Source organism: Oncorhynchus kisutch, linkage group LG29 (assembly GCF_002021735.2).
Source record: "Oncorhynchus kisutch isolate 150728-3 linkage group LG29, Okis_V2, whole genome shotgun sequence".
In the NCBI taxonomy this organism is placed as follows: Eukaryota; Metazoa; Chordata; class Actinopteri; order Salmoniformes; family Salmonidae; genus Oncorhynchus; species Oncorhynchus kisutch.
The window spans coordinates 4,520,290-4,591,812 of NC_034202.2; the positions used below are offsets into that span (position 1 = coordinate 4,520,290).

At 44.1% G+C, this 71,523-nt stretch overlaps 3 protein-coding genes across 29 annotated transcripts; 2 read left to right on the forward strand and 1 right to left on the reverse strand.

Annotated features, from left to right (window-relative positions):
• Positions 1 to 378: 378 nt before the first annotated feature.
• LOC109873665 (zinc finger MIZ domain-containing protein 2) lies at positions 379 to 33,164 on the forward strand. Of its 20 annotated transcripts, none has more exons than XR_002252610.2 (23): positions 380 to 897; positions 11,458 to 11,510; positions 11,686 to 11,774; positions 13,538 to 13,652; positions 14,028 to 14,218; positions 16,159 to 16,330; positions 16,863 to 17,111; positions 17,218 to 17,403; positions 18,028 to 18,117; positions 18,537 to 18,723; positions 19,092 to 19,233; positions 19,428 to 19,524; positions 20,597 to 20,749; positions 20,955 to 21,060; positions 21,214 to 21,371; positions 21,494 to 21,561; positions 21,667 to 21,735; positions 21,984 to 22,222; positions 22,299 to 22,414; positions 30,429 to 30,668; positions 30,816 to 30,866; positions 31,112 to 31,169; positions 31,482 to 31,591. XR_002252610.2 is itself a non-coding variant. In XM_020465315.2 (23 exons), the coding sequence occupies exons 3-21, from the start codon at positions 11,725 to 11,727 to the stop codon at positions 30,852 to 30,854; spliced, it is 2,667 nt and encodes an 888-aa protein (XP_020320904.1). In that variant the 5' UTR covers positions 380 to 897; positions 11,458 to 11,510; positions 11,686 to 11,724; the 3' UTR covers positions 30,855 to 30,866; positions 31,112 to 31,147; positions 31,482 to 31,598. The 20 variants fall into 20 exon arrangements, 16 of the variants coding, with proteins under 16 accessions (XP_031665217.1, XP_020320904.1, XP_031665221.1 ...); XM_020465315.2 differs by having other exon boundaries at positions 31,112 to 31,147; positions 31,482 to 31,598; XR_004206165.1 differs by having other exon boundaries at positions 510 to 897; positions 18,540 to 18,723; positions 19,428 to 19,506; positions 20,618 to 20,749; positions 31,482 to 31,971.
• Positions 33,165 to 34,151: 987 nt separating this feature from the next.
• On the forward strand, positions 34,152 to 40,762 carry LOC109873939 (peptidyl-prolyl cis-trans isomerase A). The gene is made up of 5 exons (XM_020465635.2): positions 34,152 to 34,449; positions 37,120 to 37,150; positions 37,886 to 37,974; positions 38,503 to 38,675; positions 40,308 to 40,762. Exons 1-5 carry the CDS (start codon positions 34,381 to 34,383, stop codon positions 40,438 to 40,440), a joined length of 495 nt encoding a protein of 164 aa, XP_020321224.1. The 5' UTR covers positions 34,152 to 34,380; the 3' UTR covers positions 40,441 to 40,762.
• A 10,340-nt stretch (positions 40,763 to 51,102) lies between these two features.
• LOC109874371 (RING finger protein 122) lies at positions 51,103 to 65,730 on the reverse strand. 8 transcript variants are annotated; one of them, XM_031809369.1, is made up of 7 exons: positions 65,590 to 65,730; positions 65,308 to 65,457; positions 63,719 to 63,904; positions 54,018 to 54,063; positions 53,602 to 53,643; positions 52,379 to 52,458; positions 51,103 to 52,206 (listed from the first exon to the last, which is right to left on the reverse strand). In XM_031809369.1, exons 3-7 carry the CDS (start codon positions 63,826 to 63,828, stop codon positions 52,092 to 52,094), a joined length of 393 nt encoding a protein of 130 aa, XP_031665229.1. In that variant the 5' UTR covers positions 63,829 to 63,904; positions 65,308 to 65,457; positions 65,590 to 65,730; the 3' UTR covers positions 51,103 to 52,091. The 8 variants fall into 8 exon arrangements, with proteins under 8 accessions (XP_031665229.1, XP_020321834.1, XP_031665224.1 ...); XM_020466245.2 differs by having other exon boundaries at positions 52,379 to 52,461; positions 65,595 to 65,726; XM_031809364.1 differs by having other exon boundaries at positions 52,379 to 52,461; positions 63,719 to 63,925; positions 65,595 to 65,726.
• Between the last annotated feature and the right edge of the window lie 5,793 nt (positions 65,731 to 71,523).

Consider the following 71,523-nt stretch of genomic DNA (forward strand, 5'->3'; position numbering starts at 1 on the left):
AGAATTCAACAAAAAAAATACCTTAGCTGATGAAGATTATCTCATAGAACAAATCGTATAAAATCTCATAAACATGTGTTTACCACAGACCTTATTTTCAGAGTTTATTCAAAGCCCTTCAAAAACGCCATTCATTTCCCCCATATTCTTTGTCAACGAACCATGGCGGAGGTAGTGCCTTCAAAAAGACCATTACTATTTCTCTCTATAAAAAGCATTACCATTAGATTATTCTCAAATATGTATAATATACGATAGGCCTAAACAAAACGTAATCGCCAGTGGGAATCTGATTAACGATCGTTACAGAACCGAAGTCACCGTGGAGGCAGGGGTGACGTCTCTGTCGATGACTCCTATAATGATCAGCTACTCTGGTCTAGGTGGCGAGAAGTCAGCCGGGAGCGAGCCTTGTGGAGGGTGTGTGAAAAATGCCTTTCTCCCGTCAGAGAAACCAGACCCGTGATCTCTTGAATTTATTATAGCTGGTTTGCCATTGTGCAATAGTCAGGGAGGTATGCAATCCAGTTTCTAGGCGAACACGGCCACTCAGAGCAAGGACTAACAACACAGCGATTCGTCTCAGTTTTGTGCATGGTTACATTCCGAGTAGTGACGATCGGTTCTAGGCGGATCAAGTAGTGAGTGATACGAATCTTTTTTTGAGTTGCATTGGAATACGCTGCCAGCTACAGTTTTGAAAGGGAAACGATTCGCCACAATTGCAGACATGGGCGCTACAACTTGAAGATAGACTAGGCAAACTGTTGCGGATACAAGGAAAAATAACGAACATAGCCTAATTTTCTTGTTACCCACCGACATTTTATTGGAGCTATCTAGCAGCTGAAGAATACGGAATCAAATACACAATTCTAACCACGGGTAGAGTCAAAGGTAAGCCCCCAGCATAAAACCAGATGGCTAGGCTAGCATTGTTGAATAGGCTAATTTAGCCACTAGCTTAAGCTATTTGCTAATATATCCCATCCTAAATATGCAGTCAAAAGGTTGTATAATGTTAGAGCAGTGTGAATTTCGGTTGGTTTTTACAAGCGCTCAGTACACGTTACACATCTAACTATAAATTGTTTAGTAATGCCTTGTTACCTAACGTTACCTACCGTTCATTATTCAAGTTGAGCAACACAAGTTAGGAAAAAGTCGGTGGTTTATTCGCTAAGTTTGTATTAAAAGTATGAATTTCAGCACCCCACGGAAGGACCGCTGTTGTACAGGACAAAGATAGGTACAGGTAACCGTAATAAAAATGACATTTTTCAAAAGTATCGACTGAATGGTGACCCAATGTTGCTGCAAATAAATCTTGCGACCAATTATCAAAACTCAACTCCGCCTCGATATGAGAACAGAGTTGAACGTTCCTCGGCTAACAAGGCATACGCTAATTTAGCTACAAAGTAGCTAGCCTAATTCCGCCGTTGAGTCCGTTTCTCGCATGGGGAAATAAATGACAGGAAGATAGAGGCTGGTTGTAGGCCTAAACAAACCGTGTTGCAACACCTCTGGGCAGCCTCCAGATAAAGGAATTGCAAGGTGAAACAAAATGTCTTCCATTGTTACTTCAAGCCGAGCAGCACGTTTAACATGGTGGCTACAATGTAGCATTGACTGCTTTGGAATTCTCTGACATCTGTAACGTTAAGCGACGTACGCTTTCAGTAGAAACATGTCTGTGCATTAACTACGTTGTATCTGTGCAAAGTGTAACCACAGTAGGCGAGGTCGATGTTTTTCAGCTGTGTGTGGATTAGGTTGAATGTTTTCGTATTAGGCTACAACAAATAAACTGTCAGTGTGTATCTTGTGATCCATCTCTTGTCATGATGAGATCTGAGATGCTAAGTAGCCTAGCGCCAAAAAGCTTCACCCATCATGAGAATAGTAGTAATTTAGCTCCTTTAAAAAATTGTTTTTAACGCAGTCAAATAATATTATTAATGAGGAATTTGTATATGTAAATGGTGGTGTTTGCACACTTATACCCAGACCTACAAGTATAACGATACACCAATAACAACACTCAGGAAATGGTTTAACATCAGTTGTATCCTGTGGACCAGGGGATCTTCCTACTCGTAGGACCAAACTAGACTAAGATTTGAAAACAGACTCAATTGGAGTGAGTCAGACAAGACAACCATCTGAATGACCGGTCAGCACCATCCCAGGGACCAGTGCTGGTTCAGAGACTGAGGGGTTGAGGGGTGCTGCTCCAAGTGATTTGGGGTCCAGCTGCAGCTAGGTGAGGCAGCTGGCTATCAGAGGTTAACGGTGAGACTAGGTGACAACAGATGGCATGGGTGCCTATCAGCTGACCTGCTAGATGGAGTTCAACCCGGAGGTGGATGAGATTAGGCATATTCCATATACACACATTCTGTACAGGGCTGTGTGGAATATCAGATCTTTACAATGCCTGCATAAGTGTTGAACTCAGGAACCACGTCAATATGATACAATGATTTTGTAATCTGTAGGCCTGTGCTGAATTGCACTGTATACTGTATACCTTTCTGCTCAATGCTAGACTTGGACTGAAATAAGTGCATGCTCATGGGTGCTGACACTGTTTATATTTAGGTGCAGGAACTCCAGAATATCTATGAGATAATATTATATAACCAAAAATGGGCAAGTGCCTTTCAGACCTTAAAACCTTTTGTGACTAGGGGGCAGTATTTTCATTTTTGGAAAAATAATGTTCCTGTAGTAAACAGGATATTTTGTCAGGACAAGATGCTAGAATATGCATATAATTGACAGCTTAGGATAGAAAACACTCTAAAGTTTCCAAAACTGTAAAAATATTGTCTGTGAGTATAACAGAACTGATGTTGCAGGCGAAAGCCTGAGAAAAATCCAATCCGGAAGTGCCTCATATTTTGAAAGCGCTGCGTTCCAATGCGTCCCTATTGAGCTGTGAATGGCCTATCAACCAGATTACTCTTTCGCGTATTCCCGAAGGTGTCTACAGCATTGTGACATAGTTTTACGCATTTATGTTGAAGAATACCCGTAAGCGGCTACATTGCGCAAGTGGTCACCCGATGGCTCCCAGAGTGACTCTCGCGTAAAATACAGAGGTAGCCATTATTCCAATCGGTCCTACTGAAAAACGAATTGTCCCGGTGGATATATTATCGAATAGATATTTGAAAAACACCTTGAGGATTGATTATAAACAACGTTTGCCATGTTTCTGTCGATATTATGGAGCTAATTTGGAATATTTTTCGGCGTTTTCTTGACTGCAATTTCCGGGCGATTTCTCAGCCAAACGGAGCTATTTGGGCCTACAAAAATAATATTTTTGGAAAAAAGGAACATTTGCTATCTAACTGGGAGTCTTGTGAGTGAAAACATCCGAAGCTCATCAAAGGTAAACAATTTAATTTGATTGCTTTTCTGATTTCCGTGACCAAGTTACCTGCTGCTAGCTGGACAAAATGCTATGCTAGGCTATCGATAAACTTACACAAATGCTTGTCTAGCTTTGGCTGTAAATGACAGGGGGATTAATAAAAGGCTAAGCTGTGTCTCAATATATTTAATTTGTGATTTTCATGAATAGGAATATTTTCGAAGAATATTTATGTCGTTGCGTTATGCTAATTAGTGTCAGTCGATGATTACGCTCCCGCATGTGGGATGGGGAGTCACTACTCATTCATTTTATACAATAATTAGATGCAAATCTCATAACGGAGACTCTTGTATAAACAGAGTTATGGTAATGTGGCTGTGTTGTCTCTCATGCGGTCACAAACATTAGACAAATTGGACCGGTCGTAGCTGGATTCTCCACCGACCGTTTACACATTCTCCAAAACATGGATATTGTTCAGTTTTCAAATTTTGTGAGGTAGAAGAAGTTCCTTTGTTCTACTGTGAACCCTCTCTCTATACTGCTTGGCCCGGGGGGAAGAGAGTCTCCTCCATGAATTTACGACCTAAGATAACAGAGCCTGGGTGTAGGGGGAAGAGAGAGGTGGCGAGAGAGAGTTGGTGCTTGCTACATCCAAAGAGGGCCACGTCATGTCAGTAGCATAGGCCTAACTGTCACAAAGTTACCATGATGAGATGATGGGTCTACATGTATTGTGAACTGCGCTCCATACTGAGATGGGCTGTCTGTCCCCACCCTGAGCTTTGATGATTCATCACTTAGAGAGAAGGAAGAAGAAAAGCTACATTTAAACATTGCTTACAATAACAGTGCCATTCCATTTGACCTCATGCTGTTCATATAATTTATTCGAATTTACCGATTTCTCAGTTATTTATCCTGGGAAGGGAGTGGTTTTGGGTGGTAAATCTCGCTAACCAGGTTCCTGACATTGTGTTCTGAGGTCATTTCTGATTGCCCTTCCACCGGCTGCATACCCTTAGATACGTAATGACATTAAGATACCCAATTTAAATTCTCCCGACGAGTGAATGAATTGTGTATTGAGGACTTGCTAGTAGCTCTACTCACACTGAGTGACATAGACAGGATATTATAAATATTCAAACCTGTGTGTGTGTGCGGCTCGGTCAGTGAGTCAGAAATGTGGGTGGGACTCCCTCTCTGACACGTAGCTGTTCTGTCTCCATGCAAAACCCCCTCAGAAAGAGTGACACAGCTGATGGAGGCACACACGTTGTCTATGTAAGAGGGAAAACGAGGCAGTGGTTGGACAGTCAGGTGGTGTTTTGGTCTGGGAGAGATGGTAGTGTGAGGAGAGGGGGAAGGAGAGTGAACAGAGTGTTCTGTTCATCACAGTGCTGGAACAATCTGAGCTACTATTCCCTCACAAGCGCACACTGACACAAGGTTGGGGGGGGGGGGGGGGGGGGCAATTCCATGGTAACGGAATTGCTCTGAGACTCCGATTCTTTTTACTTAAAATGTGTGCCAAACATTGATTTAAAAGTTTATCAAACATACAACTCTATGCAGAAGTACACTTACATTTTTTAAACTTGAAAACGTTAAACATTTGCTAACTAACACATATCTACAGTACTACATGTGTGTGTGTGTGCGCGCATGTCTGTGCCAATGTTTGTGTTGCTTCACAGTCCCTGCTATTCCATAAGGTGTGTTTTTTTTCTGGTTTTTAAAAATCTAATTTTACTGCTTGCGTCAGTTGCTTATTCTGGAATAGAGTTCCATGTAGTCATGGCTCTAGTACTGTGTGCCTCCCATAGTCTGTTCGGGACTTGGGGACTGTGAAGAGACCTCTTGTGGCATGTCTTGTGGGGTATGCATGGGTGTCCGAGCCTTGTTCCAGTAGTTTAGCCAGACCGCTCGGTGCATTCAACATGTCAATACCTCTCATAAAAGTAGTGATGAAGTCAATCTCTCCTCCACTTTCAGCCAGGAGAAATGTACATGCATATTATTAATATTAGCTCTCTGTGTACGTCAGCTGTGCTGCCGTTCTGAGCCAATTGCAATTTTCCTAAGTCCTTTTTTGTGGCACCTGACCACACGACTGAACAGTAGTCAAGGTGCGACAACTAGGGCCTGTAGGACCTGCCTTGTTGATAGTGTTGTTAAGAAGGCAGAGCATTGCTTTATTACAGACAGACTTCTCCCCATCTTAGCTACTACAGCATCAATATGTTTTGACCGTAACACTTTACAATCTAGTGTTACTCCAAGCAGTTTAGTCATCTCAACTTGATCAATTTCCACATTATTTATTACAATATTTAGTTGAGGTTTAGGGTTTAGTGAGTGTTTTGTTTCAAATACATTGCTTTTGGTTTTAGAAATATTTATGGCTGACTTGTTCCTTGCCACCCACTAACTGCAGCTCTTTGTTGAGTGTTGCAGTCTTTTCAGTCACTATAGTAGCTGACGTGTATAGTGTTGAGTCATCCGCATACATAGACACTCTGACTTTACTCAGTCAGTGGGATGTCGTTAGTAAAAAGCAAGGGGTCTAACAGCTACCCTGGGGAATTCCTGATTCTAACTGGATTATATTTGATAGACTTCCATTAAAGAACACCCTCTGTGTTATTTTACCAGGTAAGTTGACTGAGAACACATTCTCATTTGCAGCAACAACCTGGGGAATAGTTACAGGGGAGAGGAGGGGGATTAATGAGCCAATTGTAAACTGGGGATTATTAGGTGACCATGACAGTTTGAGGGCCAGATTGGGAATTTAGCCAGGACACTGGGGTTTCCACTCTTACGATAAGTGCCATGGGATCTTTAATGACCTCAGAGAGTCAAGACACCCATTTAACGTCCCATCCGAAAGACAGCACCCTACACAGGGCAGTGTCTTCAATCGCTGCCCTGGGGCATTGGGATAATTATAATTTTTTTTGACCAGAGGAAAGAGTGCCTCCTACTGGCCCACCAACACCACTTCCAGCAGCATCTGGTCTCCCATCCAGGAACTGACCAGGACCAACCCTGCTTAGCTTCAGAAGCAAGCCAGCAGTGGTATGCAGGGTGGTATGCTGCTGGTTAGACATGTAACTCTTTATCCACAGGGGGGGGGTAAAGCCATAACACACGTTTTTCCAGCAGCAGACTATGATCAATAATGTCAAAGCCACACTGAAGTCTAACAGTATGTTTTACTGGTATTATGTGACTTGCAGTCATATTCGGGTCCCGATTGGTCAAGAAACTTATTTGACACGTCACATTGTGTTATTTAATGTGTTTCTTTGTTGACATGCAAAGACCCAAACGGCGTTCCAAAGAAATCCTGGTTGAGAATGAAACGACTGAACAAATGAACAACGAAACAGCAGCGCAAGTTAGTGAAAGCAATAGGTTTTGATTATGTTTTACTGGTAGTGTGTGTTCATAATTTGTTCATAAGTCGGTTATGAACAAATTCTTATTTACAATGAAGTCCCCGACAACGCTGGGCCAATTGTGCGCCGCCCTATAGGACTCCCAATCACGTCTGGATGTGATACAGCCTGGATTAGAACCAGGGACTGTAATGACACCTCTTGCACTGAGATGCAGTGCCTTAGACCGCTGCGCCCGTGTGTGTGCGTTAACTATTCAATTGTACTTGAATGCTTAAAAGGCCACAAAAATGTCCAATATCGGTTATCGGTAGCGTTTGAAAATATAGGGTATCATTATAAATGTTGATGAACATTTAAGTGTTATGCATGGAACATTAGAAAAACATCTCCTTGACGTAACCGCTGTGTCAGAAAAAAAAAACTTTATCTGCATAATCTGAGTATGGCGCTCAGAGCCCAAACCAGCCAAAATAAATATCTGCCATGTTGCGCAGTCAACATTAGTCAAAAATAGCATCATAAATATTCACTTACCTTTGATCTTCATCAGAATGCACTCACAGGAATCGCAGTTCCACAAATGTTTGTTTTGTTTCGATTATGTCCATAATTTATGTCCATATAGCTTATTTTGTTAGGGCGTTTCGTAAACAAATCCAAACGCGCGTTCAGATCCGACGAAAAGTTACAAAAGTTATATTACAGGTCGAAGAAACTTGTCAAACTAAGTATAGAATGAGTCTTTAGGATGTTTTTATCATAAATGTTCAATAATGTTCCAACCGGAGAATTCCATTGTCTGGAGAAAAGCAATGTAACGAGAGATACCTCTCATAACGCGCGTGACTGAGAACGAGGTTGCTGCCAGACCCCTTAGTCAAACAGCTCTCATCCGGCCCCCCTTCAATGTCGGAGCCTGAAACGTTCTAAAGACGGTTGACATCTAGTGAAAGCCTAAGGAAGTGGAAAATAACCCATATACCACTGTGAATTCGATAGGGGCTGAGTTAAAAAAACGACATACCTCAGATTTCCCACTTCCTGTTAGCTTCTGGGCCTGAGTAGCAGGCAGTTTACTCTGGGCATCCAAGCTACTCATCCAAGCTACTCAATCCAAGCTATTCATCCAAGCTACTCAATACTGCCCCCCCAGCCATAAGAAGTTAAACACTGTTTCCCATGCTTGTTCAATTAACCATAAACAATTAATGAACATGCACCTGTGGAACGGTCATTAAGACACAAACAGCTTACAGACGGTAGGCAATTAAGGTCAATTTTGAAAACTTAGGACACTAAAGAGGGCTTTCTACTGACTCTGAAAAACACCCAAAGAAAGATGCCCAGGGTCCCTGCTCATCTGCGTGAACGTGCCTTAGTCATGCTTTCAAGGAGGCATGAGGGCTGCAGATGTGGCCAGGCCAATAAATTGCAATGTCTTTACATTGAGATGCCTAAAACAGCACTACGGGGAGACGGGACGGACAGCTGATCATTCTCGCAGTGGCAGACCACATGTAACAACACCTGCACAGGATCAGTACATCCGAACATCACACCTGCAGGACAGGTACAGGATGGCAATAACAACTGCCCGAGTTACACCAGGAACGCACAATCCCTCCATCAGTGCTCAGATTGTCCACAATAGGCTGAGTGGCTGGACCCTAACCCTCACCAGACATCTCTGGCAACAACGTCACCTATGAGCACAAACCCCCTGTCACTGAACCAGACAGGACTGGCAAAAAGTGCTTTTCACTGACGAGTTGTGGTTTTGTCTCACCAGGGGTGATGGTCGGATTCGTGTTTATCGTTGAAGGAATTAGCGTTACACCGAGGCCTGTACTCTGGAGCGGGATCGATTTGGTGTTGGAGGGTCCGTCATGGTCTGGGTCGGTGTGTCACAGCATCATCGGACTGAGCTTGTTGTCATTGCAGGCAATTTCAACGCTGTGCGTTACAGGGAAGACATCCTCCTCCCTCATGTGGTACCCTTCCTGCAGGCTCATTCTGACATGACTTTCCAGCATGACAATGCCACCAGCCACACTGCTCGTTCTGTGCATGATTTCCTGCAAGACAGGAATGTCAGTGTTCTGCCATGGCCAGCGAAGAGCCCGGATATCAATCCCATTGAGCACGTCTGGGACCTGTTGGATCGTCTGGGACCTGTCTGGTTTAACACTTTTTGGGGGGGGGGTACCACATGATTCCATATGTGTCATTTCATAGTATTGATGTCTTCACTATTGTTCTACAATGTAGAAAATAGTAAAAATAAAGAAACTCTTGAATGTGTCAACTTTTGTGTGTATAGATATAGATATAAACAACCTCCCTGACCACTCTGTTGCGTCTGCATGGTCGCAAAGCACACTGTTGCCTCGTTTTGTATCACATTCGATGTGTGATAACTAGGGGGACAAAAATGCAAAATCAGAATGTGGGGGATCGGGCTTTTAGTAGTTAGCCTTTTTCGTAGTGGACACATTGTTTGCAGAGCAACAACCTCGGCTACACTTGTGAGAAACAAGTTTTGGTTTATTTCATTCCATTTACAAGTTGTCAATTTATTTGTTTTGTTTTGAGCGCTCCTGTCGATGTTGATTAAGGAGGCTACCTGGCCTGCACGCAAATGTAGGCTTTTATAAATGTGCCCATTTGATGGTGATCTGATAGTATTGTATTTCTGATTTTCTTAACTCACCACCGAAAATGAGAATAATAAATGTTTTCTTCACCTCAAATAGCAAGTAAATTAACTCTGTTTTTACATCCATTGAATGACAATAGTTCCTCAATGTAGCCTATTAGAAACATGTTTTAGAGCTCTCTCCCTTTCAATAACCACTCCATTTGAAAGGGGGAAAAATGACATGCTCTGATCTGGTGGAAATGTCATAAAATAGCGCCACTCATCCCTCGCTCAAATACAGCTGTGTCTGTATGGAGCACAGTGGTGCAGAAAACTGAGGGTCCACAATATTTTATACAATGTTGCAAGTTTGTTAGCATAAACTGGCTGGACCAAATTGATAGTTTCATTTTCTTTGCAGACAGGCCATGCGTAGCCAATGTGATTTGTTTTATCAGGATATTTTCTACCTGCAGGCTGCAATGTCTTTGTTTGATTTGTAGGCTATTTGACATAGTTGGCAATAGAAGCTACTTTTAGATTTGTATAACCTGAATGCATTCAACCGAAATGTCTTCCGCATTTAATAACCCAGCCCCGCTGAATCAGAGGTGCGGGGTGCTGCCTTATTCCACACCCACGTTACTGTCCCAAAGCTCTACCTGCCGCCACTTTAGCCTGTCAATTAGCGGAGTGTCGTAAAAAACACAACTATGGACTTTTCCCTCATAGGAGTTTACTCTTGAGATTAAACGTAATTTACTGCGAAACAGAGAGCGGGATGGAGAGGGTGATTGTGTTGAAAGCCTGTGATCTCTCGGCAGTTAACGAGCTGTATGTGTGTCAGGGTTTCTATGAGGAAAATGTTGCGCCAGACACACGCAACGTGTGCATTCAACGAATTCTGTTGCGCAATTTTAGAGATTAGAATATCTGTCCACGTTTACTTTTCCTCAGCCAACAAGAGTAAGGAACAGCAAAATCACTAGCCGATGTCAATGTCGGTCTACCATCCCCCATAGTAGAAACGTGTATATATTATATTAGTTAGCTTGCCGTTCTGTGCGAGGAAGAAATAACCTATTCAAACAAACTCTGGACAGTTGTGGGACAATAGAGCCCATATTCATACGCTAAGTAAAACTAAACAAAAACGGAAGAAGCAATGAGGCTCATGCAACAGATCAGAACATATAGCTTAAAATGTTGATACACTATTATTTATTCACATTATAAGCGCAGCGGTGTGCACAAGTGTTGGCACAAGGCAGTAAATTGGCTACGCATAAATGTTAGTTCCATAATGCAATTAGCGGGAAAACTTTGTCAAAAGCGCACGGCACCATGCGAGTTGTTTCATGAGACTGAGATTAAAATATCTGTTTAGAAATTTGGATAAAGGGGAGCTCTACAGGTGCGACAACTAGCATGGGTTTCTAATAGGACTAGGATTGTGCCTTTGGCTACTGGACAATGGAAGTTGATTTGAAAACCAATAGAACATGAGAGAAATAGGCTATACTGGTTTCAATGGCATTCTCCAGCCTATAAAATAATTTCCTTCACGTTTGGTTGTATTTTGTCTAGGCTACTTTGAAGCAAGGTAAGCCATGCCTCAAAACCATCAGTGTTAACACACGATTGCATTTAGAGTTGTTGCGCAATGAAGGGGCTAATAAAAGCCCGTTTCGTTCTCCAGCAGTGAACAAACCGTAGCAGCAGCTCTCGCGCTACATCGACTGGTATTTCAATCAATTAATAGGCAAAAATCTATTTTTTGCAATGGGATTTATTTTCTTCTCCCTGGCGATGGTCGGTGGCAAAAGCCGGCTATTACGTGCCGGCTATTACGTGTCGGCTATTACGTGACGGCTATTACGTGTGTAGCTTCATTTGCTGTTCTCTTGAATTCCTGTAGAAATCAAAGAGCTAAATTTAGACCCTGCTGCCTGCCCCTCCCTTCTATGAGAACCATTATGCCAGGCAGTAATAGGCTAACTCTTTCGCTCTTTCACACACAGACCAACAGACAGACCGAGATACACACAGAGCAGAAGCTAAAGGGGAGAGGAAGGTAAGCGTGTGTGTGTGGCTATGATGGTGGTGAAGTCACTGCTTCAGTTCAATGAGTCGATTCGATTAGCTTTATTTACATGATATTGATAATACATGGCATAATGAATAATTGCACGATTAAAATAATAAGAACACAATACAACATACCGTTTCAATACTTCTCTCTCTCTCAGGCTGCCTGTCAGGGTCTCGTTGACCCCCCCGTTCCTCCGATGAACCCCCTCAACTCCATGAAACCCGGTCTGCCTCCCACTCCGCACAGGTACACACACACACACTCTGAATGACTCCGAGAGGAAGTGCTGAGTGCATTGTCCTCAGACAAATCGTTAGTTGTCTTCTGGTTGGCTTTCACCTCTCCCGCTATTAGCTGGGCTCTGGACTCAATGGCTGCTGCTGGTGCTGGAACGCTGGTTTCCTGTACCAGCGAGATTATGTCCTGTGATTTCAGTTGAGGGAGTGGAGGGTAACCTCAGCCCCCCCCCCCACACACACACGTACACACTCAGGAGCCTCCTCTTGTTAGCAGGGATACCCTCACCAGTTTCTACGTACTATTAGCTCGGCTCTGGAACTCAATGGCTGCTGCTGGTGCTGGAGCGAGATTACGTCCTGTGATTTCAGTTGAGGGAGTGGAGGGTAACCTCAGCCCCCCCCCACACACACACACGTACACACTCAGGAGCCTCCTCTTGTTAGCAGGGATACCCTTACCAGTTTCTACGTACTATTAGCTGGGCTCTGGAACTCAATGGCTGCTGCTGGTGCTGGAGCGAGATTACGTCCTGTGATTTCAGTTGAGGGAGTGGAGGGTAACCTCAGCCCCCCCCCACACACACACGTACACACTCAGGGGCCTCCTCTTGTCAGCAGGGATACCCTTACCAGTTTCTACGTGACTGCTTTGTTGTTGTTAAGGAAATGTTGTGTAGTGCCTCTTGTGTAGTGCCTCGTGTAGTGCCTCTTGAGGATGTGATGTGCTGTCATTCAACACTTACAAAGACTCCCACTAGTTTTCCTCTTCAACAAACAAATAGTCTAATGCAGGGGTTCCTAAAGTTTTTCACTCAGGCCTCGCTTCCAGCACTGTTCATGACACAAACTGTTCACACCCATCTTGTTGCATGTGTTTAAGCTTACTTCCTGCAACACACATTTTGTCAGGAGGTGCAGATAAAATGTTGCAGATTTAAAGCAAATTTTCTTGCAATTCTATATATTTTGCATTGTCTAATGTGTATTCATGTGTTGAGTGACTAACATTACAGCAAAATATATGGGCTAAAAAAACATTAACTGACATGGGCTAGTTGATTTTGACATTTTCTGACAAGTTATAAATAACTCTAAGGTCTGCTATGACTAACACGATGAGGATTATACTCGTGTTTTCTACTAAAACCACTTTCAAGAGAAAGTTGAAATCTGGACTAAGTTTGTTCTGTCTGCACTAATCTGAAAATAACTGTATAGGTGAGAGTACTATGGTATGTATACGTCCACCTACCAGGTATTTGTTCTGTCTGCACTAATCTGAAAATAACTGTATAGGTGAGAGTACTATGGTATGTATACGTCCACCTACCAGGTATTTGTTCTGTCTGCACTAATCTGAAAATAACTGTATAGGTGAGAGTACTATGGTATGTATACGTCCACCTACCAGGTATTTGTTCTGTCTGCACTAATCTGAAAATAACTGTATAGGTGAGAGTACTATGGTATGTATACGTCCACCTACCAGGTATTTGCTTCCCCTGTCCAGTGTCTGTATGTATCAAGCGTCTCAGAGTATTGAGTGCTGATCTAGGATCAGCCCCACCCCCCATGTTATTCATTTTGATTTAAAATGCAAAACTGATCCTAAATCAGCACCCGGATTCTGACATGCTTGAAGCACAAGGCCCGGGTCTTTCACGATCAGTGCAGATGGAGAGGAAGCCACATTCACTATTGCAATGCACATTACTGCTGTACATGAATCCATCCCATAATGCCTTTGCTTCCTGGCTCTATCTTCCTTAGTGACGGTAACTTCCTGTATGACTCTGCCTCCTGGCAACAAGGCACCAATCAACAGCCAGGAGCACTCTCCGTGGTAACTACTGTCTGGGGCGTGACCAATCCCTCGCACAGCCAGGTAACAACCAGTCAATCATGGCTCTCATCCTTCCTTTCTCTCACCCATCCTTCATAACTGTCTCTAATCCATCATTCTATCATCCCCTCCTTTCAACCAGTCCATCTATTTATTTAACCTTAATTTATCAAGGAGAGCAAATATCTTTTGCCACGTGTAGGTTGCCTACATAGCAGCTGTGCACCAAAACTCACAAGGCCTGAATGAAGTGTATAACTATCAGAATCCACATCAATGGTTATTGCAATATATGACATGACATTCATTAATTGTTTAATATGTAAAGCAGACAGTCTGGGATGTCACATGGCCTTTTTCTTCTTCTCTAACACTTTGCTGTTTCCACTACCTCACTTTCTGTGTTTCCCCGTCTAGGTGTTTGGAGCGCCCATGGGTCCGGGCGGGAACTCTGGAGGTCACATGATGCAGAGCAGCAGTGGAGGTGGGGGGATGAGTCCCGGTATGAGCCACCAGTACCAGAGCTACGGTGATAAGGGCTACGGACAACCAGGCCTTTACGGCCGCCCCAACACCGCCTATAACCAAGCACCGCCATACGGACAGAGGTAAACATCTTTTGACTTGTTTTTGTGGTTCACCAGGGTCTTGTTTATTGGGCACCAAACAGAGTGAAATGTAGACGTACTACCTGGGAAGTGTTCGCTAGGCACGAAATGGTAGAAAATTGACTGAAAGAGGGTCAGACTACTTGAACATACAGTTGAAGTCAGAAGTTTACATACACCTTAGCCAAATACATTTAAACTCCGTTTTTCACATTTCCTGACATTTAATCAGAGTAAAAATTCCCTGTCTTAGGTCAGTTAGGATCACCACTTTATTTTAAGAATGTGAAATGTCAGAATAATAGTAGAGTGATTTATTTCAGCTTTTATTTCTTTCATCACATTCCAAGTGGGTCAGAAGTTTACATACACTCAATTAGTGTTTGGTAGCATTGCCATTAAATAGTTTAACTTGGGTCAAACATTTCGGGTAGCCTTCCACAAGCTTCCCACAATAAGTTCCTCCTGACAGAGCTGGTGTAACTGAGTCAGGTTTGTAGGCCTCCTTGTTCGCACATGCTTTTTCAGTTCTGCCAAAAAATGTTCTATAGGATTGAGGTCAGAGCTTTGTGATAGCCACTCCATTACCTTGACTTTGTTGTCCTTAAGCCACAACTTTGGAAGTATGCTTGGGTCATTGTCCATTTGGAAGTCCCATTTGCAAGCAAGCTATAACTTCTAACTGATGTCTTGAGATGTTGCTTCAATATATCCACACAATTGTCCTCCTCATGATGCCATTTATTTTATGAAGTGCACCAGTCCCTCCTGCAGCAAAGCACCCCCACAACATGATGCTGCCACCCACGTGCTTCACGGTTGGGATGGTATTCTTCGGCTTGCAAGTCTCCCCCTTTTGGCGGTTTTGGAGTAGTGGCTTATTCCTTGCTGAGCGGCCTTTCAGGTTATGTTGATCTAGGACTCGTTTTACTGTGGATATAGATACGTTTGTACCCGTTTCCTCCAGCATCTTCACAAGGTCCTTTGCTGTTGTTCTGGGATTGATTTGCACTTTTCGCACCAAAGTGTGTTCATCTCTAGGTGACAGAATGCGTCTCCTTCCTGAGCGGTATGACGGCTGCGTGGTCCCATGGTGTTTATACTTGCGTACTATTGTTGGTACAGATGAACGTGGTACCTTCAGGCATTTGGAGATTGCTCCCAAGGATGAACCAGACTTGTGGAGGTCTAAAATATTTTTCTGAAGTCTTGGCTGATTTCTTTTGATTTTCCCATGATGTCAAGCAAAGAGATTGGCCTTGAAATACATCCACAGGTACACCTCTGATTGACTCAAATGATGTCAATTAGCCTATCAGAAGCTTCTAAAGCAATGACATCATTTTCTGGAATTTTCCAAGCTGTTTAAAGGCACAGTCAACCTAGTGTATGTAAACTTCTGACACACTGGAATTGTGATACAGTGAATTATAAGTGAAATAATCTGTGTAAACAATTGTTGGAAAAATTACTTGTGTCATGCACATAGTAATGTCCTAACCGACTTGCCGAAACTATAGTTTGTTAACAAGAAATCTGTGGAGTGGTTGGAAAAACTAGTTTTAATGACTCCAACCTAAGTGTATGTAAACTTCCGACTTCAACTGTATATAAGAAACGCACATTTTTGTTTGCAAACAATTTTACTAAAGTTGTTCATTTTCATTGGCTGAATGAAAACAACCCAGGGCTCCATTCAGTCGGTCATGCACATGGGGATAATGTCAATTGCATTTAATTAATTCCTTACGTTCTCTCAATTTGCATCCTTTTCCAAAACCATTCGTTGAGAAGCTGAGGTCTTTCCCTTCTGACCCTCTCATCCAATGGGTTTGGAAAAGGAGGTGACGAGAGAGGACTCAAGGAAATGCCATTGTTTATAGTGCTTAACCTTGGGAGTGAGTTCCAAATAATTCTATCTCTCTGTCTGTGTATCTTAGTTACTCTAATAATGGTGGTGGCGGAGGAGGTATGGGCCAACGCCCTCCCTCTGACTTCACCCAGGCTGCTGCCGCCGCGGTTGCCGCTGCCGCAGCCACGGCGACCGCCACTGCTACGGCTACTGTTGCTGCCATCCAGGAGAAGCAGAACCAGGAACTGAACTATGGCCAGGTATGCGGCTAAGCCGCCTTGTGTGTGCGCATGCGTGTTATAGTTGGGACAATAAACCCCAAATTATCGACACGACCACAACATTTTGCTGATATCATTCACTAGCCCTGCCACACACACACACTTCAGACTCCAGAGACATGGCTTTGATTAGAGAGAGAACATAAGTCTTTTCTAGCAGACTGTTGACACGTCTCTGTCTCTAGGAAGAAACCACACTGTAAATCCTACAAGGAATCCTCTCCCTGCCACAGTTTTGTGTATCAGGGTTGGTGTCAATTCTAATTGAAGTCACATGATTTTCATGTAAAAATGCTAACACATTTCAAATAAATAGCTTCTCCTTTTCAGTTTGAGAATTAATTGAAAATATATGTGCTTTTTTCTATATTTGAATTGGAATTTCTGTTTACTTCCTGAATTAACTGACTTCAATTCGAACACCAATTCTGCCACTGGGTGTGTGTGCTCTGCATTTTTATAGCATCTAGCTTCTCTCTCCTCTCTTTCTCCTCCTCTTCTCTCTCTTTAGATGGGTGGAGGCCCCTCCTACAGTACCCAGTTCCTGTCCCACCAGGGCCCCCAGCAGGGTGGCCCCCGCGGCCCCCCGGGCATGAGCCCCAGTGGGATGGTCCAATCCCGGCCCGGGCAGCACCCCTCCATGGGGGGCATGGTATACCCTTCGCACCCCTCCCAGGGTCAGGGCCAGAGGATGCCCCAGCAACACCCAGGCTACCCAGGAGGCCAACAACAAGGGCTCAAACGCCCCTACCAATCAGAGGTACAAAGCTGGAAAACACATGGGTGTTTGCTAACACACTTCACATAAATTGTTTACTAGTTTCCACACACTCATCCCTTCCATCTCTCCTCCATCCCTCCCCCAGGGTTTCCCAGGGCAGCAGCAGTATGGTTCAGGGGGGATGTCTCCGTACCACAGTGGCCAGCCCCTCCAGTATCCCCCTGGCCCCCAGCAGCACCAGCCCCAGTCCCCCTCCTACCACCCCAGCCAGCGTATGCCCCCAATGGGGCAGTACCAGCAAGGTCCACCCAATCCTGCACAGTACTACAAGGTAAGCAGGGAGACCACACACACAAACACTAGTTAAAGGAGCAATCAGCAGTAGCTACATACTTTAAAAAATATGTTTTTTGGAAATGCCATGTAGCGGTACCCATTTGTTTCTTGAAGAACATAACTTCTAAATGCCCCACGGTCTTAGTTCAACTGTTGTACCCCATCAAAATATAAACTTGTTTTACTCCAATGTCTATAAACAAAGTAAATGTAAACAAACACTATATATCCTCAAAACTTGGTTAAAACTATCATTTTGATGTCATGGATGGTCAGTCCTTGCATCTATAGCGCTGTCTGTGAATTTGAGTGGTAACATTTCTCCAGCCCACAAAACGGGTCAAATGCTTTGTTATTGTTCCTACTGCTGATTGCAGCGTTAAGCTATGAATGTGTATTTCAAAGGATTATAGCCTTTTTAACACACTGCCAGTATGAACCCGGCTCCAAAGAGACTTCTCCCTGACATGTTTGTAGTGTAGAGACAGGATCTAGCATCAAATCTGACCAGGGCCTATATTCACAAAGCATCTCAGAATGGGAGTGCTGATCTAGGATCAGTTTTGCCTGTTAATGTGTGTGTGTGTGTGTGTGTGTGTGTGTGTGTGTGTGTTTTCAGCAGGAGCCTCAGTATAACGGGCAGCAGGGTAACATGCCAGCAGGAGCATCAGGAGGCTACAATGCCTTCACACAGGCTGCTGTCAATGCGGTAAGCCAACCTGGTGTGTGCCTTGGCAGTGTGGAGGAGATGGTGCTTTTTGTTTCCATGACATTGTCCAGGCTTCTGTATGACCTTTGTAATTTTGGGGTCCTTTGCAAATGTATTGTAATTTGTGGACCCAAATTAAGTACATTTATTAATTAAGCAATGGCCACACAGGGTTTTGTGTCCACAAATTACGGATTGATACAAATGTTGACATATAATGGACGGAGATGATTGTTCGTCAAACTATGTCTGCCCTCATGCCGAATGTAACATGTCCGAAAATGGTTAACTGGAGAAGTTTTGACGGACGAAAACCGACAATTGATTAATTCATGTACAATTTCATGTGTCCGTACGTCTTTGTGGCCCTAGCCTTATATATGTTTTTCTATGTTTCAAATTCTCCCTCCCTCTTTCAGCAGGGTAGCCTGGTGATGCCGGGGTACCCCAGTTCTCCTCTGGGTGGTAACCCCACCCCTCCCATGACTCCGGGCAGCATGCCCCCCTACCTCTCCCCCGGTGGGCCAGGACCAGACACCAAGCCCCCCTACCTCCCCCAAGGCCCCGACGTCAAGCCCAACATCAACTCCCTTCAGCCCCCCACTGGTGAGACCCACTTCAACACTCCTTTACTCTATTCAATCTGTATCGCTGAAGTGTTACAGGTTGTGCTGGAGAAATGTAAAGGTCATTTCCCCCCCGCTTGAGATGACATATGCAGCGTTTACCGTGAATGCAGTATCCACTAATGCGGGAACATTGCATTTCAATGGCGCTGTAACGCTGAACTTCCGCGATACGGATTGAATAGAGCCCTAACTCATTGGCTTGATGGAAATGTATATAGGGATCAGACCTGAGTCGTGTTCATTAGACAGCAAATGGAAGATTTTTTATATTTTTTGCATTCCCTAATGTAGAGGACCCTGGGCCGAATGCGTACTTTAAATACTCTCATCTCCCCTCCCCTCCAGGTAACCCTAGCGACGACCTGCGGCTGACCTTCCCGGTGCGCGACGGCGTGGTGCTTGAGCCGTTCCGATTGGAGCATAACCTGGCGGTCAGCAACCATGCCTTCCAGCTGCGAGACTCCGTCTACAAGACCCTCATGATGAGGTCCGAACCCACCGATTCAGCCAATTAAAGCAGCAGTTACTGTGACATGATCCAGTGTTTTAATACCATAGTTTGGATGTTTTCCATATTTATTAATCGACGATTCTGGTGTGTCTGTCTGTTTGTGTGTCTGTGTTTGTGTGTTTTCATGTGTCTGCCTGTGTGGATCTGTTGACTGCATGTGTGCCCTCTAGGCCGGACCTGGAGCTGCAGTTTAAGTGTTATCACCATGAGGACAGACAGATGAACACTAACTGGCCCGCCTCCGTACAGGTACAATCACACTTACAGGTACCCACTCACATACATACACACACACACACACACACACACACAGATGTAAATGCAACATCAAACAAAACACAATATTACAGACCTTTCCCAAGATGTGGGTTTAGATGTATTTTTGGGGGGGACATACAACCTGATCTTTGTGCATTTACACACACCCCTATCACAATGGGTTAGGCTGGGTTTACACTCCCCCAAGTGCTCTCACTGTTCTCTTGCGTAAAGTCACAAATTCTACCAAGCACTGACATCTCTGTGTGGAGCCCTCAATGAAGTCATGAAGCCTTTAAAACTAGTGGAGTGGAGATCCAGCCTTATATCTGGGTTAGCAAGGTGATGACTATGAACTTGATTGGCTAGACAGGGTTGCATTCAGGAGGGTGCAACATACTGAACGATTTAGGTAGAAAACCAATGTATTTATGTAGCCCTTACATCAGCTGATATATCAAAGTGCTGTACAGAGGATCAATCCCATCAATAGAACTGAGGGCGGCAGGGTAGCCTAGTGGTTAGAGCATTGGACTAGTAACCGGAAGGTTGCAAGTTCAAATCCCCGAGCTGACAAGGTACAAATCTGTTGTTCTGCCCCTGAACAGGCAGTTAACCCACTGTTTCTAGGCCGTCATTGAAAATAAGAATTTGTTCTTAACTGACTTGCCTGGTTAAATAAAGATACAATAAAATAAACTCTACATCTCCATTCTGCATGTCTTTTCTACACAACGTATTTCTATCTGAACATTCCACAATATTGCACCCTATGCTAAAGGTGGCCCAGGGCCTGTATTCACAATGGTCTCGAGTAGAAGTGCTGATCTAGGATTAATGATTCAAAAGGCATAATATTGCACCCTATGCTAAAGGTGGCCCAGGGCCTGTATTCACAAAGCGTCTCGAGTAGAAGTGCTGATCTAGGATTAATTGTGCCTTTTGAATCATAACAAATAAGATTATATGGAAGGAGGGGGGGGGGCGCGCTGATCCTAGGTCAGAACTCCTACTCTGAGCCCAGTGTGACGACTGTGACTAGCGTGTTAGCCGATCCTCCATTCACCTGTCTGTCATGTAGGTGTCTGGTCCTTGCTTACAGGTGAGTGTGAATGCCACACCGCTCACCATCGAGAGGGGCGACAACAAGACGTCCCACAAGCCCCTCTACCTCAAGCAGGTGTGTCAGCCGGGACGCAACACCATCCAAATCACTGTCACCGCCTGCTGCTGCGTAAGTAGAACCATACAGGCAAAAATGCTTGATGAAGTCCTAGTCTGGTTGCGTGCTGGTTGTATAATGTTTTGTTAAGTCTTCATCTGGTTCTGGTTTTTGATAGCAACCAAAATATGACCTCTTTCCCATATCTTTATCTTGTCATGAAAAGGACATATTTACTAGTTTGTAATCCAATTTCTCTCTCTCTCACCCTATCTAGTCCCACCTGTTTGTGTTGCAGCTGGTCCACAGGCCGTCAGTACGCTCGGTTCTTCAGGGATTAATGAAGAAGAGACTACTGCCTGCAGAGCACTGTGTCACTAAGAGTGAGTGGAACGGAACACACACACACACACACACGTCTGACTGGCTGGTTGGTTCTCAGAAAAATATAGACTTCTTCTCACTGCAATTCTCACCTGTTCTCTTCCCTGCTCTCTTGTCTATTCCTCTCCCTCTCTTTCTCTCCCTCTCCTCAGTTAAGAGGAACTTCAGTAGTGGGACCATCCCCGGGACCCCAGGGCTGAACGGAGAGGACGGTGTGGAACAGACGGCAATCAAAGTCTCCCTGAAATGTCCTATCACCTTCAGGCGCATCCAGCTGCCTGCACGCGGGCACGACTGTAGACACATACAGGTGAGAGACTAGGCACACGTACTCGCATACACACGTGCATATCATCACTCTTAACATATTGTGAGAGACAAACGTGCGCACACACACGCTAAACCTCTTTCTGTCTCTCTCTCTTTCGGCAGTGTTTTGACCTGGAGTCGTACCTGCAGTTGAACTGTGAGAGAGGGACCTGGAGATGCCCTGTGTGCAAGTATGTTAACGCAACAATTTACACATCTTTTAGCCTTGTCTTTCCCGTAGACAAAGACCTGTTGTTTTTTTAGTCATCCGGACCATGTGTGTCTCTCCACCACAGTAAGACGGCGCTACTGGAGGGCCTAGAAGTGGACCAGTACATGCTGGGCATTCTAATATACATACAGAAGTAAGTGTCTGTCTGCAAATCCGCTACTACATGGGTATTTAAATCTGAGCCTGGAGGTCCGGAGTACTGCTCGCTGGTTTTCTGTTCTACCTGATAATTAATTGAACCCACCTGGTGTCGAGGGGAAGAATGAAAATCAACTGATTTTGCCTGCCCTACTATGTTCATATTTAGTTTCTTTAGCTTAACCATAATTAGGTCTACAGTTTGCCTTATCTTGCTCTTCCTTGTCGAACCTCTTCCCTCAGTTCGGACTATGAGGAGATCACCATTGACCCAGTGTGTGGCTGGAGGCCGGTGCCCGTCAAACCAGATATCCACATAAAGGAGGAAGCAGACGGACCGGTGTTGAAGCGCTGCCGGACGGTCAGCCCCAGTCACATGATGATGCCCAGCGTCATGGAGATGATCGCTTCCCTGGGACCAGCCTCACCCTACCAGGGTCAACCACCAGGGGGCAGGAACACACCTGACTACAGCAGCCAAGGTAGGGAGGAGACAGACAGATGCACGTGCGCACACACGCACACAAAAGTGTCCTTATATTTGTGTTGTTCATCCAGCAGGCACAGGATACTCCAGCCAGTCAGGCTTCTCTGACTTCCCCAACACCCCTGGAACTCCCACCCTGAGAGACTTCACCTCCCCCGGGCCCCCTAACATCTACCAACAGGACCAGGTAACACACCCACAGATAGGCACACACTAATGCACAGGAAAACACTCACAGCGATAAACAGGCAGTAGTGCTGAGCTGAGCGATTAGTGCTTTTTGAGGTCTGTTCGATTATTTAAAAAATGTGCACTTTTTAAAAATGTTTTATGTGGTTTGAATGCTGTTACAACACAGAATAAAACAATTAATACAAGTCCCATGATGGTAGAGACTGCCCATTACTGCTTATTAACCATCATCACCACATTACTTTAATATAATATTTCAGTTACATTTGAGCCTGACAATCACTTCAGCCTTCGTTTATGACTGCTGAATACCAACTATCAATCACTTAGATCGTGTATTTTCAGGTAGAGATGCATCCCGAATCAACTGATCTCTCTTCGTTTATGACTGCTGAATACCAACTATCAATCACTTAGATCGTGTATTTTCAGGTAGAGATGCATCCCGAATCAACTGATCTCTCTTCGTTTATGACTGCTGAATACCAACTATCAATCACTTAGATCGTGTATTTTCAGGTAGAGATGCATCCCGAATCAACTGATCTCTCTTCGTTTATGACTGCTGAATACCAACTATCAATCACTTAGATCGTGTATTTTCAGGTAGAGATGCATCCCGAATCAACTGATCTCTCTTCGTTTATGACTGCTGAATACCAACTATCAATCACTTAGATCGTGTATTTTCAGGTAGAGATGCATCCCGAATCAACTGATCTCTATCTGCTGTATATCCAGCAATTTTCTCTCTTTTAGGTAGCAGGCGTAAAAAAAACAGACGGGACAAGTAGGCGGGCAATGGATTATGGTCATTATACACGGAACAAAAATATAAACGCAACATGCAACAATTTCAAAGATTTTACTGTAGATAAGAATTTGTTCTTAACTGACGTGCCTAGTTACATAAAATAAAATAAATTACACACGTGCACCTTGTGCTGGGGGCAATAAATCAGTCAATTTAAATAAATGCATTAGGCCCTAATTGACTTCTTTTTTTTTTCTTTTTTAAGTAGGGGCGTGGATAAGAAAACCAGTCAGTATCTGGTGTGACCACCATTTGCCTCATGCAGCATGACATCTCCTTCGCATAGAATAGATCAGGCTTTTGATTGTTGCGTGTGGAATGTTGTCCCACTCGTCTTCAATGGCTGTGCGAAGTTGCTGGATATTGGCGGGAACTGGAACACGTTGTCGTACACATTTATCCAGAGCGTACTAAACATGCTTAATGGATGACTTTGCAGGCCATGGAAGAACTGGGACATTTTCAGCTTCAGGAATTGTGTACAAATCCTTGCAACATGGGCCTATGCATTACCATGCTGAAACATGAGGTGATGGCGGTGGATGAATGGCACTACAATGGTCCTCAGGATCTCATCACGGTATCTCTCGGCATTCAAATTGCCATCGATTAACTGCAGGTCAAGACACTGGTGAGGACTAAGAGCATGCAGATGCGCTTCCCTGAGATGGTTTCTGACAGATGGTGCAGAGATTCTTCGGTTGTGCAAACCCACAGTTTCATCAGCTTTCCCAGTGGCTGGTCTCAGACGATCCCGCAGGTGAAAAAGCTGGATGTGGAGGTCCTGGCCTGGCGTGGTGACACGTGGTCTGAGGTTGTGAGTCCGGTTGGACGTACTGTCAAATTCTCTGAAATTATGTTGCTTATGGTAGAGAAATGAGAAACTCTGGTGGACCTTGCCAATTTGAGCACTCCCTTAATTTGAGACATCTGTGGCATTGTGTTGTGACAAAGCATAATATTTTAGTGGCCTTTTACTGTCCCCAACACAAGGTGCACCTGTGTATTTTGTTATTTAACTTTTTATTTAACTAGCTAAGTCAGTTAAGAACAAATTCTTATTTACAATGACGGCCTACCAAAATGCAAAAGGCCTCCTGCGGGGATGGGGGCTGGGATTTAAAATATATAAATGTATTAAATTTAAAAAATACGACAAAACACACATCACGACAAGAGACAATGCTACATAAAGAGGGACCTAAGACAACAACATAGCATGGCAGCAAACATGACAACACAGCATGGTAGCAACAACATGGTAGCAGCACAAAACCGGGTACAAAATTTACTGGGCACAAAATTTACTGGGCACAGACATCCGCACAAAGGGCAAGAAGGCAGAAGAGTTGAAACTGGAGCAGCAGCATGGCCAGGTGGAATGGGGACAGCAAGGAGTCATCATGTCAGGTAGTCCTGAGGCATGGTCCTAGGGCTCAGGTCCTCCGAGAGAAAGAGAATTAGAGAGCGCATACTTACAGTGCCTTGCAAAAGTATTCGGCCCCCTTGAACTTTGCGACCTTTTGCCACATTTCAGGCTTCAAACATAAAGATATAACTGTATTTTTTTGTGGGACACAATCATGAAGTGGAACGACATTTATTAGATATTTCAAACTTTTTTAAACAAATCAAAAACTTAAAAATTGGGTGTGTAAAATTATTCAGCCCCTTTGCTTTCAGTGCAGCAAACTCTCTCCAGAAGTTCAGTGAGGATCTCTGAATGATCCAATGTTGACCTAAATGACTAATGATGATAAATACAATCCACCTGTGTGTAATCAAGTCTCTGTATAAATGCACCTGCACTGTGATAGTCTGAGGTCCGTTAAAAGCGCAGAGAGCATCATGAAGAACAAGGAACACACCAGGCAGGTCCGAGATACTGTTGTGAAGAAATTTAAAGCCGGATTTGGATACAAAAAGATTTCCCAAGCTTTAAACATCCCAAGGAGCACTGTGCAAGCGATAATATTGAAATGGAAGGAGTATCAGACCACTGCAAATCTACCAAGACCTGGCCGTCCCTCTAAACTTTCAGCTCATACAAGGAGAAGACTGATCAGAGATGCAGCCAAGAGGCCCATGATCACTCTGGATGAACTGCAGAGATCTACAGCTGAGGTGGGAGACTCTGTCCATAGGACAACAATCAGTCGTATATTGCACAAATCTGGCCTTTATGGAAGAGTGGCAAGAAGAAAGCCATTTCTTAAAGATATCCATAAAAAGTGTCGTTTAAAGTTTGCCACAAGCCACCTGGGAGACACACCAAACATGTGGAAGAAGGTGCTCTGGTCAGATGAAACCAAAATTGAACTTTTTGGCAACAATGCAAAACGTTATGTTTGGCGTAAAAGCAACACAGCTCATCACCCTGAACACACCATCCCCACTGTCAAACATGGTGGTGGTGGCAGCATCATGGTTTGGGCCTGCTTTTCTTCAGCAGGGACAGGGAAGATGGTTAAAATTGATGGGAAGATGAATGGAGCCAAATACAGGCCCATTCTGGAAGAAGACCTGAGACTGGGACGGAGATTTGTCTTCCAACAAGACAATGATCCAAAACATAAAGCAAAATCTACAATGGAATGGTTCAAAAATAAACATATCCAGGTGTTAGAATGGCCAAGTCAAAGTCCAGACCTGAATCCAATCGAGAATCTGTGGAAAGAACTGAAAACTGCTGTTCACAAATGCTCTCCATCCAACCTCACTGAGCTTGAGCTGTTTTGCAAGGAGGAATGGGAAAAATGTTCAGTCTCTCGATGTGCAAAACTGATAGACATACCCCAAGCGACTTACAGCTGTAATCGCAGCAAAAGGTGGCGCTACAAAGTATTAACTTAAGGGGGCTGAATAATTTTGCACACCCAATTTTTCAGTTTTTGATTTGTTAAAGTTTGAAATATCCAATAAATGTCGTTCCACTTCATGATTGTGTCCCACTTGTTGTTGATTCTTCACAAAAAAATACAGTTTTATATCTTTATGTTTGAAGCCTGAAATGTGGCAAAAGGTCGCAAAGTCTTTCGCAAGGCACTGTAAATTCACACAGGACACCGGATAAGACAGGAGAAGTACTCCAGATATAACAAACTGACCCTAGCCCCCCGACACAAACTACTGCAGCATAAATACTGGAGGCTGAGACAGGAGGGGTCAGGAGACACTGTGGCCCCATCCGATGATACCCCCGGACAGGGCCAAACAGGAAGGATATAACCCCACCCACTTTGCCGAAGCACAGCCCCCACACCACTAGAGGGATATCTTCAACCACCAACGTACCATCCTGAGACAAGGCCGAGTATAGCCCACAAAGATCTCCGCCACGGCACAACCCAAGGGGGGCGCCAACCCAGACGGGAAGATCACATCAGTGACTCAACCCACTCAAGTGACGCACCCCTCCTAGAGACGGCATTAAAGAGCACCAGTAAGCCAGTGACTCAGCCCCTGTAATAGGGTTAGAGGCAGAGAATCCCAGTGGAAAGAGGGGAACCGGGCAGGCAGAGACAGCAAGGGCGGTTCGTTGCTCCAGAGCCTTTCCGTTCACCTTCACACTTCTGGGCCAGACTACACTCAATCTTATGACCCACTGAAGAGATGAGTCTTCAGTAAAGACTTAAATGTTGAGACCGAGTCTACGTCTCTCACATGAGTAGGCAGACCATTCCATAAAAATTGAGCTCTATAGGAGAAAGCCCTGCCTCCAGCTGTTTGCTTAGAAATTCTAGGGACAATTAGGAGGCCTGCGTCTTGTGACCGTAGTGTAGGTATGTACGGCAGGACCAAATCAGAGAGATGGGTAGGAGCAAGCCCATGTAATACTTTGTAGGTTATCAATAAAACCTTGAAATCAGCCCTTGCCTTAACAGGAAGCCAGTGTAGTGAGGCTAGCACTGGAGTAATATGATCAAATGTTTTGGTTCTAGTCAGGATTCTAGCAGCCGTATTTAGCACTAACTGAAGTTTATTTAGTGCTTTATCCGGGTAGCAGGAGGGTAGAGCATTGCAGTAGTCTAACCTAGAAGTAACAAAAGCATGGATGAATTTTTCTGCATCATTTTTGGACAAAGTTTCTGATTTTTGCAATGTTACGTAGATGGAAATAAACCTTCCTTTTGAAACAGTATTGATATGTTCGTCAAAAGAGAGATCAGGGTCCAGAGTAACGCCGAGGTCCTTCAGTTTTATTTGAGACGACTGTACAACCATCAAGATTAATTGTCAGATTCAACAGAAGATGTCTTTGTTTCTTGGGACCTAGAACAAGCATCTCTGTTTTGTCCGAGTTTTAAAAGTAGAAAGTTTGCAGCCATCCACTTCATTGTGTCTGAAACACAGGCTTCTAGCGAGGGCCATTTTGGTGGATGTCAGGTGGATGGATTATTTTGGCAAAGTAGAAATGATCACTAACAAGGATGTGCACAGAATTAGAGAAATTCGCACTTCTGGAACATTTCTGGTGTCTCTTTTTAAATACAGCTCATGAAACAGAGAACCAAGACTTTACATGTTGCATTATTATTTTTGTTCAGTGTAGTTAATTACCACCGTTTCTGCGCTAAACTATGTAGAATACAACTTCCTATTACATTGCAAAGTTGGGTCTTGATCTGATTTATGACTAGAGAAACTGCAGTTTTAGCTTTCACCACAAACACATACATACAGTGACTCTGTTCAGGGGTCATTTGTAGTCAGGGTCAGAGAAAGGGAGGGAATGAGCACACATACAGGACCAAAGTACTCACCTGATGTTCTTACATCGGGCTTCTCTTGTCTCTATAAAGAGACCTAATCACAGACTCCAAGTAGGTCACTTAAAAAATTTAAAATAAAGTTTAATGGTCAACATGTGCAAATGGACTCTGGAGTACTCGGAAAGCATTGGCTACATTTTCATCCTCGATCAAATGGACTCTGGAGTACTCGGAAAGCATTGGCTACATTTTCATCCTCGATCAAATGGACTCTGGAGTACTCGGAAAGCATTGGCTACATTTTCATCCTCGATCAAATGGACTCTGGAGTACTCGGAAAGCATTGGCTACATTTTCATCCTCGATCAAATGGACTCTGGAGTACTCGGAAAGCATTGGCTACATTTTCATCCTCGATCAAATGGACTCTGGAGTACTCGGAAAGCATTGGCTACATTTTCATCCTCGATCAAATGGACTCTGGAGTACTCGGAAAGCACTGGCTACATTTTCATCCTCGATCAAATGGACTCTGGAGTACTCGGAAAGCACTGGCTACATTTTCATCCTCGATCAAATGGACTCTGGAGTACTCGGAAAGCACTGGCTACATTTTCATCCTCGATCAAATGGACTCTGGAGTACTCGGAAAGCACTGGCTACATTTTCATCCTCGATCAAATGGACTCTGGAGTACTCGGAAAGCATTGGCTACATTTTCATCCTCGATCAAATGGACTCTGGAGTACTCGGAAAGCATTGGCTACATTTTCATCCTCGATCAAATGGACTCTGGAGTACTCGGAAAGCATTGGCTACATTTTCATCCTCGATCAAATGGACTCTGGAGTACTCGGAAAGCACTGGCTACATTTTCATCCTCGATCAAATGGACTCTGGAGTACTCGGAAAGCACTGGCTACATTTTCATCCTCGATCAAATGGACTCTGGAGTACTCGGAAAGCACTGGCTACATTTTCATCCTCGATCAAATGGACTCTGGAGTACTCGGAAAGCACTGGCTACATTTTCATCCTCGATCAAATGGACTCTGGAGTACTCGGAAAGCACTGGCTACATTTTCATCCTCGATCAAGCACTTTTTATTTATTTTCCATCGTGATCTGCCCAGGTAATGGAACTAGTTACATTTCAGATGCAGATAAAATGATCTGTACTGAAATAAGTAAAACATACACATTTGTTCCTGTGTTGGGACTGTGAACCAAACCACAATATTTTGGGTACCTCAGCTTCATTTTACGGTACTATTTTGATTCTTTACCTGGTATTTGAAATCATGTGCATAATAAACCCTAGTGATACAGTCAATTAACCGAAGCATATAATTATACAGATGCATGAAATAGTATATTTGCATGGATACTGGCACACAACCCAATCCCTTATCAGATGCACACTTGTTAGGGCTTAAGAATCCTCTATATTTTTATATTTGCATAGTACACTTTTAAAAAAATATGAACATATTTGGCATCTTGAAGTGCCTAACAGTCAATGAGTAAAAGTGGCACTTCACATAGGGTAGACACACGCTAGTATAGTAATGGAGTTACTCCTAGGAATGTGTCCCATATCAGATTACCGTCTCGTGCTTCCAATTACTCACATTGTTTATGTCCCAAATGGCACCCTATTCCCAAAAGTCCACTACTTTTAACCAGAGGTCTATGGCCCTGGTCAAAAGTAGTGCACTATATAGGGAAACTGGTGCCATTTGGGATCCAGCCATTACTGTGTCAAGGACAGTCAGAGTAGTCGGAGACATTTTGTCTTCCTTTGGTTCCAGTGGCACAGTTGGTTAAAGCAACACCAGTTGGGTGGATTTCTGAGTAGAGCGAAGATTGTGTGTCTGTGTTCACCATAAGTGACTTTGAATAAAAGCATGTTATTAAATTCATTTTCCTGAAGCCACTTACTGTGTTTTTATATAAAGTGATGTATTCATCTATGTTAGTTATGTAAGAGTGACTGTCATGCCCTTGCTCGTATGCACAGTAAAGAGCCTTTTGACTGGGCCTGGAGGAGACAGCATTTACACTCATACCCACACACCCTCTTACACACACACACACACAGGCGCTCAGTTGTACAAGAAAGGTTTTTAGAGGAACACAAAATGTCCACCATTCCCTCGCTTCACTTCTCTCTCACACACACACACACACTGGAGTCGAACAGGATTGCACTTTGTTGCACCATTTTGAACGCGTTCACAACTGTTCAGCAATGGTGAACTTAACCTCCATGTAACGTCATACAATGTGAAACTCGATATCGTCTCTTTTTCTTCCCCCTTCCTATCTCTCTCCTGTCTCTCTCTCCTGTCTCTCTCTGCCTGTCTCTCTCTGCCTGTCTCTCTCTGCCTGTCTTTCTCTGCCTGTCTCTCTCTGCCTCTCTCTCTCCTGTCTCTCTGCCTCTCTCTCTCCTGTCTCTCTCTGCCTCTTTCTCTCACCATCAGATGTCCCATTCTGGCCGTATGGACCCTTCCCATAATGCCCTGCAGCAGCAACAACAACAGCAGCACCAGCAGGGTGTCCACGGTAACCAGAGTCTCGGAAGCAGCGTTGGCGGACAGATGCAGCAGCGGAACTCCAATACCCAGAATGCCCGGCTACAGGCGGAGGGCTCGTTCGGCCAGGGGGGTCCAGGAGGAACGGGGGTAGCGGGAGGAGGAGAGGGAGCGGATCACGCCTTGGATGTAAGTCACCACCTCAGCCCTGTCTAGACACACCCATATGGAAATGCGGTCCGATATTGATACAGATATGGCACAACCACATTTTTTCCTTGTGATATTCGGGCAACAGCCGCGATAGCAAACAGTCACTTTTTTGCAAATTTACAGAAACAGTTTGAAGATTCAACACCAATGACGAAGTGGTGATAATTCATGCAGGTGTGAGTTAAGAGTGTACATATGATGCATGCGATGCCATTATGATTTTTAGCCGTGGGCTCTGTTCCAATATCCACTCTAGCAATATCACTTAGACTGAAGTCCTATATTGGGCATGCTGCGCATGCATCCTAAGTGATATTACTAGTGTGGATATTGGACTGTGGCCCTGTGCCCATGTGGGTGGTCTTATACTAACCCCCACCCTCCCTCTTTTACTGGGGACGGGGCGAACCGGGTGCAAGGGAGGAACTTCCACAGATCAATCTACTACGACAACCGTAAGACAACCGTTAGACAACTGTAAGGCAACCACACAGAGCCAGCTAGCTGCTCGTTCAGCGATAATGTGGATTGAGTGATATTGGGCATGTGGAACTGAAGCTATCTGAAGCTACCTTCACTCTTGGAAAGAGCTTGTTTTTTGCCACATCCATGTGCCACAAACAAACCTTCCTCTCTTTGTTCTCCCTCTCTACCCCTTTCTCTCTGCTTTTCTAAAATTAATTCATTTCAATTCTAGAGGCTTTATTGGCATGAAAAGCGAAGGAACATGTCAAAGCAAACAATGACAACAATAACACTGTCTCTCCCTCTTCTCTTTCCCCTTTCCAGCTTCTCCCTGAGCTGACCAATCCAGATGAGCTGTTGTCCTACCTAGGTCCTCCAGATCTACCTAGCAACAACAACGATGACCTGCTCTCTCTGTTCGAGAACAACTGAAGACTCCCTTCTCGTTAAGGGACAGCTTCATCCTTCTAGAGGGGGGCAAAAAGAAGAGAGTGGGTACAGACCGAGGGATCCATGTTTGTATACTCTCTGTGGACCAGACCAACAGGCTTTCCAAGGGAAGGTGTAGGTAGTGAGAGAGACATGACTGTTTCTGTCTGGGAACTCTGTCAAGACTATATTGTTTTTAGACTTAATGTAAAGCGTCCCATTGCACTCTGGATCCATCAAGTACGTTTTTAAAAAATTCTGAGAAAGAGAATGACTGTCTGACACATGGGACTGCCTGCACAGGCCAGCCGCTAGAATTGTAATTCAATGTTCTCAAAAAATCACAAGTCGAAGGATTTAACTTTTTAAAGGATATTTTTAGAAACAAGAAAAAGAAAGTGTAATGTTGACTTTCCATTGTGTATTTATGATTGTGGATCTCTGTTGACTTGTCATAAAGAAAGTAAGAGGTGGTGTTCATCCTAAAGAGGAGTTATGAATGCTGAAATCAGGATATGCAGCCTCACACCTGGGCAGGACATACAGTACTCGGCTTACTGTATCTATACTTACTTACACTGATCTAGACTTGTAGAGCAAGAGATACAGAGAGAGAGGTGTTGTTTTTCTACTGGGTAGGGCACAAAGAGAAGGTAAGGGGGGTGGGAGGAGAAGAGGGTTAGTCGGATGAGTCCGAAGCCAGATGGGGAACTCTCACCTCCATTCACACCCTGTCTCTGGTAATCCTCCCTTCTCTCTTGCTCTCCCTCCTTCACGATAACAACTATACTGCTGAGACATTTAAACATGCACAATTGTACACACATACACTTTCAAGAAGGGATCCCCAGTAAAGTCCTGTGTGTTGATGGAGAGGGGGAGAAGTTGTTTCCCTTGTGTCAGGGAGTGAATGTGTATTCTCTCTCTTCCTCCTCTCCAGCCCATCTCTTTCCAGCCCCGTAACACACATTTGAAACAATACCACGGTTTAAACGACCTTTCTGCTTCCTCTCTCTTGGTCTTTATCTACCTGTCCCCACTCCTTTCTGAGGTTGTCATTGGTTTGTAAAGTGTTTTATAATCATGACCATATTGTTATTAGAGTAATTCCAGAGGTGGTGAAGCTGTTTCCTTTCTGTCCGATGTTTGTTTAACCTAGCAGAGGTCATGAGTTCAGAAATATGTCAAATTCATGATGTCAGCCGACGTACGGGGGCCTGCATTCACAAAATGTCTCAAGGTCCTGATCTAGGATCAGTTTTCCTTTTCAGACCATAATTAATACAATTATATGGGGGGGTCTTGGTCCTAGATCAGCCCTCCTATTCTGAGATGCTTTGTGAATACAGGCCCTGGTTACTATACCAGACTGTACAAGGGATTTCAGAGACAACACCACATCTGCTAGGTAACAATTGTTCATGTTTTATTGTCTAGATGATGATGATGCTTAAGAGGCCCATGTCAGTGAATACAATGAATACACTGGTAAATTGTCCTATTAACTGCACACCCGTTTTTCTAAACATGTGAAATATTTCCATTATGTTTTATAAGTAAAAAAAATGTCACTTCTGATCATGTTTCCCTAGTTCTTTACTGTATTTGGTCCCCCTAGCTACAGGAAAGAACACCCTTACTTATCCCATGTGCGAGCAGAACCAGAGAGCAGAAACCAGGTTTTGTCTAGATAGGATGCAGCAATGACACTTCGTTGCAGGTTAGGAGAATTATGTTAGGAAACGGTTTGGGGTTTGCTAAAATGCTAAAATGTACTCTGACGCGACTCGAACCTGTTACTTTGACATTAGCAGCATCCCTTTTTTATATATTACAACACAAAACAGCACATCGCTACAAATATATTTTCTTATGAAGCATAAAATAAATGAAGCAAAAAAAAGAATACAAATGACTACACATGAATTGCCAGCGACATCCGTTTCACAAAGGTAAACACAACCCTTCTAGCCAATATAACGGTCATGGCTAGAAAGGATCCAGCTTTTGTCATAATTTAATTTCTACTGCAGGTTTAGAATTTAAGCGGCAGGTTAAGGTTAGCTAAAATGCAAATAAACAAAATTTGAGCGTAAATTTGATCAACTGCATCCCATCTAGATATTACCAACACGCTACAACCGCAACATTTTAGGCGTGCCCCCCCCCACACACACGGTAGTTGACCCAGACACACATACAACACTTGCTAATCCGGCATACATACAAAATAGCGGTGTATTTGATTAAACCTACAATAATTCGTGATCATGCCGCATACATTCCACGAGCGCTTTGTCCAGTGGTGAAAGACAAACACTTGCCAGTTCGTATACATTGCGCCATACATTGTCATTAGTAACTCAGTTTTATATTTGAGCCATAGTGGCGATTTTATTCCGCGGGAGACGCCCTGTACAATCCAGCCAGCGACAGTCCACGCCTAGACTTTCCCTGGCAGAACATTGGGCAGTATGTGTTATCGTCATTTGTATGCACCATAATGAGCCAATCACGAGTACGTCCCCAAACCTCGCTGATCAAACCGGCGTGCAGGGAAGGGACCATTGTTCTAATTTATTCCCCCCGAGACATCTAATTGGTTTAAACTCATGCTACTCAGTGGTCCCAGTCTTGTAATTGGTTTGCATTGGCTCCTGAGGCTTCCCTGGGGTGCGCATATATATTTTGTGTACACAGTAGTGATTCTGTTCCGAGTCAGCTGCGGCACGGTCCAGTAAATTTGGCCTGTACGCGTGTATTGTCACGAAATTAAAATCCTTTAATCCCAATCATGCCTAACCCCAGAGTTTTCTTCGACATCACTATCGGCGATTCCGCCGCCGGCAGGATTGAAATTGAGGTAAGGAGCAGAACAACTGGTCTTGTTTGGGAGTAAAGGTGCTTTTTAACTTTAAAAGGATTGCTTAATTCTCGTTAGGGTCTGCTTTAACTAGCTGCCCAGTAGTTGCATGCAACCGGGATGCTGTCAGACTCTGGTCCACGTGCTTTCGTCTTTGACATGTTGATTAACTAGCTAATGTTAGCTTGCTATTGTATTTTGTTTCATTGAAAGCTCCCCAATTTTGCTCCAACTTCAGTTGAGCTGCAAAAATGTTCCACAATGATTGTGCTTTGTTTTTTGCTCTTCTTACGTTTTACTTTGGCATTGTTTTCTTATCGGTATCTAAATCGTGACGTAAAATAACGATCCATAGTTTTCGAAAATTACTGCGATCTTGGAACTCCAAAATGCGTTAATGGTCAATTGCGTTGTTTATATTAACATGGCTAGATAACCTTAGTTTCTGTTTCACTGATGTTTTCCGGACATGACATTTTTAACCAGTCGCCATTTTCAGCATATTTTTTTCATCGCGCCAGATGCCATTTTGAGAAAGAAGGGATGTGGTGTTGGAAGGCCGGGAGCCAATGTACCTCAAAAGCACATTGCACCAAATCAAAGTATTGGCTTCGATCAATGAATTGCTTAATCTGGTAATTCACCCATCTCCATTAGCATTCTAAGGCACCAGGGAGAATGTGGACCATGGTCCCTCTGCAAACCAAATGTACTGCGGTGTAACGTTATGCTAACTGTTTATTGTTATGAAATATGCTGTTAAGGTCATACATTTTCAGCTGCCTGGCATTTCTCTCTATGCGGTAAAACCTTGCTGCTGTTAGCTACTGCAATCATGTTTTCCATTCAAACAGCATGTGGCACTAGAGAGCCAGGATGCCCGTTCCCTCTTAAATAATGATATTGTGAATGGTCTTAATCTCAGATTTTGTTGACTAGGTGCTGTGGCGCACACGAAAAGCATTTAAGGTCAGCGCGAAATCCAGGATGATTAACCGCTAATTTGCCTTTCCCTTTTTAAGATGAACCATTACACAGTAGCTTCCAAATAGCAAAATGGACTGTAGTACTTGGTGATTATTGTCGCATTTCCTTTTGATTCCTTTCTGACAATTTGATCTTCAAGCCTTTTGTCATCACGTGGGAGGGCGCACGTGGCGGTGCAGATGATTCCATTGTTTATGACCCATAGGCCATGATACCAGCAGCTCTGGTACTGCTTGCTGAGCTAAACATTGGAGCCTATCCGGCCTAGTGTAGTACAGAGGTTGGGCAAAATTACAGATCCAGGAGAAGTCTATGCTCCCTAAATCTTTACCTTCCACATTAAGGCATGTGAGACTCAAAACTGACCTCAGACCAGCCTCTACAGCGTTTGCCCAATGACTGCAGTGGTCACTTCCTTTTTTCCTAAAGTTGTTCCTCATCTAAGGAGTGGAAAAGTACTGGGGTGTGTCAGGAGGGAAGCGAGAATAGTGGCTGTGTCAGCTGGAACCTGGTGGAGGGAAAGGCATGTTGTAAAGGGCCTATATGTCAACATTCACGTTTCGCAGGTGGTTGACACTTGGTAGGAATAGAATATAGCCAAATTGGCTCTAGACATTGATCTAACATAATCCCATCCCTCGTAATGCATTTAAAATGATTTTGTGTGAACCGATCCTTAATCAGTGCCTTAAGGGAAGAGTGCCATAATAAATTTGTGGTAGCCTGTATGCCCTGCCATCTGTTTCATACCTCTGGTAGCCTGTATGCCCTGCCATCTGTTTCATACCTCTGGTAGCCTGTATGCCCTGCCATCTGTGTTTCATACCTCTGGTAGCCTGTATGCCCTGCCATCTGTGTTTCATACCTCTGGTAGCCTGTATGCCCTGCCATCTGTGTTTCATACCTCTGGTAGCCTGTATGCCCTGCCATCTGTGTTTCATACCTCTGGTAGCCTGAGAAAGCCAGCATAGAATGCAATAATCTAATATTTGTGGGAACACATCAAGGTCTGTGCTATGGTGACACCTGTAGAGCTGAAATAATTGGTTTAACTTGTCAGCTTACCAGAAAAGTAAGCAATTCAGTCTTTCTTGAGAAAGTCGGGACAATCCTCGTCCTGCGAATAACTATTTTTTTTAATAGATGGATTTTTCAAATTTTGCAAGCAGGAGGCATTTAGAATGAAATGTGAAGTAGAGTTAGTTACGTGGAAGTAGAGTTTATAGTTAGTTACGTGGAAGTAGAGTTTATAGTTACGTGATAGCAATCAATTATTGGAAAAAACACTTTAATTTGTCAGAATTATGTTGGTCAAAAGATCCATCCCTGTTGAACAGAGATTCTAAAGAGCAACCATTTCTATCTGCTGATTCCATTACACAAGTCACAATTTGATGTTGCGTTTGTCTAATTAAACACCTGCCTACTGTCTCGTGGTTCTCACATGGGAGTTGTTCTAGATTGGAACAGAACAAGTCTAGAAGCAACACCTAGAACCGAAGAGGGTTAAACTCCGTCTGCTTTGGGTCCTGTGGTCAATACTTTAGCGGTAGTCTTTTATTACCCTGATTTTATAATCCCGTTATTCATTAGTGACAACTTGAGCTCCAATTCCATTGATCTGCATGCCGTTTCCCCTTCATTGATTGAGTATACTAATGAAAAACCCTCCTCGTCTTTCAGCTTTTTGCTGATGTGGTCCCCAAGACTGCAGGTAAGACAGCTTCAATGATTGACAATTCCTGAATAATTAACAAACACACACTCTACAAGTGATTATCTCACGATAGTCTTCCAAGCCTTGTGGTTGGAATGACACCCACTAATGGCAGCAACTGATGCTCTCCAACCTTCCTCACCCCCTTCAATGGCACCTGTGAGCCCTGGTCCCCAAAGGCCAGCAACATGCATTTAGATCCATCTATGCTACATGACAAACGCATCGCTGCATGATCACATATCATATACAATGCAACAGCTGATGCAAGGCTGCTTCCTGTTTGTAATTAAGTAGCATTGCGTGGCCCTGGTCTACCTGGTCAGTCTTGATTAGATATCAGTGATCAGGTGCAGAACCACTATTTTTTTAAACTTCATGCAGCCTTTAAAGGGATACTTTGCCAAAATCCCAATGAGGCCCTTAAACTACTTCCCCAGAGTCGGCTGAACTTGTGGAAGCCAGTTTTGTCTCTGTCCAGTATGAAGGAAGTTGGCGGTATCGGCATGCTAGCATTTATACCTATAGACTTCCAGTCATTGCGCTAATGCTAGTCATAGTGGACACTGAGATATAAAAATAAAAGATGTATCCAAGTTCATCTGACTCTGGGGAAGTTGCTAAAGGGCCTCAATGGCAATGTTTGGGAATATCCCTTGAAGCAGCTATGCACACTTCGCTGATAATAAGGTACCTGTGTCGTGTGTTCCCCCCCCCCCCCCCCTCCCCCAGAAAACTTCCGTGTCCTGTGCACCGGGGACAAGGGGTTCGGCTACAAGGGCTCCAGCTTCCATCGCATCATCCCCGGTTTCATGTGCCAGGTGAGGTGGTGGGGGGGGGGGATTGGGTGGTTGGCAGCAGAATCTGGGTCACTGTTTCCAGACTCAACTCAATAGTGCTAAACTCAGAGTGCTTCTGCACTGATATTCATAGTGTCTCAGACAAGGAGTGCTGATTTAGGATCGGTTGTTACCTTTTAGAGAATAATGAATTACATGGGGGGGGGGGGGGGGGGGGACTGAACCTAGATTGGTAGTTATCCCCTGAGACTTTCTGAATATGGGCCTTGATCTGATATACATCTGACTGGTGTAACCAGGCTGGGCCCCTACCAGCCATATTATTCATTGAGTGAATAATTTACACGCAAGTGATGTTTTTCTCTCAATGGTCTTCTGAGCCTTGTTTGTGATGACACTGCCTAATGGCGACAACACTGAAGCAGTCCCCAACATGCCTCAAAGTTGAGGGTTCTTGTCGAATACCGGAGCCTTGTCAGTGGCCTTGTTAGAAAAAGTGGAAATCTTTACAAAATAAATGATGTCCCTTATGCTTTGCCTTCCCCCTAGGGTGGTGACTTCACCAACCACAATGGAACCGGGGGCAAGTCCATCTACGGCAACAAGTTTCCCGACGAGAACTTTACCCTGAAGCACACAGGCATGGGCTGTCTGTCCATGGCCAACGCTGGCCCTAACACCAATGGATCCCAGTTCTTCATCTGCACTGCTAACACTGACTGGTGAGGGGCAAACACACACACAAAGTTGACACTAATTGGTGAGACTGGTTAATTTGAGATCTAGTGAATAATTTACATGCGTACTCTGCAAGTGATGTTTATCTGGTCTTCCTAACCTTGTGGTTGTGACGACACTGCCTAATGGTAAAACAACTGATGCTGTCCACCTTTCCACATGCATCAGACTCCTCAATGGTTTCTCTCTGATACAGACAAACTGTGGAAACTAAGACGCATCCTCACTAGTGATGTGGCCAACAACTGTAAAGTAGTGCCCTTCAGGGCAGTGCACCACTGGTCTGTGAATATGTTCTTATCAATGGTGGGTCTGGTACAGTAATTGTGTAGCTGATCATTGATGAAGACGGATAAGAAAATAAAATAACGATCTACTTTAAGTAGATATACTCTGAACAAAAATGAAAATGCAACATGTAAAATGTTGGTTTCATGAGCTGAAATAAAATCTCCCTGAAGTTCAATATGCATAAAGCTTCTCCAACTTCATTAAAATGACAACCCTGTTAGTGAGCATTTCTCCTTTGTAGTATGATCGTTACACAGGTGCACCTTGTGCTGGGGACCAAAGGCCATTATAAAATGTAAAGTTTTGTTAACACGATGCCACAGAGGTCTCCAGTTGAGGGAGCATGTCATTGGCATGCTAACTGCAGTAATGTCCTCCAGAGCTGTTGCCAAATAATTGAACTTAAATTTATATACTATGCTGCTTCAGTGTAGTTTTTACACCTCACAACTGCAGACCATGTGTATGGTGTTGTGGGCTAGCAGTTTGTCAATGTTGTGCCCCATAGTGGCGGTGGGCTTATGTTATGGGCAGGCAAAAGCTACGGACAATTGCCATCGATAAAGATGGTGACGAGACCCATTGTGGATTTCAGCTGCCGCCGTCACCTCCTGTTGCAAGGATCTGTACACAATCCCTGGAAGCTGAAAATGTCCCTGTTAATACATGGCCTGCCTACTCACCAGACATGTCACCCATTGTGCATGTTTGTGAGGCTCTTGGTTGACGTGTTGGGTGGGAACTGGAACATGCAGCAGCTTCGCACAGCCGTTGAAGAGGAGTAGGACAACGTTCCACAGGCAACGATCACCAGCCTGATCAACTCGATGTGAAGGAGATGTGTCGTGCTGTATGAGGCAAATGGTCACACCAGAGGCTGACTGCTTTTCTGATCCTCACCACTTTCATTAATCTGTCCAACAGATGTCTCTGTATTCCCAGTCATGTGAAATAGATGAATTTAGGCCCTAATCTATGGATTTCAATTGACTGATTTCCTTATGAACTGTAACGCAGTAATGTCTTTGAAATTGTTGCATGTTGCTTTATAAAATATGTTTTGTTCAGTATACTTGACCTAATGGCCCCGCTGCAGTGCCGCCTGCTAGTGCCAGGCAGAAGGACAGGAGAAAGTGTGTTTTGAACGGTCATAGCGATGCCCGTCGTTTGACTAACAAATAATCCTTACCCATAAGTCCATGATTGTCACAGCCTGTGACTTACAAACATATTTTTTTGTTCCTGGTTGCCCGAAGCCTCAGGATTACTTCTGTCTGTTAGGAACTACTCCTTAGAGGCACTGATCTTGCTCTCTCCCTCTGTAGGCTGAACGGCAAGCACGTAGTGTTCGGCAAGGTCGTGGAGGGGCTCAGCATTGTCGCTAACATGGAGAAGAAGGGTTCAAGCAGTGGCAAATGCTCTGCCAAGGTCGTCATCGCTGACTGTGGCGAGCTCTGAGCACCCTCCCTCTTGCTCTTTCCGCTTCCATCCCTCCTTTCCACCCTGCCTCCTTTCACCCAGCTTTGAGATTTTTGTCCCTTGGTCCCTCCCTCCACACAGCTCTCCCTTCCTCCTACCCCTCCCTTAAGCTCTCCCCTCCCCCATAATCAGAAACATTCCCTTTAAGTGATTTTTTTTTTAACCATTCCTCTCCCTTAGCGAACTGGTTGTCCTGTCTGAACTAGTTTCATTTGGCTTTTTGTAATTTATTTTTTGGATTGTTCCATCAGGACCACATTTGTTTAGCAAATTCTGAATAAAGTGGCAAAAGATTCCTTAACTGTGTGTCATTGAGTAAGAGTGGATCAAATGTGTACCTTTTAAGTGTCCTTCTCCAGTATAGACCGGTGAGCTGAGGTCACAAACGATGCACACATTTCAATGGGGCAGAAGGCTGTGTTGTGACTCTGGATGGTTAGCAACAATTAAGGTGCCACGTGGGGGATTTTAGGTGGCTAGTTATATCTTCTTGATGCCAGGTTTTGGTTGGGGGTACATCCACGTTGACAGGGTAGCAGTGGTGTGGGTCGAGACCTTTAACTTCCTGTGTCCAAATCATTAAGGACTCAGTGGTCCACATGCAAACAGTCGTGAATGTGCAACAGTGCTTCTTCCCACTCAATGTTAAAGATTTGGCATGGGCCCTCAAATCCTCAGTTCTACAGCTGCACCATTGAGTGCTTCTTGACTGACTGCATCACTGCTTGGTATGTCAACTGCACCACCATCAATCCCTTGGTGCTACAGAGGGTGGTGAGGACAGCCTAGTACATCACTTGGGCTTGGCTCCCTGCCATCCAGGACCTCTTATCAGGCGGTGTGAATGGAAGTCCTGGACTTGTTGGTCTCCAGCCACCCAAGCCGTAGACTGTTTTTCATATGGCAAACGCTCCCGGAGCATGTCTGACACTAACAGGCCCCTGAACAGCTGCTATCCCTAACCCATAAGACTGCTAAATAGCTAACAAAATGGCGTCAGGCTATATTCCTTCACCTTGTCTTTTATCACTGACTATGCACACTCCACACACACACACACACACTTTGTGCATATGTACTCATGCTGACTACACACACTCAGATACCATCATAGTAGCTGTTGCTACTCTTATCATATACCCTGATGCCTAGTCACCATACCCCTATACATAACTATCACACCAGAAAGTTCTGGTGAAGTTATTCAACAACCCAAATGAGGTCTCTGACAAAGGCATGCTTCCCTGGTTGGAGTAGATCACACAGCTGGTGTGAACCCAGTGAATTTCTCCCAAATATTTGTAAATGGTTCCACAAAATGGAAAATCTGTATGGTATTAATGATTTGACCCTCCCAGTAACCACGAGGTTTGTCTCTAACCATAAATTCAAGCGCTTTATCTGATGGTACATTGGCTGACTATGGTAAACTTTTTTTTTTGGGGGGGGTGATCAGATGTTCGATTTCACATCTCAGTAACTGATGCACAGCAGGACTGCAATAAAGACGACCTCTAACTACATGGTCTACACTTGTTTAGGTGACCTGCGTCTACTGGATTGGGCCACTGCAGTTAAAATCACGACCATGCTTAACAAATAGCTGCAGTACGTTTTAGTGGGTGGCAAGTAAGAAGCTATTTCTAAAATGAAACGCATTTGTATTGGGGACAAACCGTTTAAACTGAATCTTGTAATGTGGAACTTGAGCAAGTTGAGTCTAAACTGCTTGGAATAACCCTGGATGGTAAACGGTCATGGTCAACATATTGCTGCTATGATGGAGAGATTTGTCCGTAATAAAGCACTGCTCGGCTTTCTTGACATTGCTATCAACAAAACCAGTCCTACAGTCCTTAGTTTTGTCGCACCTGGACTACTGTCCAGTCATATCTTAGTGACAGAACTCAGGCCATCTTGATAGATGGGGTTAAATCTGAATTATCTCAGCGACAGAACTCAGGCCATCTTGATAGATGGGGTTAAATCTGAATTATCTCAGCGACAGAACTTAGGCCATCTTGATAGATGGGGTTAAATCTGAATTATCTCAGCGACAGAACTTAGGCCATCTTGATAGATGGGGTTAAATCTGAATTATCTCAGCGACAGAACTTAGGCCATCTTGATAGATGGGGTTAAATCTGAATTATCTCAGCGACAGAACTCAGGCCATCTTGATAGATGGGGTTAAATCTGAATTATCTCAGCGACAGAACTCAGGCCATCTTGATAGATGGGGTTAAATCTGAATTATCTCAGTGACAGAACTTAGGCCATCTTGATAGATGGGGTTAAATCTGAATTATCTCAGCGACAGAACTTAGGCCATCTTGATAGATGGGGTTAAATCACTATTTCTTGAGGTTCAAAAAGGTGTTCCTCGGGTTTGATTTTGGGTCCATTATTGTTCACTTTGTATATTAAGAACATAGAAACACTCATTCTTGTAGCATTCTTCTCTATGCAGATGACACCATTTTGTGTTCCTGTGCCACCTCAGTGCAGCAGGCCATTCATCTCTATGCAGATGACACCATTTTGTGTTCCTGTGCCACCTCAGTGCAGCAGGCCATTCATCTCTATGCAGATGACACAGTGTTGTATTCCTGTGCCACCTCAGTGCAGCAGGCCATTCATCTCTATGCAGATGACAGTGTTGTATTCCTGTGCCACCTCAGTGTAGCAGGCCATTCATCTCTATGCAGATGACACAGTTTTGTATTCCTGTGCCACCTCAGTGCAGCAGGCCATTCATATCTATGCAGATGACACAGTGTTGTATTCCTGTGCCACCTCAGTGCAGCAGGCCATTCATCTCTATGCAGATGACACAGTGTTGTATTCCTGTGCCACCTCAGTGCAGCAGGCCATTCATCTCTATGCAGATGACAGTGTTGTATTCCTGTGCCACCTCAGTGTAGCAGGCCATTCATCTCTATGCAGATGACACAGTTTTGTATTCCTGTGCCACCTCAGTGTAGCAGGCCATTCATCTCTATGCAGATGACACAGTTTTGTATTCCTGTGCCACCTCAGTGTAGCAGGCCATTCATCTCTATGCAGATGACACAGTGTTGTGTTCCTGTGCCACCTCAGTGTAGCAGGCCATTCATCTCTATGCAGATGACAGTGTTGTATTCCTGTGCCACCTCAGTGCAGCAGGCCATTCATCTCTATGCAGATGACAGTTTTGTATTCCTGTGCCACCTCAGTGTAGCAGGCCATTCATCTCTATGCAGATGACACAGTTTTGTATTCCTGTGCCACCTCAGTGTAGCAGGCCATTCATCTCTATGCAGATGACAGTATTGTATTCCTGTGCCACCTCAGTGTAGCAGGCCATTCATCTCTATGCAGATGACACAGTTTTGTATTCCTGTGCCACCTCAGTGTAGCAGGCCATTCATCTCTATGCAGATGACACAGTTTTGTATTCCTGTGCCACCTCAGTGTAGCAGGCCATTCATCTCTATGCAGATGACACAGTGTTGTGTTCCTGTGCCACCTCAGTGTAGCAGGCCATTCATCTCTATGCAGATGACAGTGTTGTATTCCTGTGCCACCTCAGTGCAGCAGGCCATTCATCTCTATGCAGATGACAGTTTTGTATTCCTGTGCCACCTCAGTGTAGCAGGCCATTCATCTCTATGCAGATGACACAGTTTTGTATTCCTGTGCCACCTCAGTGTAGCAGGCCATTCATCTCTATGCAGATGACAGTATTGTATTCCTGTGCCACCTCAGTGTAGCAGGCCATTCATCTCTATGCAGATGACAGTGTTGTGTTCCTGTGCCACCTCAGTGTAGCAGGCCATTCATCTCTATGCAGATGACAGTATTGTATTCCTGTGCCACCTCAGTGTAGCAGGCCATTCATCTCTATGCAGATGACAGTATTGTATTCCTGTGCCACCTCAGTGTAGCAGGCCATTCATCTCTATGCAGATGACAGTGTTGTGTTCCTGTGCCACCTCAGTGCAGCAGGCCATTTGTGAACTTCAGCATGACTTTGATTCCATTCAGAAATCACTTGCATCCTAAATTGGTGTTAAATACAAGTGAAACCAAGCTCATGCTGTTCTGTAGGTCACAAAATGTTGACCCTGAGGACCTGCATATCTGTTCTATACATGGAGCCCAATTTGAGCTTGTTTCTCAGTATACGTACCTGGGTGTCTGGATTGATGACAAGTTATCCTTCGTAACGTAATAAAAAGCTAAGATCAAAGATTATTTTTTTATATCAAATAAATGATGCCTTAGTATTAAAAATAGGAGGAAGATTGTTCAAACAATGCTTCTCCCTGTTTTGGATGTTGGTGATATTGTTTACATTGCATGCTGCAACCTCTGTTTTAAAACCCTTAGATGCAGTCTACCATTCAGCAACCTCTGTTTTAAAACCCTTAGATGCAGTCTACCATTCAGCAACCTCTGTTTTAAAACCCTTAGATGCAGTCTACCATTCAGCAACCTCTGTTTTAAAACCCTTAGATGCAGTCTACCATTCAGCAACCTCTGTTTTAAAACCCTTAGATGCAGTCTACCATTCAGCAACCTCTGTTTTAAAACCCTTAGATGCAGTCTACCATTCAGCAACCTCTGTTTTAAAACCCTTAGATGCAGTCTACCATTCAGCAACCTCTGTTTTAAAACCCTTAGATGCAGTCTACCATTCAGCAACCTCTGTTTTAAAACCCTTAGATGCAGTCTACCATTCAGCAACCTCTGTTTTAAAACCCTTAGATGCAGTCTACCATTCAGCAACCTCTGTTTTAAAACCCTTAGATGCAGTCTACCATTCAGCATTACGTTTTATCACAGGGGACAATTTTAGGACTCGTTGTAGTCTGTAAAAAATGTGGGATGGATCTTTCTGCAAGAAGAGAGCTGCGTTCTCTTCTTTATTTACAAAGCAATCTGACAGAGACTCCCTCCGTATGAAACTTCATTTTGATAAGAATAAGTTATTAAATGTTTATTTTTGTTAATTTTGTGCTGAATTATATTGTTTTATACACGTATATTTAAATATTCTGTTTTTATTGTAATGTGTACAGGGCTCTCTTGTAAAATATATTTTTAATCTCAATGTGACTCAGTTTAAATAATGGTTAAATTAAAAAATATATAGTCACTACTGTCCAGTAGTGCCTGTTGCCTAGTCACTACTGGACAGTAGTGCCACAAAGAGGGACATGTCCCTTAAATGTACACAGATAGCTAACATCAATGGCATGCATGTCAATCTCTCCTGGTTTAAAGTTGGGGACAGATTGACTTCATCATGACTCATCTTAGTGAGAGATATTGTCATGTTGAAAGCACTGAGCTGTGTGTGCACACAGCTCCGACATCCATGCATACCCCACAAGACATACCATCAGGGGTCTCTTCACAGTCCAAGTCCACAACACTCGGGGAAACGCACAGTACTACACAGAGCAATGACTACATGGAACTATTCCACATCAAGCAACTCATTCAACCAGTATAATCAGAAATAAAACGAAACCTTATGGAACAAAGAGCACTGAAGAGACATGCTAGCACACGCCCTCTATACACACACACACTGTAACATTGTGGTATTTAAGCAATGAGACACGAGGGGTGTGGTATATGGCCAATATGCCACGTCTAAGGGCTGTTCTTAGGCACGACGCATCATGGAGTGCCTGGACGCAGCCCTTAGCTGTGGTATATTGGCCATATAACACAACCCACCCCCCCCCCCCTGAGGTGTTTTGTCATACCCTTGGTATACGTCCGATATGCCACAGCTGTCAGCCAATCAGCATTCAGGGTTCAAACCACCCAGTTTATAATACATTTTGTTGTTGAAATGTTATATGATGTACAATTATTTACAAAAAATGTGTGCCTTAATGCGTTTGGACCCAAGGAAGATTAGCTAATAAAGACAGTACAAATGTAACAATTCATTTCAATGCACTGCTATCAAGGCAGAAATGCTTACGAGCCCTTCCCAATGATACAGAGTTATCCATAGGTGTTGACTTTACTGTGAAATGCTTACGAGCCCTTCCCAATGATACAGAGTTATCCATAGGTGTTGACTTTACTGTGAAATGCTTACGAGCCCTTCCCAATGATACAGAGTTATCCATAGGTGTTGACTTTACTGTGAAATGCTTACGAGCCCTTCCCAATGATACAGAGTTATCCATAGGTGTTGACTTTACTGTGAAATGCTTACGAGCCCTTCCCAATGATACAGAGTTATCCATAGGTGTTGACTTTACTGTGAAATGCTTACGAGCCCTTCCCAATGATACAGAGTTATCCATAGGTGTTGACTTTACTGTGAAATGCTTACGAGCCCTTCCCAATGATACAGAGTTATCCATAGGTGTTGACTTTACTGTGAAATGCTTACGAGCCCTTCCCAATGATACAGAGTTATCCATAGGTGTTGACTTTACTGTGAAATGCTTACGAGCCCTTCCCAATGATACAGAGTTATCCATAGGTGTTGACTTTACTGTGAAATGCTTACGAGCCCTTCCCAATGATACAGAGTTATCCATAGGTGTTGACTTTACTGTGAAATGCTTACGAGCCCTTCCCAATGATACAGAGTTATCCATAGGTGTTGACTTTACTGTGAAATGCTTACGAGCCCTTCCCAATGATACAGAGTTATCCATAGGTGTTGACTTTACTGTGAAATGCTTACGAGCCCTTCCCAATGATACAGAGTTATCCATAGGTGTTGACTTTACTGTGAAATGCTTACGAGCCCTTCCCAATGATACAGAGTTATCCATAGGTGTTGACTTTGACTGCTTTTCACATTTGAACTCTTCTACCCGTAGACTATTATTTGGTGACGTACCATTGTCTAGATTAATACATTACACGAATCTGTAGGCTGAACTAGATGAGATGAGCATCATTGACATTGCTTTTTGTGTGCAACTTTGTAGCAATTCACACATTTCTCCACCAGAGGTCAGCACAGTCTTAACTATTTTTATAGTTACTATTTAGTGTGAGTGCATTTAGTATCTAGGAATGGGCGTCTGTGCCTGTGCAAGTCTGGCAGCGGGTGGTGATGGCGACGAATAGTGTGATTTGGAGTAGCAACAGCTGCGCCGGAATGCGATCAATATGGTTGATAGTGCTGATGATATGGGTGGGGAGGACATGAATGGTCTGTAGTGGAAAGTTATTAGGAAAAAGAGATCATGATGCTACTGAAAGCAGTGGCGCTTCTCGTGTAGAGTGTGAAAGAAGGGAACGAATAATGATGTGTTGGAGTGGAAAGTTGCGAAGGTGTTTGATGTGACCACAGGCACGCAGCTACACCCTATCCGATTAACCAATGACTTAAAAAAAGAGGTGAAGTTAAACTAACCCGGTTCATTGGAAATGGTAGAATGCTAATATTCTGTGCTAGCCCCGCTCTGCATGGGAAGGTTCTTCAACTGGAAACTCAATGGGAAGAAAATCAAAAGCCTTGTCCTCAGAGCTTATGCTAAATTGAGGGGAGCCATTCCTGGGGACTCTATGTCCATAGATGATATTAAAGAACATGTAAAGGGAGGCAGTGTGATTGAGGCCAAAAGGTTGATCAGTAGGAAAGAGGGTCAAAGAAATGAAAGCTTATCAGTAGTGCGGAGGTTTGAGAAGGTTTTGCTTGCAAAAGTACATGACGTTTGACTGAGAATTGCAGTGTTTTAAATGACAAAGATTGGAACACGTATCTGTTCAGTGTAAAGAAAATAAAAGATGTGCCAAGTGTGGAGGGGAACATGATTATGGTTACTATAGGAACAATGTGAAGGCTAAGTGTTGTAATTGTGGGGGGAACATGATTATGTTATGTTATGCCTTCACATTGTTCCTACATTGTTCCTATAGTAACCATAATCATGTCCCCCCCCCCACAATTACAACAATTATCAAATATGATTCATACAGTGTTAGGCTTTCACAAGGCAATTCAAAGAAGCAGAACGTGATTTTGGTGCGCAAAGAATGGAATCATGAGTGCGTTCGGGTGCAAGGTCCTCGGCAATCTTTCTTCATAATACAACAAACATAGGCATCAAAGCGGTATTTACATAGAATCCTTATAATTTACAGCATTTCCCTCAGACAACAAAAAAATAACTAAATAGCCAAATGGTGGGAGGGATGGGGGCAACTCAAACAGGAAGTACCAGAACAAAAACTCAAACAGGACTGTTTCGCTAGCACAGACTGGAAGCCTATAGGGATGAGGTCAGAGATCTGGTAAGGGGTGCCAGGACAACAACCTCCCCCTCAACTTCAGCAAGACAAAGGACTTGATTGTGGACTACAGGAAACAAAGGGGCGAGTACGCCCCCATCCACATCAATGGCGCTGTAGTGGAGCGGATCGAGAGCTTCAAGTTCCGTGGTGTTAGGAATTAGGAATTAGCATGGTCCTCACAGTTGTGAAGATGGCCCATCAGCGTCTCTTCCCCCCTCAGGAGGCAGAAAAGATTTGTCATGGGCCCTCAGATCCTCCTACTAACTCTCTTGCACTCTGCACACACTGGACTCTACCCACACACTACATACGCCCATACACACACATGAATACTGACACCACACACACATTTACACTCACCACATATGCTGCTGCTACTGTGTCTTATCTATCCTGTTGCCTAGTCACTTTACCCCTACCATACATTAGGAACACCTTTATATTGAGTTGCACGCCCTTTTGCCCTCAGAACAGCCTCAATTCGTCGGGGCATGGAATTTACAAGGTGTCGAAGGCGTTCCACAGGGATGCTGGCCCATGTTGACCCCAATGCTTCCCGCAGTTCAATTTTGCTGGACCCCAGGAAGAGTATCTGCTGCGTTGGCGAATGGGGATCCAGAATGAATACAGCTGTAGACTAGTAGACAAGTAGACTAACAGACTATACAGGTAGACTAGTAGATGAACAGGCTATACAGTTCTGCTGCGTTGGCGAATGGGGATCCATAATGAATACAGCTGTAGACTAGTAGACAAGTAGACTAACAGACTATACAGGTAGACTAGTAGATGAACAGGCTATACAGTTCTGCTGCGTTGGCGAATGGGGATCCATAATGAATACAGCTGTATCAAGTCGGCTGGCTGTCCTTTGGGTGGTGGACCATTCTTGATACACAGTGGAAACTGTTGAGTGTGAAAAACCCAGCAGTGTTGCAGTTCTTGATACACTCAAACTGGTGTGCCTGGCGCCTACTACCATACCCTGTTCAAAGGCAAACTAATGTATCTTGCCCATTCACCCTCTGAATGGCACTTCTTCACAATCCATGTCTCAATTGTCTCAATGCTTAAAAATCCCTCATTAACCTATCACCTCCCCTTCATCTACACTGATTGAAGTGGATTTAACAAGTGACATCAAGAAGGGCTCATAGCTTTTCACCTGGATTCACCTGGTCATTCTATGTCATGGAAAGAGCAGGTATTCCTAATGTTTTGTACACTCAGTGTTTATGTACATAGCTACCTCAATGACCTTGTACCCCTCCACATCGACCTGGTACTGGTACTCCCTGTATAAATCCATGTTACTTTTTTACTCATTCGTTATTTAGTGTGTATTTATTCCTCATGTCACTATTTCATTTAAAAAAAAGTATTTTTGATCTTTATCTCAACTCCGCATGGTTGGAATCCATAAGTAACCATTTCTCTGTTAGTCTACACCTTCTCTGTTAGTCTACACCTTCTCTGTTAGTCTACACCTTCTCTGTTAGTCTACACCTTCTCTGTTAGTTTACACCTGTTGTATGAACATGTAAGCACTCACTACTGCAAGTCGCTCTGCATTAAAGACTCAAATGTAAACGTTTACGAAGCACGTGACAAACCGCTGTCAATCAAAACCCGTACAGCGCTGTGAAGTGGAGACCCTGAGCTCTGTCATGTATAGGAAGTTACTGTACAGCCACTGCCTTCCAATTTAGGCGTTTATCAGTGTCCAAATACTCACTTTTCAACCGGTATACGGGTAGGAGTGTGAAGGGTTAACCCCCAACAGATGGCACACAAATTTGTCATTTCTCATTAAATAGTGTCACTTGTTCGATCTAGCCTGGCCACTTAGTAGCTTGGGTGCCTGCTTCAGCCAACGCCTTTGAAATGTTCATGTCAAGTACGGTAAATGCAGAGACAGACTGGCCCTCTAGTGGCTTCATGGTGTAACTGTTCGTATGAGGGCCATAATAACACTCTGTGATGAAGAGATGGATGGTGTTGAGAAGTGACATTCACAGGAGCACAAACATAGCAACTGAACATGGACCTGTTCCAATACTTCAAATGTACCCTTTCAACCTCTTTTACTAAATATTCACACATCTGACCTGACTGTATTGACGGAAGCTATGTGGTGGAACGTATTCTACCCATCCAGTAAGGTCAGTGATTAATTTGCAGAAGGGAGGGTGGAAGGGGAATGGTTGAAGTATTGGGTCATGGCCCATGTCGTATCTCAGAGCAGACCCAGAGGTGAGAGGGGGTTTAAGGCAGGTGAGGTGTGTTTCTATTCCTCCTGGCTCTACATACACAGTAGAGGACTGTCCGTTCACACACTACAAACATGGTAGGACATAGAACAAATCAGGACCCATAGACTTTTTCTCATATTTACTAAAGCAGATATTGTCTTATGATTTCCATTTCAATTGAAAAATCTTTGCGATGTTCACGTAGGGAATGTCGACTTAGCTATTGGGCAGTGCTTCAGTTCAGTTTACCATGCAGAAAGGAATGCGTCTGAATCTCTCTTCATTCTAAATACAATAAACTGCAAAGGCTTGTTTGGCAAATCTATAGGAAATACTGGTCAGAATAAATACATTGTTGTTGTCGGTTCCTCCTACAGGTCAAAACAGGAGTGCGTCACACCCACTTAATATAAGCAGGATGCAGATCTGACAGACGCGCATGCGTGCACACACACACACACACACACACACACACACACACACACACACACACACAGTGTAGTCAGCAGGAAACGTGTCACAATAATAATAAATGTATGTCATCATCCCCAGGGTGCAACATACTGGATGTTGCAGATAGAAATGGCACAAATAGAGTTGACATGATTCCTCACCCTACATTTCAGAGAGGCATGTCTGTTCTACATCATATTTTTTTATCTGGGCGTTCGGCAATGTGGCCCATGAGTTACCTGAAGTTCTCCCTCAACAGGTAGCCCCTCGTCCAGACAGTGACTGAGGGTTGAGAGGGACATTTTAGTCCCAGAGTTTGGTTTGGGAATCCTGCACTCATTCCTGAAACTGGTTGAGTGAGCACTGTAGAGGTTTGGGCAGTCAGTCATTAAATGACTGACTCCACTTGATAAGGTGTAGTATGATATACTACAGTACCCATAATGCTCTGTGTCCCGTCTCATTATCAATACATGAGGGTCTGAAATCTGAATCTTTTTTCTCCACCATTGTTGTGGTTTTCTCCCTGGACCTTAAGAACAGTTTGTCCGGTAAATTCACTTTACCGACGTATAGTCTGTTAGACCAGTCTATTCCAACTGTGTTGTCATATCAACATATTACACCACTCCGTTCCAACTGTATCGCCATGACAATGCGCTACACCAGTTCATCCAGTAGTGTGCCCAGGCTGTGGTGATGTTCAGGTGGTCCAGTGATGGGCTTGTTACACATGGGACACACACAGCGCACCTCCAGCCACTTCACCAGGCAACTGCAGGGGCAAACAACAATTCAGTGACACATATATGCACGCATATATACACACACAGACACACACACACACACACACACACATATGCACGTACAGATACACACGCACACACAGACACACACATCTGACACATAAATTCCATCTGCTTGGTGTGAGGTGAGGTGACACTTGCCCCCGGTGAAAGGCATGTTGGCATGGCAACACTCCTAGCTCATCTTTCACTCTGAAGTCCTCCAAGCACACTGCACATGTCTGCTGTGATGGAGAAAAGTAGAGGGAGAGCAATGGAGAGAGAAAGAGAGAGAAACCAGGGGAGAGAGCGTGAGAGAGAGAAGCCAGGGGAGAGATAGAAAGAGAGAGAAGCCAGGGGAGAGATAGAAAGAGAGAGAAGCCAGGGGAGAGATAGAAAGAGAGAGAAGCCAGGGGAGAGATAGAAAGAGAGAGAAGCCAGGGGAGAGATAGAAAGAGAGAGAAGCCAGGGGAGAGATAGAGAGAGAAGCCAGGGGAGAGATAGAAAGAGAGAGAAGCCAGGGGAGAGATAGAAAGAGAGAGAAGCCAGGGGAGAGATAGAAAGAGAGAGAAGCCAGGGGAGAGAGAGCGAGAGAGAGAAGCCAGGGGAGAGAGAGCGAGAGAGAGAAACCAGGGGAGAGCGAGAAAGAGAAACCAGGGGAGAGCGAGAAAGAGAAACCAGGGGAGAGCGAGAAAGAGAAACCAGGGGAGAGCGAGAAACCAGGGGAGAGAGAGAAACCAGGGGAGAGAGAGAAACCAGGGGAGAGAGAGAAACCAGGGGAGAGAGAGAAACCAGGGGAGAGAGAGAAACCAGGGGAGAGAGAGAAACCAGGGGAGAGAGAGAAACCAGGGGAGAGAGAGAAACCAGGGGAGAGAGAGAAACCAGGGAGAGAGAGAAACCAGGGGAGAGAGAGAAACCAGGGGAGAGAGAGAAACCAGGGGAGAGAGAGAAACCAGGGGAGAGAGAGAAACCAGGGGAGAGAGAGCGAGAGAGAAACCAGGGGAGAGAGAGCGAGAGAGAAACCAGGGGAGAGAGAGCGAGAGAGAAACCAGGGGAGAGAGAGAGCGAGAGAGAAACCAGGGGAGAGAGAGAGCGAGAGAGAAACCAGGGGAGAGAGAGAGCGAGAGAGAAACCAGGGGAGAGAGAGAGCGAGAGAGAAACCAGGGGAGAGAGAGAGCGAGAGAGAAACCAGGGGAGAGAGAGAGCGAGAGAGAAACCAGGGGAGAGAGAGAGAGAAAGAGAGAGAAACCAGGAGAGAGAGCGAGAGAGAAACCAGGGGAGAGAGCGAAAGAGAGAGAAACCAGGGGAGAGAGAGAAGGTGGTTGGAGAGTGTAAAAAGAGTGCACTAAACAGAAGCATAATGGAAAGAAGAATAACAAACTAACCCCGTGTAGATTCAGTTTCGTTGTATCCCCTTTGACTACCACCTGTGAAAAAAGCATCAGTGATTACCGCTAGAGTTGTGAGACAAACATGGAATGAAACAGGTTTTCTATTCACAAGATGGAGTGTTTAAAAGATCATTGGAATGGTTTTGCTCTCAACACTAGGGGCCCGGAGACACTGTGATGATTGATGTGGGACGGTCTTCATTGCAGTTACAATATATTTCTGTAATGTATTCCTGAGATTTGAAACAACTCTCCAGGCATTGTGCTTCTGATTATATGGACAGCACGACTGCAAAAAAGGTGACCTGGAAGGCACCCTGAGTTTGTCTTTGTGTGTTATACGTGCAGTGTGTTGAACAAGACTGCCTTATAGAAGACAGACCTTTTTGTGGTGTTGTGACGTGACTTACCGCTTTGTATCCAAACCTCTCTCGCCGAGCCTGGTGCCTTAGTTTACTGGGAGGGAGGAGAGACTTTTAGTACAACTGAGGAAGAAGACAGGCAGACAGAGGGACAGACAGTGGTTTCTTCAATGCACCTGTCTGTAATCACCCTAGAGGTACATAAGCTGAAACGATTGGCCCTAGTCAAAATTGTATTTTTACTTTTGAAGTGCACTGATCGCCAAACAATACTTCTGTGTAAAAATGACCATATACGGTAGCCCGTTTTCACCAATCAGATGTAGTAAAGGGACTCGTGCCCGCTGTGCCCACTCAGTTTCAATAATGCCTCTGCTTTCCTCTCCTCTCTGCCACTTTGAAAGGACCACATTGTGGAGCAAAGATGACCCCAGACACAGTGCTGTGTTGTTCACACTGAACACAATCTCACTTCATTACGGCTCATTAACTCTTCAGACCCAGAGCTCCAGTTACCACTGTGGTATATCCTCTTTGTCACAACACAGATGAAAACAATAGACACTCATGTCTTAAAATGTGCATGTGTGTGTTTTGTTTGTGTGAGTGTGTGTGTGTGTGTGTGTGTGTGTGTGTGTGAATATGCATTTGTCTACTGTGTGTGTTTGTATAAGTGTGTGTGTGTAGTGTGTGTGTAGTATGTGTGTGTGTGTAGTGTGTGTATTAAATCAGTTTAATGTTTTGCCTGATTCCGTTTAGTTTTTCCCCAAATTCTGTTTTCTCCATTTAGTTATTTCAGGTTTCCATTTTCCAGTTTTTCTTTGGTTTTTGCTCTAAAATTCTCACATTTTAAAACCATCCAATTGAGTTGTTTTGTGAGTCCACAACAATGCTTAAACCACATCAGGAGACCACTTTCTGAGGTCTGGGATAAATAGAGAAATTTAGATTTTTGTGTGTAGTTACCCTTTAATTGCAGTGTGCAACTAGCAAGAGGCTGTTGTCTAATGCAAATTATAATGTTATAATTCTGCCAGGTAAGCATAGGTTACTTTGTAGTTAACATTTGATTGAGAAGGTTTTTGGGAAAGGCACATTTCTATCTACCAGAAGACTTTTCATTAGCATCATTGCTAAAGGCTACACAATGTGCTAGACACCTGTGCTAGGCACATTCACAGACCAGAGCAATTCTCATTGACTCTTCAGAAAGTTGCAGGAAATACAAATCACTATTTATAGTCTTATGATAAACTTGGGCAAATGAATTCATTTTCAATACATTTAGTTGAAGCATTTTGAATATTGAATATTGTTGAATCCCATTTTAATGTCAGGATTCCGTGATCCCGTCCGCGTTCTCTGCATCGCGGGTTTTATAGGGCCCTATGTGTGGGAGGTTCAGGATAGGAGGAGGACCCTACGTTTACTTCCAACCGTGGGGCTGCTGCCTGAGGCCTTAAATAGACTCAGGGACAAACCAGGCTGATAATCATCTGCAGCTGATTGTTTGAGTTGGGAAATACTTAAGGACAGAGGAAACAGAGGGATGGGTGAGGAGTCCCCCATGACAACAATAGCCTGGACCTGATTCTAAAGAAGCCTTAGTCACAGTAACAGTAATAACAGTCACACAAACACACTCATGCAAACACATTTCGGACATTTCAAGATCCATGGGGATCTACACTGAACAAAAATATAAACGCAACATGTAACAATTTCTAAGATTTTACTGAGTTACATTTCATTTAAGGAAATCTATGGATTTCACATGACTGGGAATACAGATTTTGTTGGTCACCGATACCTTTAAAAAAAAGGTAGTGGCATGGATCAGAAAACCAGTCAGTATCTGGTGTGACCACCATTTGACTCATGCAGCGCGACACATCTCCTTTGCATAGAGTTGATCAGGCTGTTGATTGTGGCCTGTTTCCCCTCTTCAATGGCTGTGTTGCATATTGGTGGGAACTGGAACACTGTCGTACATGTGGATCCAGAGCATCCCAAACATGCTCAATGGGTGACATGTCTAATGAGTATACAGGCCATGGAAGAACTGGGACATTTTCAGCTTCCAGAAATTGTGTAGAGATCCTTGCAACATGGGCCTGTGCATTTATCATGCTGAAACATGAGGGGATGGCGGTGGATGAATGGCATGACAATGGGCCTCAGGGTCTCATCACGGTATCTCTATGCATTCACATTGTCATCAATAAAATGCAATTGTGCTCGTTGTCCGTAGCTTATGTCTGCCCATACCATAACCCCACCACCACCATGGGGCACTCTGTTCACGACATTGACATCAGCAAACCGCTCGTCCACACGACGCCATACACACTGTCTGCCATCTGCCTGGTACAGTTGAAACCCGGATTCATCCATGAAGAGCACACTTCTCCAGTGTGCCAGTGGTCATCAAAGGTGAGCATTTTCCCTCTGAAGTCGGTTACAACGCCGAACTGCAGTCAGGTCAAGACCCTGGTGAGGAAGATGAGCACGCAGATGAGCTTCCCTGAGATGGTTTCTGACAGTTTGTGCAGAAATTATTTGATTGTGCAAACCCACAGTTTCATCAGCTGTCCGGGTGGCTGGTCTCAGACAATCCTGCAGTGAAGAAGCCTGATGTGGTCTGATGTTGTGAGGCCGATTAGATGAACTGCCAAATTATCTAAAACAACGTTGGAAGTGGCTTATGGTAGAGAACTGAACAACCAAATATCTGGCAACAGCTCTGGTGAACATTCCTGCAGTCAGCATGCCAATTCCTCGCTCCCTCAAAACTGAGACATCTGTGGCATTGTGATGTGTGACAAAACTGCACATTTTAGAGTGGTCTATTATTGTCCCCAGCACAAGGTGCACCTGTGTAATGATCATGCCGTTTAATCAGTTTCTTGATATGCCACACCTGTCAGGTGGATGGATTTGATAACAAAACGATACCAGGGTAAAAAAAAGTAGGCACAAGTCACAGAATGGCACTTGATCCAGAATGAGAAACTCAGCTACTGCTCTATTCAATCACTGGGCATCTTTGAGATGTCAGTATTTTTTGATCGTCAGTATTTATGCTTCAATGCATACTGCATACTTTAATTAACCAATTATTCAATCATGTTATCAATTTGAATTTGTCTTTACCAATCAAATGTCATAACAACATAATGATTATAGTGTATTTGAATGGTAAATCTCTATTGATAAACTGGTACAATCAAGATGTACCCTAGGCCTATTCCACCTCAATGCACAAGAAAGAGTATTTTGGCACCTACCGTCTCATATTGTTCTGAAATCATTTCTGTAGTTAGAAACTGATAATATTATCATTCCTGAAACATTATTTTGTTTAAATATAATTTGATCTCCGATAAATTAAGCTACTTGTAATTTTAATTTTAATTTATAAGATTCATGTCAAAAGTGTTGGAAAAACTTGTCAATAATCAACTGACTGGATTTCTTGATGTCTATAGTATTCTCTCAGGTATGCAAACCGGTTTCCGCTCAGGATAAGGATGGGTCACTGCAACCTTAAAGGTCCTCAATGATGTCACCATTGCCCTTGATTCTAAGCAATATTGTGCTATTATTTATATAGACTTGGCCAAAGCTTTTGATACGGTAGACCATTCCATTCTTGTGGGCCGGATAGGCAGTATTGGTGTCTCTGAGGGGTCTTCGTGCTAGTTTGCTAATTACCTCTCTCAAAGAATGCAGTCAGAAAATCAGCTATCTCAAGCACTGCCTGTCAGCAAGGGAGTACCCCAAAGCTCGATCCTCAATTTACATCAACATAGCTCAGGCAGTAGGAAGCTCTCTCATCCATTTATATGCAGATGATACAGTCTTATACTCAGCTGGCCCCTCCTTGGATTTGGTGTTAAATGCTCTACAACAAAGCTCTCTTAGTGTCCAACAATATTTCTCTAATCTTAACCTTGTTCTGAAAACCTCCAAACCAAAGGTCATGTGGTTTGGTAAAAAGAACTTGAGGTAGTCACCTCATACATGTACTTGGGAGTATGGCTAGATGGTACACTGTTCTTCTCTCAGCACATATCAAAGCTGCAGGCTAAAGTTAAATCTAGACTTGGTTTCCTCTATTGTAAATGCTCCTCTTTCACCCCATCTGCCAAACTAACCCTGATTCAGATGACCATCCTACCCATGTTAGATTACGGAGACATCATTTATAGATCGGCAGGTAAGGGTTCTCTCGAGCGGCAAGATGTTCTTTACCGTTCTTTACCATTCGACCACCAATGCTCCTTATAGGACACATCCCTGCACTCTATACTCCTCTGTAAACTGATAATCTCTGCATACCCGTCGCAAGACCCACTGGTTGATGCTTATTTATAAAACCTTCTTAGGCCTCCCTCCCCCTATCTGAGATATCTACTGCAGCCCACATCCTCCTTCTGCCAGTCACATAAAGGTTCCCAAAGCACACACATCCCTGGGTCGCTCCTCTTTTCAGTTCGCTGCAGCTAGCGACTGGAACGAGCTGCAACAAACACTCAAACCCGACAGTTTTATCTCAATCTCTTCATTCAAAGACTCAATCATGGACACTGTGATGTATTGTTGTCTCTACCTTCTTGCCCTTTGTGCTGTTGTCTGTGCCCAATAATGTTTGTACCATGTTTTGTGCTGCTACCATGTTGTTGTTATGTTGTGTTGCTACCATGCTGTGTTGTCATGTGTTTCTGCCTTGCTATGTTGTTGTCTTTATATAGTGTTGTGTTGTCTCTCTCGTTGTGATGTGTGTTTTGTCCTATATTTATATTGTACAGTCGTAGCCAAAAGTTTAGAATGACACAAATATTAATTTTCACAAAGTCTGCTGACTCTGTTTGTATGATGGCAATTTGCATATACTCCAGAATGTTATGAAGAGTGATCAGATGAACTGCGATTAATTGCAAAGTCCCTCTTTGCCATGCAAATGATCTGAACCCCCCCCCCCCTGCCACAAAAGGACCAGCTGACATCATGTCAGTGATTGTCTCATTAACACAGGTGTGAGTGTTGACGAGGACAAGGCTGGAGATCACTTTGTCATGCTGATTGTGTTTGAATAACAGACTGGAAGCTTCATAAGGAGGGTGGTGCTTGGAATCATTGTTCTTCCTCTGTCAACCATGGTTACCTGCAAGGAAACACGTGCCGTCATCATTGCTTTGCACAAAAAGGGCTTCACAGGCAAGGATATTGCTGCCAGTAAGATTGCACCTAAATCAACCATTTATCAGATCATCAAGAACTTCAAGGAGAGCGGTTAAATTGTTGTGAAGAAGGCTTCAGGGCGCCCAAGAAAGTCCAGCAAGTGCCAGGACCGTCTCCTAAAGTTGATTCAGCTGCGGTATCGGGGCACCACCAGCACAGAGCTTGCTCAGGAATGGCAGCAGGCAGGTGTGAGTGCATCAGCACGCACAGTGACTTTTGGAGGATGGCCTGGTGTCAAAGAAGGGCAGCAAAGAAGCCACTTCTGTCCAGGAAAAACATCAGGGACAGACTGATATTCTGCAAAAGGTACAGGGATTGGACTGCTGAGGACTGGGGTAAAGTCACTTTCTCTGATGAATCCCCTTTCCAATTGTTTGGGGCATCCGGAAAAAAGCTTGTCCGGAGATGTCAAGGTGAGCGCTACCATCAGTCCTGTGTCATGCCAACAGTAAAGCATCCTGAGACCATTCATGTGTGGGGTTGCTTCTCAGCCAAGGGAGTGGGCTCACTCGCAATTTTGCCTAAGAACACAGCCATGAAGAAAGAATGGTACCAACACATCCTCTGAGAGCAACTTCTCCCAACCATCCAGGAACAGTTTGGTGACGAACAATGCCTTTTCCAGCATGATGGAGCACCTTGCCATAAGGCAAAAGTGATAATCCCATTGAGAACTTGTGGTCAATCCTCAAGAGGCGGGAGGACAAATGAAAAACCCACAAATTCTGACAAACTCCAAGCATTGATTATGCAAGAATGGGCTGCCATCAGTCAGGATGTGGCCCAGAATTGAATTAACAGCATGCCAGGGCCGGATTGCAGAGGTCTTGAAAAAGAAGGGTCAACACTGCAAATATTGACTCATTGCATCAACTTCATGTAATTGTCAATAAAGGCCTTTGACACTTATGAAATGCTTGTAATTATACTTCAGTATTCCATAGTAACATCTGACAAAAATATCTAAAGACACGGAAGCAGCAAACTTTGTGTAAATTAATATTTGTGTCATTATCAAAACTTTTGGCCACCTCTGTATTTATTTTTTTATATTTAATCCCAGGTCCCCGTCCCCGCAGGAGGCCTTTTGCTAGGCCGTCATTGTAAATAAGCATTTCCCCGTCCCCGCAGGAGGCCTTTTGCTAGGCCGTCATTGTAAATAAGCATTTCCCCGTCCCCGCAGGAGGCCTTTTGCTAGGCCGTCATTGTAAATAAGCATTTCCCCGTCCCCGCAGGAGGCCTTTTGCTAGGCCGTCATTGTAAATAAGCATTTCCCCGTCCCCGCAGGAGGCCTTTTGCTAGGCCGTCATTGTAAATAAGCATTTCCCCGTCCCCGCAGGAGGCCTTTTGCTAGGCCGTCATTGTAATAAGCATTTCCCCGTCCCCGCAGGAGGCCTTTTGCTAGGCCGTCATTGTAAATAAGCATTTCCCCGTCCCCGCAGGAGGCCTTTTGCTAGGCCGTCATTGTAAATAAGCATTTCCCCGTCCCCGCAGGAGGCCTTTTGCTAGGCCGTCATTGTAAATAAGCATTTCCCCGTCCCCGCAGGAGGCCTTTTGCTAGGCCGTCATTGTAAATAAGCATTTCCCCGTCCCCGCAGGAGGCCTTTTGCTAGGCCGTCATTGTAAATAAGCATTTCCCCGTCCCCGCAGGAGGCCTTTTGCTAGGCCGTCATTGTAAATAAGCATTTCCCCGTCCCCGCAGGAGGCCTTTTGCTAGGCCGTCATTGTAAATAAGCATTTCCCCGTCCCCGCAGGAGGCCTTTTGCTAGGCCGTCATTGTAAATAAGCATTTCCCCGTCCCCGCAGGAGGCCTTTTGCTAGGCCGTCATTGTAAATAAGCATTTCCCCGTCCCCGCAGGAGGCCTTTTGCTAGGCCGTCATTGTAAATAAGCATTTCCCCGTCCCCGCAGGAGGCCTTTTGCTAGGCCGTCATTGTAAAGAAGCATTTCCCCGTCCCCGCAGGAGGCCTTTTGCTAGGCCGTCATTGTAAAGAAGCATTTCCCCGTCCCCGCAGGAGGCCTTTTGCTAGGCCGTCATTGTAAATAAGCATTTCCCCGTCCCCGCAGGAGGCCTTTTGCTAGGCCGTCATTGTAAATAAGCATTTCCCCGTCCCCGCAGGAGGCCTTTTGCTAGGCCGTCATTGTAAATAAGCATTTCCCCGTCCCCGCAGGAGGCCTTTTGCTAGGCCGTCATTGTAAATAAGCATTTCCCCGTCCCCGCAGGAGGCCTTTTGCTAGGCCGTCATTGTAAATAAGCATTTCCCCGTCCCCGCAGGAGGCCTTTTGCTAGGCCGTCATTGTAAATAAGCATTTCCCCGTCCCCGCAGGAGGCCTTTTGCTAGGCCGTCATTGTAAATAAGCATTTCCCCGTCCCCGCAGGAGGCCTTTTGCTAGGCCGTCATTGTAAATAAGCATTTCCCCGTCCCCGCAGGAGGCCTTTTGCTAGGCCGTCATTGTAAATAAGCATTTCCCCGTCCCCGCAGGAGGCCTTTTGCTAGGCCGTCATTGTAAATAAGCATTTCCCCGTCCCCGCAGGAGGCCTTTTGCTAGGCCGTCATTGTAAATAAGCATTTCCCCGTCCCCGCAGGAGGCCTTTTGCTAGGCCGTCATTGTAAATAAGCATTTCCCCGTCCCCGCAGGAGGCCTTTTGCTAGGCCGTCATTGTAAATAAGCATTTCCCCGTCCCCGCAGGAGGCCTTTTGCTAGGCCGTCATTGTAAATAAGCATTTCCCCGTCCCCGCAGGAGGCCTTTTGCTAGGCCGTCATTGTAAATAAGCATTTCCCCGTCCCCGCAGGAGGCCTTTTGCTAGGCCGTCATTGTAAATAAGCATTTCCCCGTCCCCGCAGGAGGCCTTTTGCTAGGCCGTCATTGTAAATAAGCATTTCCCCGTCCCCGCAGGAGGCCTTTTGCTAGGCCGTCATTGTAAATAAGCATTTCCCCGTCCCCGCAGGAGGCCTTTTGCTAGGCCGTCATTGTAAATAAGCATTTCCCCGTCCCCGCAGGAGGCCTTTTGCTAGGCCGTCATTGTAAATAAGCATTTCCCCGTCCCCGCAGGAGGCCTTTTGCTAGGCCGTCATTGTAAATAAGCATTTCCCCGTCCCCGCAGGAGGCCTTTTGCTAGGCCGTCATTGTAAATAAGCATTTCCCCGTCCCCGCAGGAGGCCTTTTGCTAGGCCGTCATTGTAAATAAGCATTTCCCCGTCCCCGCAGGAGGCCTTTTGCTAGGCCGTCATTGTAAATAAGCATTTCCCCGTCCCCGCAGGAGGCCTTTTGCTAGGCCGTCATTGTAAATAAGCATTTCCCCGTCCCCGCAGGAGGCCTTTTGCTAGGCCGTCATTGTAAATAAGCATTTCCCCGTCCCCGCAGGAGGCCTTTTGCTAGGCCGTCATTGTAAATAAGCATTTCCCCGTCCCCGCAGGAGGCCTTTTGCTAGGCCGTCATTGTAAATAAGCATTTCCCCGTCCCCGCAGGAGGCCTTTTGCTAGGCCGTCATTGTAAATAAGCATTTCCCCGTCCCCGCAGGAGGCCTTTTGCTAGGCCGTCATTGTAAATAAGCATTTCCCCGTCCCCGCAGGAGGCCTTTTGCTAGGCCGTCATTGTAAATAAGCATTTCCCCGTCCCCGCAGGAGGCCTTTTGCTAGGCCGTCATTGTAAATAAGCATTTCCCCGTCCCCGCAGGAGGCCTTTTGCTAGGCCGTCATTGTAAATAAGCATTTCCCCGTCCCCGCAGGAGGCCTTTTGCTAGGCCGTCATTGTAAATAAGCATTTCCCCGTCCCCGCAGGAGGCCTTTTGCTAGGCCGTCATTGTAAAGAAGCATTTGTTCCTAACTGACTTGACTTTTTAAATAAAACAAATATAGTCTTCCATAAATACAGTACCTAACATTCGATTTGGACCATCATTCCTCCTAACAATGAGTAAGACATGAGGAATCCAATAAAAGTATCAAAAGCCACCCACACCCCATGCCTATCTCACACCAACAACCAGTATACAGTATCAGTTCTCTATATCTGACAAGTAAATGCAGCTGCTGCTTGGAGTATTGCTTCTTCATCCTTTGTACTGTAACACATTCCATGTGCATCTGGTGTTGTTTTTTTCTCCCTGTTCAGAGAAATTAGCCATTGAAGTCACTGAGTTATTGTGCTTATTTTAACTGATTTCATGGTATTGATTTCCATGTGGCATTTATTTCATTTTACTGATCAACAACATTTGCATAGAAGTGGCTTCTTTTATAAAAGTGCGCGCTGTCTCTTTAACCAGTAATGACTCATTCATGAGCCAAGATGCGGCCTGCCAGAGCCCTCAGCCTCAGCTGCGCTGATAGACAGACTTGATCCGTGAGACACATTTGGCACAATTACTGAGAGTAACCACAATTCTGGTACCCAACCGTTTTTCACATTTTAGTATAAAAAAGGAATGGAAGTTTCAGTATACCGTGCAACACTAGCAGACAGACAGACAGACAGATAACTAGATGGAGGGATATGTTTACCTGATGAAGTAGCAGCAGAAGATGAGGCTGAGGACGAAGACGAAGACTCCGGTCCCGAAGATGACCATGTAGATGTTAAGAGGAAGGTCCTGGAACGCCACGGCAGACATGATCCCTAACTTCTAGCCCCCGACCTGCTGTGACCTCTGATCTTTCCCCTCTGACAGTGAACCAGACACACACACCCTGGAGGGAGACACACACACCCTGGAGGGAGACACACACAAACATTCAATGATTTCAGAAAAGCGTGCACGTTAAGAATGTTGATTACAAGAAAAGAATGCAAGCACGCAAACAAACGCACAGCACTCACGCCAGAATAACACCCGCTAACACATTAACAGTAAGAAACCCAGCCCGTCTCTGTTGTGGGTGAGGGATAAGACAATAGGCGCTGACAAAGCAGGAAGTGATGCAGTCTGTGGCGAGACATACTGTAGCTCAGGTGCTGTGAAGCTGGCAGGATATGAAGTTGCCAATAGACACTGATCTAAGGGCAGTTTGTATCTAATGTTAGGTGGGATTGGGGGAGGTGAGCTGATCCAAATCTGTGACTATTGTCTATGTAACAGTATTGCTTCCTTCCCTCTCCTCACCCCAACCTGGGCTCGAACCAGGCACTCTGCACACATCGACAACAGCCACCCACGACGCACCCACGCTATTAGCGCGCACCACTGCTAACTAGCTAGCCATTTCACATCGGTTACATCTATATGGGCTTACTGATACCCTAGTCTTCTGATGTACGACTGTACAGCATGAATACAGAATAGCTGTATTTTCAGGCCCTGGTCCAAGTACAACAACCTGCTCACATGCGTACACACACGCATGCACATGTATGCACACTGCCCTAGGTAAGCCCTTGCCTACAGACTGTTTATATTCCTAAACTCTATTGGTCAAGCAGCACATGTTCAGTTTATTGGCTGAGTGTGTGTGTGCGCAGTGTGTGTGTGTGTGTGTGTGTGTGTGTGTGTGTGTGTGTGTGTGTGTGTGTGTGTGTGCTTGTGCGTGCACTCTGAAGCACAGATGTTGGTGTGGGTCACTGTTAGAAGAGCCACTGGATATGAGACTGTGATTTCCAAACACTTAATCCACTTTTTTCCCAAGATAATTTGAAGGCAAATGTATAAGTGTGTGTAATATAAAGTATAGAATCAATAAGTTTACTCTTGTCTGTTGTCTCAATTTACCATAAAACAGACTTGGATATCAAGAACTCTTTGTGCACAAAAGAGAAGTTGCGCACACTGCATACTTACAGTGACGTAAAGTCACCAAGGGACAATGACATTCCATTACTGACGATCATATCATTTATTTTCACCGGAGGATATGTGTCGTCAAAATTTCCAATGTGTTAGAAATAGAAACGATTCTATAAAGTGATGCAAGTAGACCTGAAGTTATGAGCGAAATTTGCGCATATCATACAATAAAAAAGTCACATAGTGGTGTCAGCTCATAACTTGTTCTTGCAAAACCATCAAAACAATGCAATATCACACAGTGGTGAAGTTAATCTTTTGAAAAACAAGAAACGTTAACAGAAACAAATGTGTTATGCGTAAAATTCTTACCGTTATAACGAAGAAGGCTCACAGACTGCCCCTCGATGGTAGAACATGTTGATTCTTCATAAACACCCGTGGTTCGTCGTGAATGGATTCGGCTCACAGCTGGACTATACATTCTTCATTCAGTAGGAATTTCTCTCTCTCTCTATGGTCCTTCTTTTCGAATGTCCCAACCAAAACAGACATAAAGATGAAAATGTTGCCATGAAATATACTGCCACTTTTAAAAAAGACAAAGAAAAAAGTTGACATAGAGATGCAAAAGGAGTCGAACGTGGCTCGTACCTTACCACATCTGTAGGCAATTTTACTTCTGGATTCTACATCTGTTGTTATTTTCGTAACGCGAGAAGTCCTGCCTTGGTATTGTCATACACAACATTAACGTTACAGCTAATTCCGCAAGGGAGGGCTATTCATTTAAGGATCCGCCCCTTTCTTTTTCAATTTTCGCCTAAAATGACATACCCAAATTTAGCTGCCTGTCGCTCATGACCTGAAGCAATTATATGCATATTCGTGATACCATTTGAAAGGAAACACTTTGACATTTGTGGAAATGTGAAATGTCGAGTGAGAATATATCACATTCGATCTGGTAAAAGATAATACAAAGAAAAACATGCAGTTTGTTTTTGTACCATCACCTTTGAAATGCATGAGAAAGGCCAATATGTGATTTAGGAATCCAGGCGCAATGTAGATTTTGGCCACTAGATGGCAGCAGTGTATGGGCAATGTTTTAGACTGATTCATTGAACCATTGCATTTCTGTTAAATAATGTTGTCTCAAGACTGCCCAAATGTGCCTAATTGGTTTATGAATAACATTTCAAGTTCATAACTTTGCACTCTCCTCAAACAATAGCATGGTATTATTTCACTGTAATAGCTACTGTAAATTGGACAGTGCAGTTAGATTAACAAGAATTTAAGCTTTCTGCCAATATCAGATATGTCTATGTCCTGGGAAATGTTCTTGTTACTTACAACCTCATGCTAATCGCATTAACCTACGTTAGTTCAACCCACCAACCCTGCAGAGGTATAAAGTGGAAACAATTCATTTTCCTCGCCTTCTCTTATCGAGCCAATTTCAGTTGAAAATAATTGTACCAAAATTAAAAGAAATGTAAATGTATAAACATTATTTAAAACGAAAGTGTAGTAATGCAAGTTTAAAAAAAAAAGATAAACAAAATATATTGAATGTATGATAATATGAACAATTCAAACCTATTAAAAATGGGTTTGAAATGATTCAGTTCAAATCATTCATTTCATCTCACAATCTCTCCCTATCTATATCATACCCCGACCCCGTCCAGCCTCTTTAACCCTTTCACACAATCTCTCCCTATCTATATCATACCCCAACCCCGCCCAGCCTCTTTAACCCTTTCACACAATCTCTCCCTATCTATATCATACCCCAACCCCGTCCAGCCTCTTTATCCCTTTCACACAATCTCTCCCTATCTATATCATACCCCAACCCCGTCCAGCCTCTTTAACCCTTTCACACAATCTCTCCCTATCTATATCATACCCCAACCCCGTCCAGCCTCTTTAATTAACCCTTTCACACAATCTCTCCCTATCTATATCATACCCCAACCCCGTCCAGCCTCTTTAACCCTTTCACACAATCTCTCCCTATCTATATCATACCCCAACCCCGTCCAGCCTCTTTAACCCTTTCACACAATCTCTCCCTATCTATATCATACCCCAACCCCGTCCAGCCTCTTTAACCCTTTCACACAATCTCTCCCTATCTATATCATACCCCAACCCCGTCCAGCCTCTTTAACCCTTTCACACAATCTCTCCCTATCTATATCATACCCCAACCCCGTCCAGCCTCTTTAACCCTTTCACACAATCTCTCCCTATCTATATCATACCCCAACCCCGTCCAGCCTCTTTAACCCTTTCACACAATCTCTCCCTATCTATATCATACCCCAACCCCGTCCAGCCTCTTTAACCCTTTCACACAATCTCTCCCTATCTATATCATACCCCAACCCCGTCCAGCCTCTTTAACCCTTTCACACAATCTCTCCCTATCTATATCATACCCCAACCCCGTCCAGCCTCTTTAACCCTTTCACACAATCTCTCCCTATCTATATCATTATATGAACAACATATCAACACATGCTCCACTGTTTCCTCCACTAAACACTCATCACACAAACCTGTTTTATTTCTCCCTATCATCCATCACTTGGCATTCCAACCTGTGTGTCCAAACCGTAGTCTACTCCACACAACCTCCTCGCACATACTTCCCATACTCCCCACCTCTTCCTTAACTAACTGGTACACGTGATAAAATTGCCTCCCCTTACTACTAGAATCCCACTCCCTTTGCCAAAGATTTAGCTCTTTTGCTCGGATCAAGGACTTGACTTACCTGCAGCCCAGCAGGACCTGAATATCTACACCCTCTCTCCTCACCGTACTCTTAGCCACCACATCAGCCTTCTCATTAACCACCACACCCACATGGGCGGGAACTCAGTCAAAGCTCACCACCCCTCCCATCCTCTTCAGTCCCATTAACAGCACCATCATCTCCACAAACAAGTCTCCCCTATCCGACCTGCCCGTCTCCACACCACTCAGCACTGTACCGAATCAGAGCAGATCACCACTCTGAGTGGTTTCACCTCCTCCGCCCATCTCAAACCTATAATCATGGCCATCAACTCGGCCGCATACACTGACACATAATCCGTTAACTGCTTACATGCTCCCACATACCGATGATCTATATATCTCTCCACACAACTTCCTACACTTCATTTCAATATACTCAACATGTCTCTTTCACGTAAGCCTCTCATCAAACCACATACCTAAATACTTAAACTCAGATATCCTGACCTTATATTTGCAGCCTAACATTTTTACCTCCCTCCTAGAAAACATAAAGTAGGACTTGGCCACAGACATCCTAAACCCCCATGTTAGAGACCAATCTTCCACAACTCCCACAGCTTCTTGCATTTCCTCATCACATATTTCACATTCCCACCTCTCTTCCATACAGCCCCATCATCAACATACAAGGCCACACCCACTCCCTGTCTCATCTCCTTTAATATGTCTTCTATCATCAAGGTGAACAACACCAGACTAACCAGATGTCCCCCAATGCACTCAACATGATCAACCTTCCCTCCACATGGTATCGTAAGCTTTCTCAATGTCAAAAATACACAACACACATCACCTCTATCATTGTCAGGGCCTTGGCTATCTCTGTACTAACTGTCACCAGGGCATCCATGGCAGACCTCCCTCTCCTGAACCCACTCTGTGCTATGCTCATCAAACCCCTAACGTCCAAGAAATACATCATCCTACTCACTATCATGTTTTCCATCAACTTACACTTGTTGGATGTCAGCGCGATAGGCCTATAACTGCCCACCCTAGTGGGATCTTTACCTGGTTTTACATACGGAAATATCACCACATGTTTCCACCCAGCAGGTATCACCCCAGTCCTCCACACCTTATTATACAACCCTGACACTGCTTCCAACACACTGTTCCAGTACATGCTTAAACATTGCATAACACACCCTATCTTCTCCGGAAGCAGTCTGCCCACAGCCCTCCAACGCCCTTCTCATCTCAAACACAAAACTCTGCATCTGTAGCTTCTCCCGACTCCCCTTTTGTTCTTTAAAACTTTAACTATCCCCTCCGTCTCCTCTTACTTTCATCACACAGCTGCTCGCATCTATGCAATGCTGCAAATGCACCACCTTTTGCCGTTTCTTTACTTGATACAGCTGTGACATTTCTTTCTATCAACACTGGAACGACAGCATTTTTACCCGTCATTTTTAAAAACATTTCCCATCTGCACCAATTTCGGTCCTTCTACCAATAGTGAAATTCCCACCATGCAGTGTTTGCCATTGGCTCAGTTAGCTAGCTATCACACCGCCTTGTCACGGACTGAAAACGCATCACTCATTGTACGCGCCACAAAACCTGTCAGGAAATCTGACCTGGACTGGGAAAATGACTAGCAGTGAATACAGCGGTTCTCAGGCAGGCTAGGGGTGCATTAGTGTTACTGTTGCATCACATTGGACAACCACTAGCAACTTATTGGAGCATTTGAACATCAAAAATAAATACAAAAAGTGATACATTGTCTTTTTGCGTGGCCTCATCTAAAGTGGGCTATTTCTACTTTAGAAATGTTTATAGATTGAAAAGTGAAAAAAAAAAAAAAAAATGCTTTGGCTGAGACTTTCCTTTTGCGAGGGTGGAGACTTTGCCTAACCGTAACCAATTTCTGACACGTGGAACCAGAATTTAATCCCGCATCTGACCAAATTACACAAGATTTTAGTTCTGGGTTAAATGAGATTGGACTGCTCTAGACAGTTAACTTTTTTTTTTGTCAAGACCAGAATGCGAGGGATCTAGTTTCATGTTTCTTTGACGCCTGCTACTTTAGATAACTAGGGAGTGACTTAGAAAAGTCACTGCCAAGAAACACTTACTTTAGCATTTTTGGACAAAATACATTTTACTCAGAGTGTGCCTGAAGCTACACATCACACTGTTACAACAGTGAGACTGTCTTGGAATAGAATATTCAATATATTTTCCTAAACAGCCTCTATTGTTTGCTTATTGTTTTAAGCATTGATATCCAAGACAGTACAGTATGAAGATGGGCAGAATCTGCTTCTCCATTAAAAATCCCAGATCACACTTGTAGGCAATGTCATGGTGACCTTGGCTAGCTAAACTCATGCGCAGAAACAAGTCATCAGGTCTAAAGGTAATTTCACTCCGAACTGCGCATTTGCAACCCCTCAAATCAAAGGCACTGTTGCTGGATGTCTCTGTGCTGAAGGTAGAAGAGACCTACAGGGATTTCCACATGCTGCTTTGCTCTAGAATGCATAATGAGACGTAAGCAAAGATTTCAAATAAAAAAAACGTAAGCCGCACTTTATTCACAAATGTTACATGGTAATCAAACTTTGGCACTGAATTGTAGCTCTGCTGGACATACGTAGATATTAGCCAGGCTAGTAGGCTAACTCAAAGTCCTCCTGACTTCGGAGTCAGGAAAGCCTATTTTGACGTTGACACGATGCGGCGATAAGGAAGGGGATGCGCTTTTTTTAATCAAGGTTTAAAATAGCATGTCAATGTCAGTATCACAAATAATGAATCAGCATCAATATAAACGACAAAATAGTCCGATTTCGCTCCTTTCCCCTCGACGCTGAAGCAACCCTTATGGAAAAACCACCTGGAAAATCACGATTCATGATTCACATGGTCATAACCATGTCATAATGTCATTACAGCTGACATAACTTGTCATAACCTGTCATAATGTGGTCATAACACTGTCATGACCCTTATATTTGCACCCATTGTGACATATATTGTGTTATTTTATGGTTGGTTATGACACCTACACAGTGGCATTTTTTTTGCGTAAATCTTGGTGGGGCAAAAAAAATACAATAAAAGTGGGATGCATGTTATTTTATGCATGCCAGCAAAGCCACTGCACAACAACACTAAACAATACATAAATTGCACTATAGCGGTGACAAACTGTTATGGCCTACATAAAGCTGTCCCAACAGCAGTAAAAACACCTTACCACTGCTACACCTGGCTAACAGCGGAGCCTTGTCTTGCAGAGAAACACTTCTTTCAACCTCATTTACTGCCTTTTGAAAAACCATAGCTGATATGGCTGACTTGCTTTAACAAATGTGGTTTCTCCTGACAATTATGATGTACAAACTATGGTATACGGGGTAGATAAGAGGCAATCTGTCATTTCGATTAAGACATTAAAGAGCGAGCTAGGACGGACGTAGTCAATACAACTATTTGTTTAGCACTTTTGAAATGTACAGCAACAGAATTCAGAACATGGGCCGTTCTTACAGTGTTCTTCCTGTACACCAAGTCATAGCTGTAGGATAAATAAAGGCATATAAGCAGACAATGAAAGCTCTTACAACATTTGATGATTACATTTCTCTAAAACAGGTTATAGGCTACATGTGCACAACAGAACAGTAGGCAAAATTAAGAGGGGTTAATAGACCAAATTATTTGGGTGAGGCACATGGGCTACTAACAGCTTACTACATAACATACACTTAGTATTACTCTCTTATTACTTTCTTACAGTATACATATCTC

Coding starts and splice junctions, on each gene's coding strand:
- LOC109873665 (XM_020465305.2), top strand. CDS start 11,725: ATGAACCCCCTCAACTCCATGAAACCCGGTCTGCCTCCCACTCCGCAC. Junction 18,724..19,091: donor CTCCCTTCAGCCCCCCACTG/GTGAGACCCACT, acceptor CCTCCCCTCCAG/GTAACCCTAGCGACGACCTG. Junction 19,525..20,596: donor AGGTACAATCACACTTACAG/GTACCCACTCAC, acceptor TCTGTCATGTAG/GTGTCTGGTCCTTGCTTACA.
- LOC109874371 (XM_020466245.2), bottom strand. CDS start 63,828: ATGTCTGCCGTGGCGTTCCAGGACCTTCCTCTTAACATCTACATGGTC. Junction 54,064..63,718: donor TTCTGCTGCTACTTCATCAG/GTAAACATATCC, acceptor CCTCCCTCCCAG/TAAACTAAGGCACCAGGCTC. Junction 53,644..54,017: donor AGAGGTTTGGATACAAAGCG/GTAAGTCACGTC, acceptor CTTTTTTCACAG/GTGGTAGTCAAAGGGGATAC.
- LOC109873939 (XM_020465635.2), top strand. CDS start 34,381: ATGCCTAACCCCAGAGTTTTCTTCGACATCACTATCGGCGATTCCGCC. Junction 34,450..37,119: donor CCGGCAGGATTGAAATTGAG/GTAAGGAGCAGA, acceptor CTCGTCTTTCAG/CTTTTTGCTGATGTGGTCCC. Junction 37,975..38,502: donor TCCCCGGTTTCATGTGCCAG/GTGAGGTGGTGG, acceptor CCTTCCCCCTAG/GGTGGTGACTTCACCAACCA.